This window comes from Diplotaxodon limnothrissa, linkage group LG5 (genome assembly GCF_057381915.1).
Source record: "Diplotaxodon limnothrissa isolate DT_005_m linkage group LG5, D_limnothrissa_male_GT1.1, whole genome shotgun sequence".
In the NCBI taxonomy this organism is placed as follows: domain Eukaryota; kingdom Metazoa; phylum Chordata; class Actinopteri; order Cichliformes; family Cichlidae; genus Diplotaxodon; species Diplotaxodon limnothrissa.
The window spans coordinates 6962230-7033503 of record NC_140600.1 but is presented as its reverse complement, the minus strand read 5'-3'; the positions used below and the strand labels follow the sequence as shown (position 1 = coordinate 7033503).

The following is a 71274-nucleotide window of genomic DNA, read 5'->3' as shown; positions in this document are numbered from 1 at the left end:
TGCGAACCAAGCTCTTGCAATGGTTGTATAGGGATCGAATGGCCCGTAGCAATGGGCCAGACACCCCATACTCCCGCAACACCTCCCACAGGACACCCCGAGGGACACGGTCGAATGCCTTCTCCAAGTCCACAAAACACATGTAGACTGGTTGGGCAAACTCCCATGCACCCTCAAGTATCCTCGAGAGGATAAAGAGCTGATCCAGTGTTGCGCGACCAGGACGAAAACAACATTGTTCCTCCTGTATCCGAGGTTCGACTAGCGGACGAACTCTCCTTTTCAGCACCCTGGCATAGACTTTCCCAGGGAGGCTGAGGAGTGTGATCCCCCTGTAGTTGGAACACACCCTCCGGTCCCCCTTCTTAAAGATGGGGACCACCACCCCGGTCTGCCAGTCCACGGGTACTGCCCCTGATCTCCACGCAACATTGCAGAGGCGTGTCAACCAGGACAGCCCTACAACGTCCAGAGCCTTCAGGAACTCGGGGCGGACCTCATCAACACCAGGGGCTCTGCCACCAAGGAGTTGTTTAACTGCCTCAGTGACCTCGCCCCCGGAAATTGGCGGGTCATTCCCCTCATCCCCAGACTCTGCTTCCTCCTCGGAAGACGTGTCAGTGGGATTAAGGAGGTCCTCGAAGTATTCCTTCCACCGCCTGACAATTTTCTCAGTCGACGTCAGCAGCGCTCCGCCAGCACTATACACAGTGCAGGTAGAGCACCGCTTTCCCCTCCCGAGACACCTGACGGTTTGCCAGAATCTCTTCGAGGCAGTCCGAAAGTCTTTTTCCATGGCCTCTCCGAACTCCTCCCACACCCGAGTTTTTGCTTCAGCCACTGCCCGAGCCGCATTCCGCTTGGCCTGTCGATACCTGTCGGCTGCCTCCGGAGTCCCACGGGCTAACCAAGCCCGATAGGACTCCTTCTTCAGCCTGGTGGCTCCCTTCACCTCTGGTGTCCACCATTTGGTTCGGGGATTACCACCACGGCAGGCACCAACCACCTTGCGGCCGCAGCTCAATGCAGCAGCTTCGGCAATGGAGACGCTGAACATGGTCCATTCGGACTCAATGTCCCCAGTCTCCCTCGGAATGCGTTGAAGATCTCGCGGACTGGGGCCTCTGCTAGACGTTCCCAGCACACCCTCACTACGCGTTTAGGTGCTCCAGGTCTGTCCAGCGTCCTCCCCCGCCACCTGATCCAACTCACCACCAGGTGGTGATCAGTTGACAGCTCAGCCCCTCTCTTTACCCGAGTGTCCAGAACATATGGTCGCAGGTCTGGTGATACGATTACAAAATCGATCATCGACCTACGGCCTAGAGCGTCCTGGTGCCACGTGCACTTATGGACACTTATGTTCGAACAGGGTGTTCGTTATGGCCAAACTGTGATTAGCACAGAAGTCCAATAACAAAGCACCGCTCGGGTTCAGATCAGGGAGGCCGTTTCTCCCAATCATGCCCCTCCAGGTCTCGCTGTCATTACCCACGTGAGCATTGAAGTCTCCCAGCAGGACAACAGAGTCTCCAGGTGGAGCACCTTCCAGCACCCCCCCCCCCCCCCCCCCCCCCAGGGACTCTAAGAAGGCTGGGTACTCCGAACTGCCACTCGGGGCATAAGCGCAGATGACAGTCAGGACCCGTTCCCCAACCCTAAGGCGCAGGGAACAAACCCTCTCATCCACCGGGAAAAACCCCAACGTACCGGCAGCAAGCCGGGGGGATATTAGAATACCCTCCCCAGCCCGCCGCCTCTTAACAGGGGCAACTCCAGACTGAGACAGAGTCCAGCCCCTCTCCAGGAGACTGGTTCCAGAGCCCAAGCTATGTGTAGAGGTGAGCCCGACTATATCTAGCCGGTACCTCTCAACCTCACGCACTAACTCAGGCTCCTTCCCCACCAGAGAGGTGACATTCCATGTCCCTATTGCCAGTCTTGGCAGCCGGGGGGTCAGTCCGGGTTTCCAAATCGATTTCCCTAAATTTGAAGTGTGGTCCGGTGTACACTTCGTGGTCCCATATATCCCACAATTCATAGCGCGGCGGTGGGTGTGGATAATTTTGCCAAAAAATACGGCAAACGGCTGAAGCGGAGCGGCCAAAGAGTAAACTTTTAAAAGTAAGTACTGAATATTATGTCACTTATTTATGTGCAAATGTTTAATAATGAACAACATTAAAACATGACTGTTGGCCACATGTCGGCAAAGTTATGTGACATTAGTGATATTTGAACTAACTTGGTTTTAAAGCCTTCACTTTAAAATATACGCCGTTCGATAGTCGACCTTAATCTTACAGAGAATGTGATGATTCTATGGATAATTAAAGTCAGTCATATATCCACAAACACAACAAGCTGAAAGTCAGTGATGCTGCTCGGTTTGCAGTCCTGAATATCGCGGCACAAGCAGGATTCACTGCACTGTTAATGTTAGCTATGTTACATTGCTGCCTCTGTTCGGTGGTGTCGAGCCAAACGGACTTTAACGTGTGTTTGAACGAGCTGACGGTTCACTCGTTAAGCTGAAAGAAAGATGCTTTAATCACACACGTGTCCACTGCACCATCTGGGAACTCTTCTTGTTTAGCACTCGTAATAACACAAACACTAAATCCTCCTTCTCTTGAGCTGTTTTGTAGAAGTGTCTACACCTGAGACTGTCACCTGTCTGTCTGTCCTGCACTCTCTGTTTCTTTCTCTCTGATTGTGTAATAAAAGTATGAACATGTGTTTATAAGTTACACTTGTGTTTGAATCCTGCAGCTTATTACACATTTGATTTCCATGTGTGACAACTGCAAGTGTCCAGAGTGAGGACAGACTGAGGGACCCACTGCTGCACATCAGCTGAATCAGTCTTATTAGGTAATGTTTAAATAATTTTATCATTCCAGTGTTTTCAGTGTGGGAGAAAGTACTCAGGGCCTTCAAGTTACACACTATGAAAGGCAGAAACAAGTTTAATGTTCAGAAACCTAAAGTATGTATCAGCAGAAGAATGGAGCTAAAAATAAATGTTTGTTCCAGTTCTATGAAGCTTTGAGTATTTTGGATTAGTAGCACTGCTGTGTTTGTTGCATCATATTGCTGTAATTGCTTATATGCTTTATATATTCTGAGGTAAGTTGATCAATAGTGTAACATCATATTCTATAAGGATGTTATGTGTTTGTAGACTTTCTGCCCAGTTTGACCCATTTAGCAGAAGTCAGCCTGTTTAAGGCTCTGATATCTATTCTGTATGACTTAAAGCAGTTATGACATGGTCTGATTTTCTCACCCAATAAAGGAATATTTAATATATCGGTCTACTCTTCATTCTATCAGACACAGTTATCACAGCTCGTACGTTTTCTTTTTACACATATATGTAAGCATTGAGCCAAATTAAATAATGCCAACAAATTAAACAAACAATATTTGTCTCTTATATATGATACATCTATATATACACTGTCATAGATGCTTGTCTTTGAGTGATAATTTAAGGTGATAGGAAATATAAATAACAGCAACTTGAATCTTTGACACAAAGTTCAAGTTCACTGGATTGGGACACATGCAGCTAAAACTTTGTGGGAAATGTGAAATTGACCACGATGAATCCGCAGCTTTATTAAACCCGTACATTTATAAGAGAATTTTTTGGAACAATATATGCAGATGATCGTGGGCTCAGAGGGCCTCACAGCCCTATTTCAAAGGCTTCGAAACAATTCAAAATAAACATTTGGAGAACATGTTCAACGTATCGAGAGGAGGTTGCCAAACAGGTATTACCAGCCCCTTTCGTTGTCATTCAAGCGGATGATACAATACACAATTTGTTCATTGCGATCGGCACTGCTTAAACCTCATGCGGCAGCTTGTATGCTCAGGAAGACTCTGACTTGACTTTCAAATTCGCTCATTACTCAGACATAAAAGGAAGGAGACTGATCCAGGATGGGACAGTGAAGTCTATGACATGTCTTTACATCTGGAGGAGGACGTGTTTCTACAGTTTTTGAAGTTTTTCTACAAGCTGATGCAGACCATCATCTGTGCAGTGCAGTACTACTTCAACAACAGAAGACAACTGAGAGAAAGAAGGGGAAAGAGAAGACACAGTAGCATGGAAGAGGAAGAGCATCGTGTCTAAATGACAAAAACAATGCTGCTGCTTTAATGAAGGAGACAGGTAACACTGTGGTTGTGCAGATACAAGAGAGATTCTGGAAAAATGGTCACCTTATTGCTGCACAACATCTGGACTTTGTCCCATGATTTCCCAGTGCTGCACTTGAATGCCCAATCAAAATATGGCCAACTGCAAATAAAGGGTAGGTAGAAACCGAACTGAAATTAATGTACAGTCACCTCCCGTTAGCCTCGAGTCAGTTTTGATCCACCCTCTGCCTGCCACATTCCTGTTTCCAAACACTAAAGCCCCTTTTCCATTAGTACCTACTCGGATCGATTCGGCACGGGTCGCTACGGTTTTAAGGGTTTTCCGTTAGGTCATAGTACCTGGTACCAGGTACTTTTCTAGTACCTGCTCGGCCAGGGTCCCAAGTGATTCAAGCAGGTACTAAAATGTGACATTGGCAGACTGCATGCCACAGGTTGGCTGGTCAGTAGCATCACTCGATGAGTCACAAGAGCCTCTCATTCACAAAACTCAAACCTGTCACTTTTGAAATCCAGCAATGGCTGCAAAAAACGATATCATGGTCCTAGAGTCTGACGAAAAGCCACAGACCGAGCAGCAGGTACATTTCTGCTTCGACGTCCATCTTTGTTGTAGCGTTGTAGCGTTCGTGTGCCATATTAATTACGTTGCGGGACCCACAGATGGGTTGCTATGACGACAATGACGCACATTAGGTAGTACTGAATTGTAATTGAAAAAAAACCCCAAAATGTGCAGGAGGGGCTTATGATATCTACTAATGCTAGCAAGCTTCAGCCATAAAGCAGCAACACCCCAAACGCAGTGGGGAGGTCAGGTCCAAGTTTAAGGGAATTGACTCACTTTTGTAGTCAGCCTCAAGTGGGCATTAGAGGAACTCTAACTGTTGGTTTTCTGTTTTTGTGTTTTTAATGTCGGCTTCATTCTTCAGATTTCCGCTTGGCTGACAGTTACTAAAAACTCTCCCTATCCCACACATAAACCCTGTAATAAACACAACTGTACACAATTACAAATGTAAAATTCATAAGCTTTTGATTCGCTGGTCAATGCAGCTTTTAAACCTTTTTGATAATTCCCCACGTTTTTAGCATTTAAAGTCAGTGACTGCAGCAGAGGTGTCAGCTTATTACAGCTTAGCAAAAAACTGAAAAACCAGTCGACTACTTATTTTTTTGTTTTTTCCTGACGTTGATAGGCAGAACTTCAGTTTTCAGGAGTGAATAAAATGCTGTTTTCTTTAACTGCCATTTTTAATGATAGCTTTATGACCTTTATATCTGTTTGAACTTTATACCAGTGTAACAGCATGGATATGTGGAAGTAAAAAACTCTATTGTGTACTGTCTGTGTCGGTTCTGTCATCCAGGTCATCTAAGGAGCTTGGAAAGAAAAGCGACTGGACTTCTTTAAGTTTATTGAAGATTTTCACCTCTCATCTGAGAAGCTTCTACAGTTCTGAAGAAGCTTTTCAAGCTCTGTAGTCTATTTACTTTTTATTCTACACATTAGAAAAGAAGTCCTAGAGCCCCAAAGCTACAGAGCATGCTGCTTTCTGAAGTGACAATAGAGGGAAAGAAAGCTGTGTAAGAAACACAGTGTTGGTGCGTTGGAGACAATAAAACAGCAGACAGTAAGAATAAAATCAATATTACTCACTTTGTTATTCCAAGTAAAACGAGCATGTTGCCATCTGGTTAGCAGTCACTGGCTTCTACCGCTGTGACCTTAAATACGACTTGGTTTGTGTGTTTTGTGTGTTCAACTCATAGTGTTAACAATGCAGCAATAAAAAGTGCTGAGGAGCCGAGATGTACACAAGTTGTAAAAAGGGAAGCTGAGAGAGAACATGTGCTTACGCCTTCACACAAAGAAGCACAACCACAGACAGTAGAGAGGGTATTGGTGCCACTGTTGTGTCAGAGCAAACATGGGGAGATTTAGTGTTGCAAGGTTGAGAACTCATAGCTATACATGCATAGATGCTGTCAGAATCATAGATACAGTCAGGCTGCATTGCCAGATGAATTGCTGTTAATAGTAACGGTAAGTTGACCTGCGCAATAGCACAGGTATATAAACATTTTCATCAGGAATCAGCAGAAAGATGACCAAAGAATTTGTCTTTATTGATACATACATGTTTGTTTGCATTGCCACTTAACAGGCCAAGCGAGGCGAGCCACACAGCATAAAAATGAAGCCAGGGCATGGTAAAAACTGCACTCTTACTAATGGGACCTTGAGGCTAGTTCCAAACAGAGTAAATCCCTATTGGCTCCCATGTTGAATTGACCAACTTTACAGCATTAAAAAGCATGTTTACAGCCTGGTAGAGACCATTGTTTTGGTCTCTTTGGACAGTTTCACCCTTTCACCCAACTATGAGGTGGCTGTTAGGAATTAGGACCATGGACAGTATTGCTGATAGCTGTCTGGAAGGCCTTGATAGTTGAACCTCTTCACTGTGTTTATGCAGTTGGTGTCTTTTCTAGCATTTTAATGACATTTTCTCACAAACAATATAGCCTGCCATTCATCCGAATTTGTATTTCAGTTACAGTGAACAGTCAAATTCTGTTACCTCACTATTCTACTAATTGGCTCTAATTGGATGCTACACATGGCTGTGTGTTGGATTTTTGCAGTTTATGGATGCAGCTTGCGAGCCAAGCTTGCAAGCATTAGTTGATACCCTGACACTTCACCATTTCTTCCTTAAAGTTTCATCTTCTTTGTAGATAATGAACAAATTCTACCAGAAACATTTAAAACATGCCAAGCGTGATCAAACAGAAATGAAAATTTAGGATAAGTAATTTTTTATTGATTACTTTAGACTACTACCTTCAAAAAATTACATTAAAATATTTTGTGGTTGTATGGAAGAGATACATTACATTAACCAAATATCTTCTCTAAAGTTGATGGCTAATATGTTACTAATGTAACTAACTATTAAGCATCAAACAGACACCAAGCAGGATAGCCTTCCTCTTTGAGTTGTTTTTGTAGACACGTGACATTTTGGGGTTTTTGATTTCTCTACACTCCTTTAGACATTTCTGGACAAAAACCTGCTTCAACTAAATATGTAAACCAAAACACAACTCTTGAAAAGTTTTAAAAACCTGCCACAAAGGCGAGGTTAGCTCTGCAGTGCAGACAACAATATGGGGCACCGACACTACAGCTGCTTGTTCCACTGTCTGTATTAAAAAATATTGAAGATGAGCTTTAATTTGAGACATGCTGTTATACAATCAACGCAGCTGATTGCTGGTGATTCCATAAATGACATACCAGAGAGTTAAAAGAAAGAACACATAGACAAGACTACATAGACAAGTATTGGGCCATCTACACATTTCAGCTCCAGCAGCTTTTATGACATCTCATTCTACATCCGTTGGATTGCTCCTATTCCTTTGTAGATATTACAGCTTCCACTTTTCTGGGAAGGCTTTCTATGATTTTGGAGAGCAGGACACACTTTTGTCCATACATGAAGAAAGGAAATCGTAAGGTCCCACGCCATGAAGCTCCCAGCACAGTTTTTGTGCTGATGTTAATGCCAGGGGAGCTTTGGAGATGCACTATGGACTTCAACGACCCCTGTTTGTACCTACGTTCTTTACGGTGGTTAGGTTGCTGTGATTCCTCCACTTTCCAATATCACTCACACATGATAGTGGAATATCTAGGAGAAGCTAAATTTCACAAATTGTTCAACAGGGGCATCATTTTGCAGAACTATACCAAAATTCAGTGAGTCTCAGATAAAGTCACTGACAATAACTAAAGAAATGTCATTTATATACTATTTAAAAAATTTAAAGCAACACAAAGAAAACACATTAAGGTCTGGGTAATGTGTTAGGAATGAAACGATGCCACATCATTTTAGAGAAATGAAAACGATTAACCTTAAGACAGCTGAACTCAAAGAGTCCTTCTGTGGATACGCATCACGAGACCATCACTGAGCCAGTACCAAATTGGTCATGCTGAACCATGTTACAGTCAGCATAATGTTCTCCACGGCTTCTCCTGACCCTTTCAAGTCTGTCAGATATGCTAAGAATGAACCTGCTCTCATCTGTGAAAAGAACAGGGGGCCAGCAATGGACCTGTTAATTCTGATATTCTATGGCAAATATCATTTGGGCTCCAGAGTGCCTGACTGTGAGCCCACCCTCATGAAGCTGTTTTCTGACTGTTTGGTCAGAAACATTCCCATCAGTGTCCTCCTCAAGGTAATTTCATAGCTCTGGCAGTGCTCATCCTGTTCCCCCTCGCACTAGGGTGTAGATACTGGTCCGGCTGATGGGTTAAGGACGCTCTCCGGCCCCGTCCAGCTCTTTTAGAATGACTGTCTCCTGGAATCTCCTTGAGAATGCACAGTGAGACACAGCAAACCTTCTGCCAATGGCGTGTATTGATGTGCCATCCTGGAGGAGTTGGACGTACGCGACCTCTGCAGGGTTCAGATACCGCCTCATGCTGCCAGTAGTGACACTGACCCTTGCCGACTGGAAAACTAGACAACAGCCAGAAAAGATGAGAAAAAATGTTTCTTGGCCTCCACCTTTAAACCCATTCCTGTTTTGTGGGTTGTCTCATTGCTGCCTCTCTTGTGCACCATCTGTTAATCTCATTAACACCCCTCAGCTACTTCACTGACCAGATCAATATCACAAAACGTTTAATGACTTTATGCCACACTGATTAAAAAGTGTTCCTTTTTTCCCCATTTTTTGAAGTGTACTCTTGAGTACACAACATTACTTCCATTTTGGTTTGTATTTCAGTTACTAAACATTTTACCACATCTAGATATGGTTCAGTTTTTCTCAACTATAACACTGATTGCAACAAGGTGCAACACTTACACCAGGGGTCCCCAATCCCAGTTCACGAGGGCCGGTGTCCCTGCAGGTTTTAGATGTGTCCTTGATCTATCACAGCTGATTTAAATGGATAAATTACCTTCTCAACATGTCTTGAAGTGCTCCAGAGGCCTGGTAATGAACTAATCATGTGATTCAGGTGTGTTGACCCAGGGTGAGACCTAAAACCTGCAGGGACACCGGCCCTTGTGGACTGGGATTGGGGACCCCTGATTTACACCAAACTACCTCTGCACTTTATTTTAATCCTTATTTCCAATCGCTGTAGTTTTAGTCAGCCTCTGACCTTTCACTTTATATTATCAGTGTTCACTTTTATTATATCCTGTTTTATTGGCTTTCGAGGCCTTACTAAAGTTTTTGTTGTGTAAAGCTCTAAAGAGCTCAGGTGGCATTAGACTGATGGTTTGTGGCTGGGGCAATTATAATTTATTGTGGACCAGCTAAAAAAATAAACTGTACTGTGTTTTGTGTAAAATCTATTTAGATAGAAAGGTCCCACATTTAGTGTAAAATTGAGGGAATATATGCGCACACACACACACACACACACACACACACAGATCAAATGTTCTTCCTACCCCCTCTGGGTTAGGAGTGCCTCAGCAGCACTGTCACTAAACCCATCTAAATATAGCATCTGGTGACCAGACCTGATCAACATCTGAAAACATAGTGGTGCTGTTGAACACGCCGCCCCCGAGTGGTAGTCAGGGAGCACTGCAGTTTATTACCCATCAAACCCTTCTTGCTCATCCCTCCAGTCACCACCCACACAGAGCTCAACGGCACAAAACAAGTAGTTAATCTGTATAAAAAGTAGGTTGCCTTTATTAGAAGCTGGGAAACCAAAAACATTATCAACATCGTTGTTAATACTTTTTTTTTTTGTAAGACCACAATATTGCCATTACCACCATCATCATCATCACCGCTTCGCACTTTTCCACAACATGCAAAAAGATTCAAGAGTTCAGTGTTCCTTTTCCATACTACTGACAAAATCTTCTCCACTTGGTCTCCTGTAGGAATCACAACTTGGCTTACATTTACATTGCCAGTACAACTGAAGGTAGATTGAAAGAAAAACAAACAAAAAAAAAGACATCAGAAAGAGAACAGAAGTTGTAGAATGAATGAGTGAGGAGAAATTCATAGCCTTATGCCATGTGGCTCCTGCGGGAAGATGATAGGAACGTCATTCAAGCCCTCAGTGCTGTGAACTACGAGCCGCTATCTGACCCTACCGCTAACAGCGTTAGGTTGATATAAACAGAGGTTTGTTTTTTTTTAAGTTCCAATCAGAAAATGACAGTAGCTACAGATGGGTGCCAATTCAGGACCTGAACGTAGAAAGAACACTTTAACCTGCGAACGAGGACAGTCGGAAAACAATCGAATGTGCTTCTGAACCAGGGACTAGGTTCGAGTGGGTCCTGTACACATCCAGGACTGACGTTTACTGCAGCCTCAGACTTGATGTGAAAACACACTCCCAAGACCGCAATACACTTGTTTTTTTTTTTGTTTTTTTTTGTTTTGCTTTTTTTCTTTGTTTTTTCGCTTTGACATCAAACACTATTTGTTGCAAAAAAAAAAAAAAAAGAAACAACAAAAAACATTTAATCTCACAAGTGCTGCACCTGATCTCCGAGTCACTAGTTTTGAGATCGTTTTATGGCTTTGGATTGCTGATCGTACAGATTGTTGACTCGTTTTAAGCCTAATTTGCCGTTTGTAGCAAAGACCTAAAACTTGAGGACAGATTACATTCTCGGGCCTCCAGTGATGATATAATCAGAGCCACGACCGAAACTCAATGAAAATTAAGGCATTGACAGAGAAACAAATGCCGGATATATACCGAGCTGCCCGCTTTTAATCTACTCCCGAGTCGCAGGACTGTGGAAATCTGGAGTCAAAAAGGTGTCCACTTGTGGAAACAGTAATGTGGGCAAAAAAAAAAAAAAAAAAAAAAAAAGCCTCCAGGAAACATGGACCTCGCTAAAGCTGATGTGTTTGGGGGTGGGAGGGGGATGAAAAGGACAGAATAAGTCAAAGAAGGGATGGCTGATCAAACCATCAGGCAAGAACAGATTGGATAGGGTCGACATTTTTTTCTTTAAAATCAAGATACATTTTATTTCTTTTTCTTAAAAAACAAACATTACAAAAAAAATCTGAATAGAGAATTAGAACAATAACCAACAGGAGAAAAACATTCATTTTTTAACTCTGAAAAGAAAACATAAAGACAAAAGAAAAGAAAAGAAAAACACCTCTTTCTTAAAATAAAACGGTTTCAGGATGCCTGGCACAAGGGCTTGAGTGTTCAGAAGATGCTGTAGCCATGCAGGGAATAGAAATTGCGTGAGTTTTTTAAAAGGAGGTTATTAGAAAGCCTGATGTACAACAACAGAAACCATTTCACAAAGGCAGCTGATGGGCTTAGAGGAAAAATACAAAAAGTACCCCAATGAAAATTTAAGCGTGTATGCAAAGGCACACACACGCGCGTCTTCTTGAAATGTGCAACGGTGGCAGTCTGACATGTAGCGAACACAGCAGCCGCAAACTATGTAGATCAAAGTGTCTGAAGGAAGCGGAGCTAGCTTTAAAAAGAATTTAAAAGACGCTGCTCAAACTCAAAGAACCGTCTAAAACAACCACCTGGTGCCAAAAAAGCAAACCAGAGAGGGTGAAGGCTTGACCGCTGCCTGCACGTGCTCACTCAACGTCATGTTGCAAATACAGTGCTCAACTTACCGACACATATCAGTAAAAAAAAAAAAAAAAAAAAAAAAAATAGTAAAGAGTGTGGCCAGTCATGCCTGATAACCGCGAGGAGGAAACAAAGATACACAGCAGTGAAGGGGTGTGTTCACACTCGGGACGGATGCCTGCTAGCGCTGACAGTTTTCACACGAAAATCCAGAAAGGATGAAGAGAAAATGCTAAGTCCTTACATATGCTGTACAGCCACAGGAGCACTATGTCCAAGCTGGAGGCAGCGAGAAGGAGGGGGGAGGTTAAAGAAGCACACCAAGTCCAAACCACTGAGCCAGGCCACCGGCACAAACCAAAAGAACCAAAAAAAAACAAACAAAAAGTCTAAACGCAGAGCAAAACAAAAAGAAAAAAAACAAAACAACAAAAAGAAGAACAGAAAAAACCCACTGAGAACAGACAGAGAGAGATGTGGAGGATGGGCTTCAAATGGGTACCATCTTCTAGTCTTCTCCAGAGGGTGCCTCCTCTTCTGAGCCATCCTCCTCCTCCTCGTCCTCCTCTTCCTCTTCTCCTCCTGCGGCCTCCTTTGTCTTCTTGGGAGCTGGGGAACTCTCCTTCTTCTCGGGCTCCTCCTCTTCCTCCTCCAGGGGACTCTCTGGGTCCTCCTCCTCTTCTTCCTCTTTGGGTGAGCTCTTCTCCATCGCCTTGGTGCTGGGGCGCCCCTTCCCCTTTCCTTTCATTGGGCTGGGGGTCACTTCAGAGAGAAGGACACAAATCAGTCAGTGACTAATCGCACAGGTAAATGCACACAGGCGGGCTGCCATGTAACTCTGACTCACAATGAGGAATATATTTAACACTGGTCGGTACCCACTGCTCTGCACTGGCACACACCTGAAGCAAAGGTGCAAAGCAAAGGCAAACCAATTCATATTTTCTGTTTCCATTTCTGATCAGGATCCACTCAGTGACACATTTTTGCACCATCAACCTTAACAAGTACTTGTTAATGTACATTGCATATGTGTAGTCCTGTAATAGCCTGCTGCAGTATTTCTGTCAGCAAGCAGTGACTTACTTTTATTTATGACTTAATGTCATTATCCACATTCATATTTGTACTTTTGGAAGAAATGAGCACTTTTTCCCTTTCACAAGACAAAGATTCAGATAAACACAGAGGGATGTGATGCTCACTGAGTGAGCAGTAAAGTGGTGATGTGCTGTAGTTTCATCAAGGTGGATTATTCTGAATGTGCCGGGTTGCACAAACTTGATCCTGACAGGAAAGTTTTTCTGACAGTATGAGGAACGGAGTGTGCTTTTTTTCTCCTGCATTTGTCAGGAAAATTTTGTTCAGCTCTCGTTTTAGAGCACACAAAACACGATGTGCACGACTATTCAATTCAATTTTATTTATACAGCGCCAAATCACAACAACAGTCGCCTCAAGGCACTTTATATTGTAAACCCTACAATAATACATACAGAGAAAAACTTAGCAATCATATGACTCCCTATGAGCAAGCACTTTGGCGACAGTGGGAAGGAAAAACTCCCTTTTAACAGGAAGAAACCTCCGGCAGAACCAGACTCAGGGAGGGGCGGGGCAATCTGCTGCGACCGGTTGGGGTGAGAGAAGGGAGGGCAGGGTAATGACTAGTCGACTGATCGCCGCTATTGTCACTAGTACTCGACGCACTCATTATTTAATCTATTTGTTAACATTTCCATTGAAAATGCTACAAATCGCCGTGTCCTAAATGTTACGTAGCCATCTGCCACCAGATGGAGCTGCAGCTTATTATCGTTCATTATTTTGAAGGCAAAAAATAAGACACAAACAGTGGAAATTAGGTTTCTTAGAAGGGTGACTGTCCTCTCTCTCACCGATAGGGTTCTGAGTTGAGTCATTCAAGAGGGGTTCAAAATAGCACTGCTACTTGGAGATGGTCACCCCCTGGGTCAAATCCTAATGGGACATGCCTAGAACACCTCACCCAGGACTCAATGAAAGGATTATATTGCTTGGCTGGCCCGGGGATGCCTCCGTGTTTCCCCAGATAAGCTGGACATGACTGAGGGGAAGGCTTGGGCTTCTCTGCCTGCAACCCAGCCTCGTATAAGCATTTAAGATTGTAACTTTTGAACAGGATTCACAGCCAGCATGTCAACTTACTTAACATATTAATTTAATATTCTGACAGTTTCTAAAATAAACAACTTGGGTGTAAAAACTGAAGGTTTTGTGTGCTCAGAGATACACAGATATACAGAGGGAAATGTTGCAGCTGTTTGAAAACTTTGTGGGGGAAAAAAAACACTTGGAAAGTTGTTGTTTCCGGTTTTGACTACTTCTCTTCCTACATCAGCATTTTTGTGGTTGTACTGTCTGAATGGCGGCACCTATCGTTCAGGAGAATACTGCAGTGACCTCCTGTGACTGCACAATGAAGTTACGGTGAGCAAGGAAGCCACGTCACAGGCATACTGGGACCCATCTTCCTGCACCTGTATTCTGATTGGCTGCCTCACCTGTGGCCTTTAGCCGTGGCTTGGGGCTTTTCTTCTCCTTGTCTGTCCGTCGCCGTCGAATCACCTTCTTGCCTCTCTTCTTGGAGTGACCGTAGTCGCTGTCATCGTCATCCTCCACCATGAAGTCCTCATCGCTGCCAGACTCGTCAGCTGCAAACAGGACACAGAAGAATCTCAGAGAGCGAGCACAGAGGGTATCCAACTGAACAAGAGTCACTGTTTACATACATACACAGCATGCCTGGAATATTAAAGCCTCCCCAGCTTCAGTTTAAAACAAAAACCATTTCAAACACTGAGGTACTTTAATGTCTTCATCCATTTCCAGTTCCAGTTAATACCATGATAGCACTGCGGCTTTAGAGGATGATTCCATTTCCAGTTTGACTGTTGTGGCTCTCTGGGTCACATCCAATTTGCAAGACTTGGGAGTCTACTGATATCACAGACAAGTGATACCACAGACTATACATAAAAGATGGGAGTAGTGACCTCAGCGTCACCTATTGATTAGCAGCGTCCCACCAAGAAGCAAACCAGGCATTTTGAAACTGAGGGGTAGGTCTGCATGTTCATGATCTAAAGACTTGTCGATCCCAATGTAGCTCTGCCCCCAAACTCAACCTGCTTTATCGTTCTACTAGAAACATACAGGGAGCAAAAACACAAGACTAAAGACTACTAAAACTAGTAATAGAACCAATTAAGTTATGAGAAAAAAGCTTACTGAGCTTAGCTTAGCTGACAAACTCTGGTGAGTGAAAACAACTTGAAGTTCAGTTTGTAAATTGTGGAGATAAACACGCTGTTGAACATTAACCTCCAGGACACAGGAGTTATAATCAAATGCACTGTTTATGTTAGCAGAAAGGGACCAAATATTGTATCTGGGTGTTTTCTAATGCCTCCATTTTCCCATCATGTGTATATGTTGTGGAGAACACAGTGAATTAAAGTAAACACCCGGCTATTTCCAGTGTGAATACCTGGATAGAGTGAGGTATGTACAGTGGCTTATGTGCTGGATGAACAGCTAGATGAATGGTGTCTTGTTTTTGTCAAGCTTTTGAACTGCATGGCTTCCTGTACAGTTTCAAAAGAACCAAATCGTTCCAGGCTTCAAACAAAAGCATCACTAACACGATGGTTTATCTATGGTTTAAAGAGGCCAGAAAAGGTGCATGCATGCTCACAGTATGAGTACTATTGCCACGAAGAATGGAGGCTATAGATCAAACTAAAAACCAGACCTAAAGTCTGAAAACAATTACTAGTTAAAATACCATTTAAGCTGTGATAAAAATTCATACTACAAAAACAGCTCACTGTTGCCTGTGTCCTAGCAAATGAAGATACAGGTACATTGTTTTTAGTGAAGACATGAGCTGCTGTATCAAAGTGTGCTGTGTTCTACATACGGTCCATGTAGGGCTCCTCTTGATCTTCATGTTCCTCATCCTCGCTGCCTCCATCTCCCAGCAGGATCTCTCTCTGTTTGGACACGGCCTTTGAGGCCGCCTGACGCACTGTACGCTTTCGACTCACTTCCCTGTCGTCATCGCTGTCATCTACACAAGAACACACACAGACAGTTACACAACGACTCAGAGGATGATGGGTAAAACAAACAAGACAAACGGAAACAGTGCCTTAATGCTGCTCTGTATAGTGCTTTTATTTGATCTCCGGTATCATGCAACTTTATTTCTATTCAGACGTAGATCTTTCCACTAATTCCACAACAAATCCTCCACATCAACTGGTCGTAAAAAACAAAAAAAGGACAGTTCTACTGTCCCATCCCATCATTCCTCTGCGAGATCAGCAAAAACCAAAACAGCTGCAGCCATGCCAGTGCAGGCTGGTGGTTAGCATGCACCCATTAACAGTGCCATTGTGCTCGACTTGTCGCGTGCTCAGATTCTTGCAATTGGGCTCATTGCGCTGTGGCCGCCGCCGGCGGGTTGAGGACACGAGTGCATAATCATGCCGGCTATTCCCGCCATTTTAATGATATTCCAGCTCAGGAGCTCAGAGACCGCTTGGAACAGTTTGAAAACTTCAGCGTTTGTGCCCCCTCTCCAAAGTCTTAGCTTTGGTATTGACTGTCTGATTGGCGACACCTATTGTCCAGGTAATTACTGCAGAGGCTTCCTGTGGTTGCTGCGGTGAGTGAAACGACCATTACAGCAGGTATATTGTGGCCTTTAGGCGGTGCCATCCACCCTCCATGATGTATACCGAGTGCCCCAAACACAGAAAACTTATTACTGCTGCTGTTGAGGAGTCACTTCCAGTATGAATACCACAAACGCAGGCTACCAGCATGAGCGCACGGTTCACATCCATACTGTAACTAATGAACATACGTGAGGGGATACTGCCTAAACAGCTTAGCAGCAAAGCAATACAACACAAACACAACATGTACAACCCTGATGTGTAATGAAAAGTCACAGTGGAGCATTGCAGGTAAGCCATTTATGCCATGTAGGACATCTGAAGGCCCACATTGCTGGCTCCACTGCACACGCACACACACAGAGCTCTCTGTGTGTAACTACTCACTTGTTTGTTGATGAGGCAGAAATATAAAGGCTGATTTATTAAATCAGCAGCATAAAGTTGCTCCGCTATAACTAAAAAGTGGGCAGCAGATACGAACAGGATATTGTCCGGACCATCAATTAATTAATTAATATATTAATTACAAATACCGATATGTTGTCAGTATTTATAATCGCAGCTCAGCAGATGACAGTGACTGATCAGCCTCGTCCACCGTAGCTTCCATTCACAGTAATAATAAATCACAGTGTCGGGGACCGTTGTAGGACAGCAAACGCTTCAATCAGTTGAAAGTGTGGGAGGAATAAATGTCCAGGAGAGCACATCCAGTGCTCTCGAGCTGTGGTGGGCTGAGTGAGATATCCTCCAGCTGGATGTGTAATGTCAAGCGATCGATGTCAATGATCTCTTTATCGTTTAAGATAAAACCACGAGGATAACATTGTGGAGTCTCCTGAAGCTATAACACACCGCCATGGCTACACAGAACAAAGCTGATAAACTGACATCCGCCTCGTTTGGTCACATCTAAGAATACAGACAGAGCACAACCGATCAAACTTTAGACAGTTTTGACATTTTAGCTGCCAACTCCTTTGTTTCTTTGATGCGGCTAAAATGTATAGCGCCACATCTGAAGCTCAGACTACAGCCTGTTTCTGAGAGTTTAAAAAACTAAACATAAAGGTAGAGCTGGGCGATAGAACGATAACGATATGTATCGCGATATAACTTTTACTCGATAGAGAAATTAAGCTATCGCGATAGACCTCGCCGCTCTTGTCCTCTTAAAAAAAAAAAAAAAAAAAAGGTCAGCCAATCCAAATTAAGTAGCGCAGAGCCGAACCAATCACAGCCGCAGCGTCACGTCGCGTGACTTGTTACGTACAGCACAAGTGCCAAGCCGCACGTGTGTTTGTTTGGGAAGCAGCCAGCGGGTAATGGAGGAAATGAGTGTGCCGACTAGAAAAATCAACCGAGCGTGACCGAAGAGAAAACAGATGATGGTTCCAACGCCGGAGAGATTGTCGAACGGAAGAGCCATAGAAGTTCCGTAGTGTGAAGGTATTTCGGCTATTTCAAGTCTGACAAAAAACAGAGTAGCATGCACTGTAAATTGTGCCGAAAGCAAGTCTGGAAATACAATGAACTGGTGCATGCGTCACACTGTGCGCCACGTTATTGTTTCGGTGAAATGAATTTCTACAATACTGTTAATTCTACTCTCTGCAGTGTTTAAATGCTTACACACAGTTACTGTCCCTCCACACATAGGACTCTGTTCTGCTTCTATGCCCCAGCTTTGTTTACTTTTTCCCACCGAGGCTTCTAGACTTCTGATTGGCCAACATTTCTGCACGGTTAGGAATCTAGCGCCACCTGCTGCTTTGGCATGTTCATAGCAGCGTTTTCCTTCATTTCTGCCTTTATGTGTGGACGGGATTATTTTTTAAAACGAAAACGGAAAATCTCCGTTTTCAAAAATACCCGTGTACGTGTGGACGTCGCCTCAGTCTCTGACTGGAAGCGCTAATTCGTCATTCGGCTTTTGTCAGACTAAAGTAACTGTTAAAACTGTTTGAAAAGCTCAGCTATACAACAAGGAGAGATTGAGAATTTCCTTTTAGTTCTCAGTTTATTTGATATTGACAAAAGTTAGTCAGTTTTGTCTGTTCTTCTGTAAAACAAACTAAGATTTATTTTTAGAATTAATATTTTGTTTCTAAGTGGAATTGACAATTTAGTCTGTTTCGTTTGTTCTATTTTAAAACTTAAACGCTTTAGCGGCTGCCTTTTGTGTAGTTTGCAATATTTGCCTTTATTTATCTGAAAAAGTCTCATGTTCCTTAAGTACATCTACCCTGTTGAATTTATTATGGGAAATAAATATTTAAATAAAAACAAGCTGCTGATTATTTCACATTTTACTTGTGAGCAACGGCACATTTAAATCTTACAAATATAGTTATTTGGCTTATATCGTGATAGATATCGTTATCGCCTGAAATGAAAAAAACATATCGTGATATGAAAAAATCTCATATCGCCCAGCTCTACATAAAGGTAGAGCTTTTTACCAAGAATGAGGCTCTTGGTTAGTTTTTCCTTTAGACCAGTTACCAGGCGACCAGTAAACAGTCCATGACTAATATCAATCTCAAAACTATGACTTATTCCTTGAGTGGTTTTGTTTTCTCAAGAAAACACTTTGTGGAAATGTTAAACACATGTGCCGCTCTCAGAGGTTGAACCTTTTTTACTCAGAGGGTCGACGAGAGCTGAGCAAATCAAAATCATGTGCTCGATCACTCAAACTTTTTTTTATTAGTCCTTTATTTATCCAGGTAAAAGTCTCATTTCCAAGAGAGACCTGGCATTTAACAGATAAATAACACCTCAATATCTCCACCTAAACTCTGATCCAGACCTACCTCGATGCCACAGTCTGGATCAGAGCTTGTTGGATCAGTTAGACCACAAACACATTCACATCAGAACGTTGTTTCTTCCTCAGCTGTCATTAAGTGATCTGAATTTTATGCAGAAAATGAGGAAAACCTACACATTTACCGTATGATTTTTTGATATGATTGATTGCTTGTTTTCCGACCACTCTTGCAAAGGTTTGCTGGTCATTATTTGATTTGTTGCATTCTTTTGTTTATAAATTAGCATAATGCCAGTTGAAGCCCTGAGAGCATTCCCAGATCTTCCCATTCTCCATCACCGCATTCCTGAGATTGCGAGCGCATCATCATTTGCCCCTCTTAGTCAATCTGACCGTGTGTGTGGATAACACTGTCCAAAGTAAAATTCCATATACAACAAACAAAGCTGATCAACATTAAAAGCTGCATACGTCTTCAGTGTTTCATGCTGCCAGAGTTGTAGCAGAGAATTAGAAGTAGCCTTCAAACAAACTTGCGTTACCTGCAGCCCGTTTTCTCTTCGGCCCCCGCTTGCTGGGCTTCTCCACCTTGGCTTTCTTTCCCTTTTTCCCTCTTTTTTCTTCATAGTCACTTCCTCCATCTTCATCCTCCTCTCCAAAGTCATTGTCTTCATCATCGCTGCCAAAGTCATCTTTAGTATCGACACAGAGGAAGTCAGTGAGCGTTAATCAAACTCCAGCTGTTTTCAGAGAGAGTCAACCTTTTTCATGTAGCTCAGACTGACTTACCTGCTGAATCATTTTTGGGTTTGGAGAGCTTGTCATCAGAGTCCTCACTGGGGAGCAGAACAAGAAATAAACAAAACAGTGTCTTCAGTAAGTCGAGGAAAGGCAGCCAGGAATGGTCAGAGGGCCTGGTGGGGCCAGTGTCCGGCAGCCTCGCCTCTGTCAGTGCGCCCCAGGGTGGCTGTGGCTACAATGTAGCTTACCATCACCAGTGTGTGAATGTGTGCGTGAATGGGTGGATGACTGGATATGTAAAGCGCTTTGGGGTCCTTAGGGACTAGAAAAGCGCTATATAAATACAGGCCATTTACCATTTACCATTTAACTCTTCAACAAGACAGACTGCAATGGACTGGCATGGATGAAATAATATGGACGTAATGTGCTGAGGACTGGTCTGAAAGATGTCCTGATGAGCTCCAGCCAGTGTTACTCTCACTGATTCAACATTATTCATTCAGTGGGAAGCATGTTTCATTTTGCCTACTGTTGCATTACTGAGTAAAAAATGTAAAAATACAAAACAACCATTTTCTCCTCTATTCAGTCTCTCAGACTTGACTAATTTATTCACATAACTGTGATTTTATCTGCCAAATAACACACCAACATGCCGATTAAACAGCGCGATAATCACACATGATAGAGAGAATAAAGGCCACCTGTGGTGGGCTGGGCCACAGGTGGCAGCAGCAGTAAGAGACTGAGCAATCAGCACTATAACTGGCACTTGCTTTGATATCCAAGAACTATTAAACAAATTCATAAACGGTGCCAGTGTTTGTCTCTGGCACAGTTAATATCCTGCCACTGAGATCTTTCACTAACAAAAATATGCATATTCTGATATCCTGATTTTTCCTATGTGTCAACTACATGATACACACAACATGTGATGTACTTTGTCCTCCCTTCTTCCAGCCCTGTATGAAAAACTGATAACTGTCACCTGGATCTCTCCTTTTCAAACATATATTAAATCAACAATTTATTTGAAAACAAAGGAACTGCGCATGCGCGTTTTACTCCCATTCTATCGCGATATTTCATTTTCCTATCGTTGCCTAACATTATACCGGTATTACCGTGAACGGTATAATATGGCCCAGCCCTACATCCAAGTGATAAAGTGTAAAATTGATCACAGTGTCTGACGCTGCATTAGAAACTGTAACCAGACACAACAATCCTACCAAATCTCCACTTAGGGCTCACCTGTCATCTTGCGAGTTCTTTGAGCGCTTGTGCTCACGAGGGGCTGGTCGCACCTTCTTCGGCTTGTCGTCACCATACTCCTCATCTAAGGAGAAAGCGCACTTTTAACCTTTAAGACACACAACTCAATATCATGCTAGCAGCTCTACAAGATACCAGTTAAGACATCACAGTGCTTTGAGTTAAATGCTAAAGTCATCACCCTAAATTACTCTCAATGACTTCATTTTTTTTATTTTATTTAACCAGGAAGATCCCACTGAGATTTTACACAAATTACACAATTAAACAAAGGCAACAACACACACACACAAATAAATGTAAAATATTCTTGGGGGGGGGGGGGGGGGGGGGGGGGGGGGGATGGTTAATAAATAAAATAAAATTCAATTAAAATGACGAGCAATCTAATTGAAACAGTTGCATGTTATGGAACTGGCCTCAAAGATTCTTAGTTCTGATTTAAAATCACTTAATAAATGAATTCTGTTATTTTTTTCGTTGTTCTGCAGCTCGTTCCAAACAGAGAGTTGCTAAATGGACTAAAGCTCTTTTGCCAAGTTCAGTTCAGGCAAATGGAACAAAAGCAACAAGTAACCATGCGGACGAAGAGAATAATGACCAGCATGTTTCACTGCAACCAGGGAACGTATATAGGAAGGCAGCAATCCGAGTATTGCCTAATATATAAAACCGTATAAATGAGACTGACTGGCCAAAGCAGGCCATCATACCAGAGGGTATAACTCACGGTGGTGAGTCTGAAATTTACGGTTCGTGCTGAACCTCAGAGAAGCATGAGACACAGTATCAACCATCCAGAGACACTGAGCAGAAGCATTCATATATAGAATATCTCCATAATCCAGAAGAGGCAAAAATGTTGCAGCAACAAACTGCTTCTTTGTATTAAAAGAAAAACACTACCAGAATAAAACCAGCTGTTAGGCTCAGTTATTGCTAGCTTGCTTATACTTAAAACTAACAGAAGACCATTAGTTTTGTACTTATAGGATGGACAAAAATGGGCAAATGAACTTTGTTCATCCTTGTTGCTTTGGCTGGATATCGCAGTAACGATTGGTCAGGAAGGCAGCCGTACCCAGCCACCTTCTCGCCCCATGAGCCAAACCAGCACCTGAAGTTACACTTTGCCTCAACTTGGAAACTTGGACCATGATTTTCTCAGGAGACTGAATATCTTTTAGATTCCAACTGATGAAGCATTTTAAAAACCAACGTTGATATTTGGGGATTTAAAATCTGATATCTCAGCTAAAATTCTGTTTACTTTCAGACACAAAACTGGAACAGATTTGTCAAACATTTGTTCTGCAGAGGTATTTATTTACTGGTCGACACAAAGTAAAGAGAAACTGTGCGCATATAAATGTACCAAAACACAGTATCGCCTCACAGGACAGGTTTTTTTTTTTTTTACCTCATACTTTTTACCTTAAATTGTGTCATTACTGTGCACTGATGCTAAATATCTATAGCAGAGACTAATCTGTACATTGCCCTTGTGTCACTCCATTTGTAATGAAACACATCTGAAGCCTCACTTACCTGCGTCATCAGACTCGTTGAATTGTGAGTAGTTCACCACCTTCCTGTTCCTGTGAAGAAGAACACACTGCATTAGATTACATTAAGTTACTGCCATTAGGGCTGCCACAAACGATTATTTTGATAGTCGACTAGTCACCGATTATTTTTGCGATTAGTCGACTAATCAGATCATCATCCATTGGATGTACAGCGTACAGCTTATTGCACCAGCAGCATCTGGTCTTATATAACTATCATTAGCTTACAGCTTGAAGTGTTTGTGCTAACTAAAAATAAAGACAAGATGGTAGTTTATTAATTTTTAATGAAATTTGCAGATTGTTTCGGTGAAGTTTAATAAACTCCTTGCTTTCTAAAATATAACAGGACACTGGAGTATATTCTCCAGCGTCTCACACTTCTGATAATCAGCTGTCTGCTTGACAGTTTTAGCTGTGCAAAAACTATAACTTTAATCTCAGCCAAACCGATTTACTCAGGAACAAATAAAATACTAAAGAAAGCCAAACAATAACATTTTTAAGTTATCTAAGTGACTTATATATATGTTTAACCTGACTAGCGAAAGACGGCGGTGGGTTTGAAAACGATTTGCCGGGAGTCCGGTGTTCTCACGGCTCTAGTTAGCCTTGCCCCCGCCTAGCTAACGAGCTAGTGGGTAACAGACGTCTCCGAAAACGTCGGAGCGCTTTTGAAAATATGCGGTGTCTTGATAAACTGAACAGATATTTGAGGTTTACACAGCTACATTCAAGCCTGAAAATATGTTAAACGTTTATTTTGTGACCCAGAAAGAATAATAAGAGTAAAGTTAAAACTAACTAGCTGCCGCCATTGTTGACAGCTGCGCTATGAATTCTGGGACACAGCTTCTTCTTCTTCTTCGGGGTTTAACGGCAGCTGGCATCCTTGTACATGCAGTGCTGCCATCTTCTGTTTCAGTCCGTTATTACACTCTTAAATCCTACTACCGGTACTCATTCCTGCGTCCTTTGTGATCTTACAAAGCTTCAAACGATGCGTCGACTATTAAATTAGTCGTCGACGATTTTAATAGTCGACATAATCGTGACTAGTCGACTAATCGTGGCAGCCCTAACTGCCATAACCCGATATTAGACAGTGTAGACTAGAGTGCAACAAAGCTATCATATGTAATGTCCAGCAGTTCAGGTGGTGCAAGTGGCAACGTGCTGGCTGTGTATGAATGTCTCGATCGTATTATTTGGTACGAGACATAAAACGCCTTCCAGCCAGGGGGCCCTGAACTGGACACTGGTCTACCTTCTACAGTTACAAAGGCTAATTGGGCCAAGTGTATGGGGGAAGTCTCAGTGACAGTATTTGACTGCACTTCAGGTAACACGCCCTTTGGAAAACTGAAGAGCAGCACTGACCAAGACAAACAGACAGTTCAGGTTAAAATCATTGGGAAAAAATTTACCCCTGAATTAGGGGTGGGCAGTAGAGCAGGGCGATATGACCAAAAATATTTATCACGATATACATTTGAAAATTTGCGATAACGATATAACTGACGATATAACTGACACTAGACAAAATACTTTACAACTCCACAACTTTATTAGTGCAAAAAAACCATCAATGTATTTTCACTTAAACAAGCATCTGTTTTTTATGTGCATTAAAGTTATATAAAAACGTAACAGTGCAAATTCCTTGCTGACAGTTTAACCAAAAGGCATTTCCAGTGGAAACTGGCTGACATATCCTCAGCATAAACATGTATAATATCCACAAAACTTAAAAAGAGGTTATACACACACAATACGGTAATATTATGTTGAAGCACAGTACGTATCACTCCGCGAGGCGCCTGCCTACGATAGCCGTAATGCTCCGACAATCCATCAAGCGGTGCGGATTCGTAGCTTAGCAAAGTCGTACTAAAACATTTGACAGATTTTCGAGCGCCGTGTACCACAGAAAATTGTTTCGAGGTCAGTAAACACAACCAGAATTCATACATAAGGCACACGGGATTATAAGGGGCTCTGTCAATTTTCAGAAAAATCAAAGGGTTGATTTTAAGTGTGCCGTATTTTCCAAACAACATGGTAATAACGACGGCCCGCTAGCAAGCTCTACCAAAAACAGTGCTTTGTTGTGTATCTGACGGACGAAAGCTAAACCAGTTCCACACCACTGAAGTTGCAGCATTTTTACAAACCAATTCTGGTTCATCCGTTTCATTTAACAATCCGCTTTCGCTCTTCTCATTCTACGTCGCCGCCATGTGCGTATGTAAACATAGGCACTGCGCATGCGCGTTTTACCCATATTCTATCGCAATATTTTATTTTCCTATTGTTGCCCAAAATTACACCGGTATTACCCTGAACGGTATGATATAGCCCAGCCCTAGGGGGCAGTATAAACGGTATACGGTAGAAACGATATAAATCTGGCCAACGGTAGAGATTTTGACTATACCGCTCTACCGCGATAGCGCATGTTGATGGGGTCATCAAGCTGTGCCTGTTTTGGTCAAAAGCATTGCAGCGGCTGCAAACAACATCATCTGCTAATTATGCCGGGCAACAGTAAAAGCAAAGAGACGAAGCAATTTTGGAATATGAGGAAACCTGCGCTCCCTCCACTTCCCTATCATTGATTCATTAATGTTGAATTCTCTGGCAGCTGCTCTATTCCCATGTTGTTGCAGTATATTAATGACTAACCTCGTATTGTGGATGGATTATTTCAGTTGTTCTCCTGACTGAAGTTTGATCCGTTTATAGCATCCTGCCATGCAATTGCATTTGTCCCTAACCACCAGAAACCCTCACTTAACTTTTATCGAGTGGAAAAAAGTTAGCGTTCATCCTCCAGCTTCACTGTGTTTATATTATGCTAACATTGCTGTGTCGCTAGCAATCACGTAGCACATCATTATATACCAGCTAGCCAGAGGTGTGGACTCGAGTCACATGACTTGGACTCGAGTGAGACTCGAGTCATTAATTTTATGACTTTAGACTTGACTTGAAAAAATGTTCTAAGACTTGTGACTTGACTTGGACTTTTATACCAATGACTTGGGACTTGAATTGGACTTGAACCGGTTTACTTGAAAAGACTTGATATTTTACCCCAAATATAAAATTTAACATGCATATTATATAGAGATTGAAAATGTGACGTCATTCACGGGTAGAACCGCAAAGGGTTCTGGGAACTCGTGGCAAGAGGTACTAGCCCACGCAGGCTTTCAATTGAAATCAGTCACACAGCGATAAAAAGAAACACAAAAATGTCAAGAAGCCGTTGTATTATTAACTGCAATAGCCGGTCGCATGACAGCCACGGGAAGCCGACGGGTAAAGAGATCGGTTGTTATCGGATTACGTCGTTGAAGAGAAATTGTTTGAGCCATGTTTCCGAAGTAACAAAGAGGCGACTGGATTGCAGCCATTCAAAGATCAAATATAACGTCCCAGAACACTCCAGCTCACAGGTTAGTCTGCTCCAAGCATTTACACGAAGGTCAGTGTTGTTTAGTAGTTAATACGTCATTTTCATAACATAATTGGTGATATAGGTTACAAGCAAGTCTGGCGCTGAACAGAAATTGTCGCGCTATGCTCCTTTGTTTATTGTGCATAAATAGTGAATTGTCCTGACACAATATTGCATTTCGCTTCTGTTATTATGGTACATTGACAAAAACATATACTTTTATTCACAGGATAAAACAGGTTTTTTGTATCACTAATTGCCCAGTACGATTACAGCATACAATATTATTGTCACTGCTACATTTCTGTGATGCTACCAGAAATTATTTCCACTGCTAATTAATTACCATTGAGCTCAAAGGTCCTATTAATAAACGGTTAACGAATGTGTATTTATGACGACGATTTGTGAGACTGGTAAACTTATGATATGTACGATGGTCTTTCGTTCTACACGGTGCATTTCAAGGTCCTGCACCCATTCGTCGGTAAACTGTACCTGGACTTGTTGCAGTGACCTGAAGTTACTAAACTTCATGAGTGTGTGCACTCACTCCAAGAACCGTATGATTATAAATATGCATATAAATATGCTACGATGAGATCATGACTTCATCTAACTAGCAAATGTTGTCCAGGCTACGTTGGTGATACAGTTTTTTTTAATGTGTATGATATTTTTGTCATGCGATTTTAAAGCCGGTCCTACAACCGCATCCAAGAATAACATGCAGCTTATCTCAGAACTGTCGGTGAAAATTATTCTTGGAGCTAGGTTTAATTGAGCTGCATTTTAAAGAGGTGCAATTTCACAATTTGTGTATATTTTCTAAGTTCACTATTTTGTCATGTGTTGAGAAAAACACAGATTTAAAAATTACATGGTCTAATATTTACATTTAGCATATAACTGCAACATTCTTTTTTCGTTTTTTTTTTTTTAAAGACTCGAAAGGACTTGAAATTCAAAATTTCAGACTTGTGACTTTACTCGGACTTTTACACCAGTGACTTGAGACTCGACTCTGACTTGCCTGACATTACTTGAAACTTGACTTGTGACTTGAGGATAAAGACTTGAGACTTACTTGAGACTTGCAAAACAATGACTTGGTCCCACCTCTGCAGCTAGCCCAACTTCAGTAACCCTACAAATGTCACTGCTGTTTAGTTTTCTGTCTTCATTTATGTTTGAAGTGACAGCAGAGCTGTACGTTTTAATTTGTTTCAGAAATCACTCAGTCAGAACATGCTATATCATGTTTAGGTGGAAGCTAGCGAGCTAACTTCCCGCTAACTTCTAACTGAATTTAATAAATTCTGTTTTCATGGATGCCTGGATGTTAAACTTAATTGTTACACCTGGTAAAGCAGCAACGCTGATCATTTTATTACAGATGAAAGAAATTAGACAGTTTTTAACTCTCAGTGATACCGTAGTGTTCGTTTGACTTTGGGACCTGAAACGGACGGAGTTGACTACGGCAACTTTCCCAGAGCAAAACAGCAGGTCTGTCCTGAATAAGATCAGCAGTGGGATTTTGCCTTTTATTAAACCGGTAATGTTACTTTGGTGAAACCTAAAACGGTACAAAATATGGATATAGCAAAACAATGTCACCAACTGATATTAGAAATCTTGTTTTGAACTCTCTGAAGATTTTAACAATGCCATCTTGGTGTTTTGAAACCAGATGTGAATGATAATTGGCCAGTGCCTTGTCAATCAGAAGTTTCTAACTAATGAGTATACCGTTGATACACAGTATTACCCTGAAACACGGTATGACTAAGTATTACAAAGCGGGCTTGATATTTTATTCAACACAGCCTGAAAATAGTAACAGACCACAAACTTAACAGGAAACTACTTATAGAAGTCAAATCAGAAAGCCGTTTTCAAACAGACAGGGCGCCAGTATACCCTGTGCATTGGTCACTTAGCTCGCTGCCACGTCATCATCACACAGTCACCTGTATCACTGAGCTTCTGTACTGGACCATCATTAACATGATGAACACTGACACAATCGTACTGTCTTCAATCCAGCTGTGACGGTCGTGGTACAATACGCCAGGTTACAAAAATGAAGCGGGGCACGACTGACTGAAGCACCTCAAATACAGTGGTGCACGCAACGTGATGTAACATCAAAAAGATCAACACATGCTGACTATAAAGGGTTGGCAGTCTTTTTGCAGCAACTGTATCTCCCCCGGTGGCCATTTAAAAGAATGCAGCTTTTATACTGCCTATGAGTAAAACTACCAGCTGCATTAAAAAAAAATAAAAAAATAAAAAAAAGGAGTGCAGCTAGCAGTTCATACAAGAATTAAGGCAAACTGAGCTCCAGTGTAGCATAATGTGGCATAAGTATAATGAATATCAGACTCAATCTCATGTTAGCATACAAGCACAGATGGTAGACAAAGAATAATTGCTACCTCCACTAATCTACAACAGAACCCATTATAATTTCAGTGATAAAATAATGTGCTCATAAACAAGCAGTGTTAAGATATAGATAACCACACAGTTTATTAGGCTAAGTAATTTGACAAAGCTGCTACAGAACTGGTCATTTGATCTGACTGAATTGGCATATTTAATTCAATTCATATAACGCCAAATGACAACAACATTCATCTTGAAGTGTTTTATATCGTAAAGGTAAAGACCCTAAAATAGACTACTCCTGTAAGCAAGCACTTGGTGATAGTAAGAAAGAAAAACTCCCTTGTAACAGGAAGAAACCTCCAGTAGAATCAGGCTCGGGGGGGACAAATCACGATAATAATAACAGTCAAACACCCTGTACACAGGCTGACAACCCTGGCTGCTGGTGCTAGCAATGCTGACATTAGCAATATTTCCAAATTAATCTGACACTGTGTGCGCAATGTTATGCACAACGTTAGATTTTGTTTATTAAACAACCAAATTAACAGTTGTAAACAGCTCTTAATTACACAGAATAGCTCTCCTGACTTTACTGACAGCTTTCGTTTTCTTATGGTGTTTTTATTCTCGCCACGTGACCCACCGTGGGTGGCCCGGGACGACTTCTGACGTCACATCATGTAGCATGCACCACTGCTTTTGTGGCCATCTGACTTGCTGTGCGCCTCTTAATTTTTAGAATCTGGCACATTGTGCCATTGTCGTCACAGCTGGGTTGAACACACAAGTGTACAATTGCATCTTTTTTTTTTCTTGTAAAAACACCATTTTAATGATATTCCAGTTCAGGTTACGGCGTAGGTCAAAGTGTAGTGTATTTCCAATCGAACCATTTTCTATGGTTAAATTCTGTAGCCCAGTAGGTCGTGAAAATGTAAAGCTATGCTGCCGAGGTCTAGGTGGAGCTCTTGCCTCCCCTCCAAAAAAAAGATACATGAAGTTGGCTATATTAGAGTTAACTGATAAAGCCTCGCTACCAAAGCAATGCATCACCATATACTGCAGTTGTAGACACAGCGCAAGGTACCACGCTTCTCACTAATATTTAAAACATTTGATTATCAAGGAATGTTATAGTCTCATGCAATTATTCCTTGTTACTACTAGTTTAAACTACTAGTAAATTATTGATCAGGAGATTTGAGCATTAAAAACAATAGCATGAGTAACACAAGCAACATACCTGTAAAGAATGTGTTCAAGATTTTTTTTGGGTGGTGCTACGCAACAAAAAGAATATTTTTAAGGTGTCTGAGGTATAGCTGTGCTTCTGCTGACATGGCTTCTAATTTCATTTCTATTCAAACAGAGTTGGTAAAGTAGGCTGCTATCATTTCTGGCAGACTGTAATGTAATGTAATGTAACACACTATAGGCACAAATAATTGCATTATGTTAAAGTAACACTGTCTATGAATGTTACAGATGGGCAGAACTGACAGCGCCTGCAGCATAGCTCCCATATTAATGTATTATTTTACTATTAGCCACTAGGGCTGCCACAAACGATTATTTTGATAGTCGACTAGTCACCGATTATTTTTGCGATTAGTCGACTAATCAGATCATCATCCATTGGACGTAAAACGTACAGCTTATTGCACCAGCAGCATCTGCTCTTATATGACTATCATTAGCTTACAGCTTTAAGTGTTTAAGGTGCTAACTAAAAATAAAGAGAAGATGATAGTTTGTTAAATTTTAATGAAATTTGCAGATTGTTTCGGTGAAGTTTAATAAACTCCTTGCTATCTAAAATATAACAGGACACTGGAGTATATTCTCGAGCATCTCACACTTCTGATAATCAGCTGTCTGCTTGACGTTTATTCAGCTGTGTAAAAACTATAACTTTAATCTCAGCCAAACCGATTTACTCAGGAACAAATAAAACACTGAAAAAAGCCAAACAATAACATTTTTAAGTTATCTAAGTGACTTATATATCATGTTTAACCTGAGTAGTGAAAGACGGCGGTGGGTTTGAAAACGATTTGCCGGGAGTCCGGTGTTCTCACAGCTCTAGTGAGCCTAGCCCCCAGCTAGCTATCGAGCTAGTGGGTAACAGACGTCTCCGAAAACGTCGGAGCGCTTTTGAAAATATGTGGTGTCTTGATAAACTGAGCAGATATTTGAGGTTTACACAGCTACATTCTCGCCTGAACATATGTTAAACGTTTTTTTTTGTGACCCAGAAAGAATAATAAGAGTAACATTAAAACTAACTAGCTGCCGCCATCGTTGGAAACTGAGCTGGGCCGCGCTATGAATTCTGGGACACAGCTGCTTCTTCTTCGGGGTTTAACGGCAGCTGGCATCCTTGTACATGCAGTGCTGCCATCTTCTGTTTCAGTCCGTTATTACACTCTTAAATCCTACTACTTATTCCTGCATCTTTTGGGATCTTACAAAGCTTCAAACGATGCGTCGACTATTAAATCAGTTGTCGACGATTTTGATAGTCGACGTAATCGTGACTAGTCGACTAATCGTGGCAGCCCTATTAGCCACTGTCGCTAGCCACCACGTTAATGAGGATTTAACAGGCAGCTAATGTAGCTATTGGATGGCGGCTAATAGCTAACATTAAAATGTACAGTGGCAGGTTAGCATTTATTATAACTCTGTAATGCGTCAATGTTGGTGAAAATGGAGCTTTACAAAATTCCTCAAAGTTTTTTTAAATGTCAACTATTGTTCATGTGTTTAGCTGCTAGTGAGGGGAGGGGCTGTGTGCCTGAGTATCTGCAACAGTGCTGTGTGAAGCTGTCTCGGTTGAGGGACAACACTTTTGTAAATGAGTATCTAGTCCAACAGTCATTTTTAGTATTGACTTTCTGGCAACCTCAATAAAGAACAAAATGCAAAAATCTTAACTGCAATGACTTCATCAATGGATCTGTGGAAGTGTCTAATAGAGTTGATTTTATTTATTTATTTTATTTTATGTGTAGAAAAAAAACAAACAAACAGAAAAAATATGCTATTCCCAGCAGAGCTTGCCCAAGGTATCAAATGCCCTTTCTATGTAACGCATGCTAATTATTTGTTTTGCTTTTTTTCAGCATGAAAGTATTTATGTTCCTAAAGACATTTTGTCCTGTTCTACTGGTCGTCCTCGTGACTTTAAAATTATAACTCAATGCTTAAACATTTTTGAGTTTTGCTTTTTTTAATCGTTTTGAGAGCACTAGTCTTTCATCCTTTTCAGGTTTTATGTTGGCGCACATTGTCCCAAATCTTTCACAGTGCAGCACTCTTAATTCTTATCTCATGTATATATCTCATGTATATCTCATGCACATATCTTTCTACGTAGCACTTTTTAATTCTTATTCCTACTTTTATTTTTTCATGTCTATTTAATCGCAATTTATGACAGTATGTTTGCACTGAAGCACCGCAGCAATTTCCTAATGTTGTAAACCTGCTCAACATTTGGCAATAAACCCCTTTCTGATTCTGATTCAGTTATATGAGGCAGCCCTGCAATCCATCACTTACTGCCAGACAATGACTATATGGCATGCAACATTTGGATGGCGCACATGTTCAAGCTTTGTTAAGTAACAATTCCAATAAAGTTTATTCAAATGTGATTGCTGTGCTCTGAGTGTTGACAAAAAGAGTAAGGCAGTGTTATTTTGTCCAAAGTTCATTGACTTCACCTGTCTTAATCGACATGTTTAGTTTTGTTTTATACCTGTTGAGGGCTCACGTACAGACTTTGTGTTTGGCATGTAAAAAAAGAAAAAGTAAATATTAAAATCCTACAAAGCATATTTTAACATTGTTACGTTCTTAGTCTAGGCGTGTCTTGAACGCAACAAAAAAAATACCTCAAGACATTTTAAATCCAACTAAGCCCTTATTTTTACAATTTATTTTAATGCAATGCCTTTAAAAGCTTATAAACTCTGAAAGGCAGAAACCCTGTTTTCTCAACCCGAATATAAGATTAAGAAGAACATTAGTTAATGTCGGATTTCTTTTAACTTCACAGCTTTTTTTTTTTAAATAAGGAGTAATTTTCATACAGTCCCTAAATATTCACCCAATTGTCTCTGCGAGAATGACCCAGTAAAAGATTCCATGTTGTCGCCACAAAATTTCGAGAACTGAATTTACATTAGATTAGCATTAATGTGATTTACAGTAAAAAGGCATTTTAATCTGAATAAAAGGTCTGAATGCACCTCGTGCGTTATAATCACAGCGGGGATCTTGCAATGGGGATGGGGGTTGGAGGGGGTGTGGTGACTTCTTGTAGTTCTCCGCCTTCCTCTGACATCAGCCAGCAGTGTTAATTTACTGCCAGCTCTGTAAATGTAGACCCGCTCTCAGTGCTCTTTTTTCCTCCTCCCCCAACAACAACGACATTTTCGTTGGCTGACACCATTTTTAAAAATGTTCTCAAAGTACGAACCCCCCCCCCGAAATGCGATGTAATGGCGACTACAACACGACACGCACAGTCTGCGCGGTAACAAGATCAAATCCCGAGGCCGACCACCACCTCCTCCGGAGATTTTTTTTTTTTTCGTGTGGGGGTGTATTGGCGTTTCTGGAGCCTACCCTGGATGAATGGGTAGCCATATTCTCATTCTCAAACAAAATGGGGAAAACGTTATCTGGCCTGGCTTAAGTAAGCCGTAAAACGTAGCTGGTTAAATCACACCGACTAATTTTCCGCTTGGCCTACATAGCAGCCAACAATGCACATCATGGATCCGTTTAAAAGCATGATAGACACGACACGGCGGCGGGCTGCGCGTATCTCCACACAAGACATGGCGAACAGTCCACAGCGCTGGGATCCATATTAGAAAAAATGAGGGTGCACACGCGAGAAGAGAAGCGCACATACACACACGCATGCACACATTCCCATTATTTTTTCATGAAATAAACAAATTCCCAGTTCATAAAACACAACATGGTGGAGACGTGCACGTTATCGGCTACGCCAGGCGCCAGCACGGGGTCGTTATTAACTCGGAGAGAGCAGAAGACATATTTAGCACACCTACCTCACTGGTCTTGACATTTTGCAGGAATACTGTGGAGGTTAAGGATGTGAGAAAGGGGGAGAAGAAAAAGCACAGGGGGGGGAAGGAATATAGATTCCCGCTCTGCAAAACACCGAGGGGAGTGAGGTTGACGCACAACTCCACCGTCCGAGCTAGCGCGTGAAAATAAAAGTACGGCAGCCAGTAGTCCTCCTAACGCAAAAATTCTTATTTATTTTTTTTTTTTACCTCCAGCTACCTTCAAAATGGTGAATAAAACAAACTGAAACTGCAGCCTGTGCTCAACCAAACTACGCGGCCTTGAGGGGTGGGGCCTCCCCGGCAAGGCCCGCCCCCCAATGAACCATGAGAGGCGCAGCGCGGTGCTCCGCTGCTGCCATTGGCTGATTTAAACGACGACTTTTCTTCTTCTTGGACATTTTAGCTGCTCATCAGAGCATTTTTAGCATATAGTTCCCCGCCTCCGTTAACAGGCTCGGTTGAAATGACACTGTTAAGAAAACAAAAAGAGGCCCTCAGGTTGGATACATACATTCAATTCAGTGTGGGTCCCACAAGACCATAAAGCAACGTTGCATCAATAGGTTATAATGTGCATGTATGTTCATATGAACATATATCGTATTTCACTAATCTCTTTGATGTGGCTGTTACTAAGACAAGCCTTTCTCTCCTCTGTTTCACCTGGCAGACCGCTGCAGCATGAAGCGCAGGTAGCGGTTGCATTTATACATTTTTAGCCCACATGTCAGTTAACATGTTATCCCTGTCTCAGTAAAAGAATTTATACTGCTGTGCATATGTTTCATTCTCAGACTGCTGTGAGAATCTAGTAGCCTCCTGGATGTGAAAACAGATTTCTTCTCCAAACTACTAAATAAAATCCACTTTTATAATGCAGACTGAGCCCTGATAAGCCTTTCTTTTAGGTTCTTGTGACTGGACTGGGCTGTTCAGGCTACGTTTAATAGCCGTGTTTCTGACCTGGGTTTATACTTGTTGCTGACTGCTCCATTTTGGTTAAAATTATGATTAGAAATATTTTTTTTTCCTGCTATTCAAAAACCAAAAGTAATGTTATTCTATTCTTGCTTAGCCTCACCAGTTAACACCCCCCCCCCCCCCAAAACAACAACAACAAACAAACAAACAAAATTGAAATTACCTCAAACTATTAGAATATTTCATTTGATTTGACTAAATTACTGTTCAAAAAGTTAAAATAGTGTGTATCTCTCGGTCTAGTTATGTACATACAACCACAGTCATGGGGAAGACTGATGCCTTGACCAAGTTGTCCAGAATACAATCGGTTATTTTACGGATCTTTGCTGAAAAGCATTGCTGTTCACAATGTGCTGTATCCAAGTACATTAATGGAAAGTTGTCTGGAAGGGAAACGTGTGATACAAAAACAAGACAGATGACCGGAGCCTTGAGAGCTCTGACAAGAAAAATATATTCAAAAAGTTGGGGGAACATCACAAGGAGTGGACTGAGATCCACCGTACACAGACATCTTCAGGAAGCATTCGTAACATCAAGCTGCTCCTGAACCAGAGACTTTAAAGGTATCTTGCCTGTTGCTTAGTGGTCCAAAGTCCTTTTTTTCAGATGAAAGTAAATGCTGCATTTCATTTGGAAATCAACATCCTAGAGCAGGGGTTTCTAACTCCAGGCCTCGAGGGCCGGTGTCCTGCAGGTTTTAGATATCACCCTGGGTCAACACACCTGAATCACATGATTAGTTCATTACCAGGCCTCTGGAAAACTTCAGGACATGTAGAGGAGGTAATTTAGCCATTTAAATCAGCTGTCTTGGTTCAAGGACACATCTAAAACCTGCAGGACACCGGCCCTCGAGGCCTGGAGTTGGACACCCCTGTCCTAGAGTCTGGGGGACAGTGGAGGGGCACATAATTCAGAATGTCCCTTCTAGTTCTCATTGATATTCTTCACTGGTATCAAATCTACAAAACAACAAAACAGAACCAAAAAAGGCTTTTAACAACCTGAAATACCCACCATGTATATGATTTGAAATAAAATCAGAAGCCAACTAGTGTTATCTAATTAGGGATTGTCCTCTTCATTAACACACATTTGAATGAAGGGCACACATGCAATACAGTGACAGCCCATGTACATACAAAAGCTATGATGAATTTCTGTTTCTGTTTTCTTGTCTGTATTGTAATGTTTTTTTTTTTCAGATATTTGCTGATCTTTACATTCTCTTATTCATGGGTCAAATTACCAGAATTAGTCAGTTGTTGATGTAAAAAGTCTATAAAATATAGATATCAAATTCAATGTAGTTCCTTAAGTGATGGTGGATCTGCTTATTGCTATTAAACACACATTTTGGTCAGGCAGAGTAAGCAAACCTCTAATGACCAACTCTATTGACAGAATATGTAATTGAATGATTACAACAATGTAATATTGCCAAATGAACCACACTTTCTCTTTTTCATTGATCTGAGTGATCTAAAAATTCAGGTACTTTCTCTGAATATACCCAATGTACTTGAGCCATATAGGTACGTGAAGACACTGAAACTTAACAAAGTCACATTTTAGGTTGCATCAACATACTGGTCGTAGTCATGATTTTTAAAAGCTCTGCTAACTGTGCTAAACTGGCAAATGCAATCATCCAGAAACAGCTGAGACACTATATTGCAAAAAGTATTTGCTTGTCTGCATATTAACTTGAGTGACATCCCATTCTTCATCAATACCGTTTAATATGATGTCTCCCCACCCTTTACAGCTATAATGTCTTCAGCTCTTCTGGTAAGGCTTTCCACAAGGTTTAGGAGCGTGTTAGTAGGAATAGGAAGGCCTGTCTTGCGCTCTAACTGTAATTCATTCCAAAGGTGTTCCCTTTAGTTGTCAAGTTCTTCCAGACTAAAGACATGATACATGGACCTTACTTTGTGCACTGGTGGGCAGGGATGTTGGACAGGAAGGGGCCATCCCCAAGCTGCTACAAAGTTTGGAGCATGAAATTGTCTATAGTGAAAGAGTTCCTTTCACTGAAACTAAGGGGCTGAGCCCAACTCCTGAAGAACAACCCTACATCATTATCCTCCCTTCACCAAACCTTATACTTGCCATAATGGAGTCAGATAAGTACTGTTCTCCTGGCAGCTGCCAAACCCAGACTTGTCCGTTGGCTTGCCAGATGGAGAAGCACCTGCATTCAGTGATTTGGATATGTGAGTGAATACTTCAGGCAATATAGTTTATCTACCTTCTTTCTCTCCATCATATCAGCTAGCTCTCTCCCTTTGCCAGTCATAGTACCAACATTTAGAGTCGCTACTCTCATCTCCATACTCCAGCTTTTGTTTCTCTCTCACTACCTCTCAACATGCCTTCCCTCATTCATCTTCATTTGTCTCTGTTGTCTAACAAACAGCCGAGACAGTTGTTGTTAACCCAGGCCCTGACCAATCCAATATAGAAATCTCATTCTTTATGATCTGCATGTTTGATTTGGCCAGGATTACTGTACAGTAATGCCACTGTTTTGCACATGTCTCACTCTGTATATTTTATTTTATTTGTTTTATATATTCTATTCATTGTTTACTCTATTTAATTTGTAAAATATGCATATACTATTATATATTGTACATATATTTATTAGTTTCAGGTTGGCCATTCTTGTATTTTGCTTGTTTGTGTTGTTGTGTTTGCACATCTCTGTTGCTTGTGGGGCTCGCCCACAAGAATTTCACTCACATGTGCTGTACCAATGTACCTGCACATGTGATGTGACAATAAAAGTGATTTGATTTGATTTGATTTGGATTATACGTTGGACACTATTCATGAAGCAGTTCTCCCCATTCACCCGGGCTTGGGACTGGCACTAGGAATACACTGGCCTGTGGCTGGGTTTTTACTTAACGTTTTAGTGTATGATTGTGGCTCACCTGACATCTGCAGATAACAGTCTTGACTGAGATGATCTATAACAAATATCTTTGCTACAGGGTTCACTTGGAAACAGTTTCATCTGTCTACAGTCCATTTTAAATAGAAATTCATAACTCATAATTGACTTTTGTCACTACTACTGTAGGACTAAATGCACTTTTACACATTGTGCCTCATTCAGACAAACACCTAAATGCTTTCTGTGTAACACTGACACATCAGAGAACAACTTGCGGTTTAGTATTTTGCCCAAGGATACTTTGCTTGCAGACTCTTACAGCCAGAGATTGAACCACCAACCTTCCAATTAATAGATGACCCAATACCTCCTGAGCTGCAGTCAGTCAGTCCAGCAAGACTCTGAAAAATGTCTCTTTGAAACAAAATACATTCATCAGCTTGTGAAGCTAGCTTTAAAGGATGCTTTCTGTTGAAAATTACAGAACAAATGTAATGCAGAAAGTCTGCACTCACAGGACAGTGACACATACACATCTGTGGCAACGTCTCAAGGTGTATTTACGAAAGCATCTCTCTTAACTTAACTTTTCTACCTGAAAAATGTATTTTATGCAATTTTGTAATTGTGGCTATATTTATCTATGAGCAATTATGTAATTATATAAACCAGTTTATGATGTGGTTTAAGCCCCCAGAGGTCTATGTTGTATTTTTTCAAACCAGGAGTGGGCAATTATTTTTTATGAGAAATTGACACTGTTGTGGTGGGCTGCACCAATAAGCCGAACTCAATTTTGTGCAATATTAAATTTGTCTATTTATAAACTGCTATTAGTAAGACTAGATATTACCATTAGAAAAATGTGAGAGGCATAATAAAATTTTAATTATTCACCATTTTTTTCAACATTCCCAAAAAGCAGTCACAAACAAAATGTACATGTTTTTGTGAACTTTCAGTCTCTTAATTATACAAAGTTTGATTGCTCTTTTGCAAATTTTTTTAGCTGTTTAATCTTGTTCAGTGAGTTTAATTTTTCTGCTGAACAAGTGAATTAAACTCACATTCAGTTTCTAAATTAGAAATGCGAAGGGCAGTGGATCTACAAGCCGATTGTAACTGAAATAATTTAGAGTTGTTAAATATCATCACTAAGAATGTTTGTTTGCGTATGAAGGCAGATGAGAACCAACATCTTCTCCATTGGTATGCCAGTAAGAATGATGCTTTCAACCTGGCTTAAAAGAAATGGTAACTTTCTCATGAAAACCAGACTGTAGATTTTGCATGCAAATAGGCCTTGCAGTTTGGTATTTAGTTAATTATTTAGTTAAGTAATTCGTGAAATCACATAATTCAGTAAAAGCAAGAAATGCCTCTGCATCTGAGAGCTCTGAAATATCCTTACCTCTCTTCTCATTCTTGAATTTCTGCTCTCAGATCCCACATCCTTGCATCCACTGTCCTTATTTGAACAGTCATTGGTTGTAACACCTGCCAGTTTGTCCTGTTTCTGCCCAAGCCTATCAGTTACCTCCATGAACAATTCACTCCCTGTAAGTCCTTTTCATTGAGTGCATTGCTCCTAGCTCTACTGTCATTTAAAACTCTTTCATCATTCCAGGTACAAAGATGAGTAGCTGGGCCTTGTCCCAGATATCACAGCTCCTGTCCAGTCTTCTGTGCTTTTTCAGCTGAACACAACAATACACATGGCGTTACCTCTGGTTTTAGTAAACAAATACGTAGGAAACCAAAAAAGCCTCTACAGTTTATGTGAGCTAACATCTTTAGGAGAAGCAAACTCAGTAGCAAAGTCTGTTCCAGCATATTTGAAATAAAGCTGTATTTGCTTCCAAACCTGCAGATACATAACGAAACCAAAAAATAGATAAAATAGCAGTTACCTTCAAATTAAAAGCAATGTGATTTCCCACAAAATCACAAAAACAGTAGGGAAGTGGTGGGTGAAATGGGGCAAAAGTAAATGGATGCATGGTTGATACATCATGAACGCTCAATCTTCCAGGTAAGGAACTCCCAGAAAGCTAATTCTATTCATGTGGACACAGCATTTTCAGCAGGAGAAACGTATTGTCACTCATCCAAGGGACTTCTTCAGTCTCAGGTGGTTGCAGGTATCCACAACCTTATAAATAGCAAAGATGCATAATGACTGAAAACTAGAAGCACTGACCAATCATGGGCCATGACCTCATTGTTAGTATGCAGACTGTCACTGCCATTGATCAGTGTCATTTCTGTTCTTTGAAATGAGTATTATTCACAGAGTCAAGGAAAGGTTGCAATCCTAGCATGGTAAGATGCTGAAAGATGTACTCTAAGGCTCCATTTCCTCAGTTCAGAGATGGTCTTTTTCCATTTAAACCAGAGTTTTAATGGTGAGTTTTTTGTGGTCTTTTATGAAACAGTCTGAACTTGAGCCCTTATGCTTTGGTGTCCAAAGGATAAGGGCTGGACCTGATCGGGCCATGTGAGAGGTAAACTGTCAGGTACAGCAGTTTAATTGTTCGGTATTTACACACTAACTAATCAGTTACTGAGAGTATATAAAATTAAGACTGTCACAGAAATATACAGTCTTTTGTTAAGAATTGCAGTTGAGTTTTCTGACACTGAATGGAAGTAACATTTGTTTTCTAGGCTCATTGAATTTCAGGTCCACCCACGCGTGCAGTGAGTTTGAGTAGGTTCTGTCAAATTGTAGGCTGTGTTGAGGGTTTGTTTGGAATGTGAGTTATTCCCATTATACTGTGTGTGCGTGTGTGTCGGTGATGATGCTACCCTGGATTTTAGGAGACAGGCTGTTGAATTCTGATCAGTTTTAGGAGTTTTGTGTATCGTGATGAAACACTGTTAGAATGCATGCCTTGTGTCTTCTGTTTCTTGCACATCAGACAGACTTCTGTCTCTGTGTTCAGGGATGATGCTGTGAGTGAGGAGCAGGTATGTTTCCATAGCAACCAGGGAAGAAACTCCAGCCCCCCTCTCGCTCTCTCTATACCTCCATCTCCCTCTCTTTTGGTGGCTTCACATTGGCCAGTGGCTCATGCTCAAGTCTGAGCGCTGTAACCATCACTATGGAACTACAGCAGAAGCCTTTGAACCTTTCAGCCTTGGTAATAAACCTCTTCAAAGTTTGATGATGAACGTCATTTGTGCATCATAACAGCACTGACCTCCAGCTAAAAATTCCAAACAGTGTTTGTGGATTAAACCATCTAGTGCTCTATGTTTAAGCGCCAATCACACTAAAATGTTAAGTGCAAGTCAGAAACAAGGAGTTGGGAGCTTGTTATTCTGTGTCCTCATCTGTGTAACACTGACACCAGGTGGCCCGTTTAGCCAACTGCAATGCAGCAAAAACACAACCTGTAAATACAACCAGATTCCCCCTGGTCATCAAGGACCCTGTCAGAGGTTCAAATACCTCAAATACTACCACCCAGTTTTTGAGAGGTAATGTTTAAAGATAGGAAACCTTTCAGGGGTTCTTACTGTGTTTGAAACAGTCAGGTTGATGAAACATATCATGTGGTGTTTTGATGATAGTGAGGGAGAATGGATGAATGAATGTCAGAGAAATTTTGAGATTTTAATGATTTCTTTGAACTATTCTTTGGATGGAGTGATTGTACAGCAGACATCTTAATGACTTAACAAGAAAAAGGATTAGGCGCACAAGTTTGAATTTATTTTAATTTTCTCTAATCCACAAAACTGCAAAACAGCTTGAGTTCTCTTAGGCAAGCTAGAGGCTTCACCTCTCTTGTGCTCTGTCTGTTGCTTTGGATAGTTGACCTCAGGTATTTAGACTCACTCATTTTCACTAACTCTCCACCTTGTGTCTTCAATCTCTTACATCTGTCTCCCTCTCATTTACACAGAATTAGCACCAAGTAAACACACCAGCAAAGCACACCAGACTGACTGGTGTTTTGGATTATTGTCCTGTTGCAGAACCCAAGTGCACATCAGCTTCAGGTCAAGAACATACGGCCTGACATTCTCCTTCAGGATGTTTTGGTAGACAGCAGAATTTGGTTCCATTTACTACAGCAAGTCTTCCAGGATAGGCAGCAAAACAGCCCCAGACCATCATACAGTCCCGATAAAAAGTTTAAGACCACTTGGCAAAAAAAATAATAATCGTATTTTGCATCTTAACAAGGTTCCAAGTAGAGCTTCAACATGCAACAAGAAGAAATAGGAGTGAGACAAAACATTTTTTGAGCATGCAATTTATTGAAAACAGTGCTTAAAATGAAACAGGCTGTTTTGCAGCTGATGAAAAGCTCAGCTCACCTCCAAAAACCCCCGTAAGCCCCTCAAATGGTAAATGTCCTGTATTTGTATAACACTTTACTCAGTCCCTAAGGACCCCAAAGCGCTTTACACTACATTCAGTCATCCACCCATTCACACACACATTCACACACTGGTGATGGCAAGCTACATTGTAGCCACAGTTGCCCTGGGGCGCACTGACAGAGGCAAGGCTGCCGGACACTGGCGCCACCGGGCCCTCTGACCACCACCAGTAGGCAACAGGTGAAGTGTCAAAGTGTCAAAACAGAAGTCAAAGTTCCAAAAAATTTGTTGCGGCATGCTTGATGCAAGTGTTTCCATGAGGTGAGTGGGAACATTTCTCCAAGTGGTGAAGACGGCCGCACGAAGGGCATCTACTGTCTGGAACTGTTTGTCCATTTTTGTAAACTTCCCTTGCCATCCATCCCCAAAGGTTCTCAATTGGATTTAGACGAGGGGAACATGCAGGATGGTCCAAAAGAGTGATGTTATTCTCCTGGAAGGAGTCCTTTGTCCTGCGGGGATTGTGTACTGTAGCGTTGTCCTGTTGAAAAACCCAGTCGTTACCACACAGACAAGATATCCAAGATGGCGCGGCCACGTCCAGACGCCTTCCTGACCGCTCCGCTCCGACTATCCACTTTTCTTGTTTTTTACTTATTTTTTGCTGTGGTTTACATCCCAAAATCCTCTAGTCTTATAGTATACGACAGCGGATCACTTGTAAACATCGGTGCCAAGGTTGCACATCTAATCTTGGACACTTTTAAACCTGACCCTTCCTGGCCGCCAGAGATTCTACGCGGCGCGGAGAACAACAAAGGACGGGCCGCTCATCCGAGGCGCAGAACAAAGAAGCGCCGGGGAAAACGCGCTGGTATTAGGAACAGACTGAGACAGCAGGCGCATCGCGCACCACTGCCCAGTATCCTACTGGCCAATGTACAATCCATGGAGAACAAGCTCGATGACCTAAGAGCAAGGGTCACCTTCCAACGTGACATGAGGGACTGCAACATTCTGTGCTTCACGGAGACATGGCTGACCCCCACCGTGCCGGACCAGGCCATAACTCCGTCGGATTCATTCTTTGTGCTCTGCGCGGACAGAACGGCAGAGTCAAACAAAACCAAAGGTGGAGGAGTGTGTTTCATGGTAAACAGAAAGTGGTGTGATGCCAGGAGCATTTCTACTCTCTCCAGCGGCTGCTCGCCACATCTGGAGTTCCTGAGCATTAAGTGCCGCCCTTTCTATCTGCCCCGTGAGTTCACCTCAGTCATTGCCACGGTTGTCTACATCCCACCCCAAGCGGACACAGGTATGGCTTTGTCCGAATTACATGATGTGCTGAGCTCGCTTCAAAACAAGGACCCGGGCGCAGCCCTCATTGTAGCAGGAGACTTTAACAAAGCGAACCTCAGACAAGTCATGCCAAACTTTTACCAGCATGTCTCGTGTCCAACGAGAGGGGATCGGATTTTGGATCACTGCTACACGCCATACAAGCAGGGCTACAAAGCTGTCTCACACCCGGCTTTTGGGAAGTCTGACCACAACGCCATCTTCCTCATTCCCCAGTATAAACAAAGCATACGGAGGGAAGACGTGACCACGAAGGAAGTAAAACGGTGGACTGCCCAATCAGAAGCTACGCTACAGGACGCACTCAACGACGTAGACTGGGACATGTTCAGAGCATGCGCAGTCGACATCAACGAGTTTACGGAAGTAGCAGTATGCTTCGTCAATATGCTAGCGGAGGAGATTATCCCCACTGCGAGAGTCACCACATTCCGAAACCAGAAACCGTGGATGGACAGATCGATCTGCACTGCAGTAAACGCCAGGACCGCCTCCTACAACGCGGGTCTCGCCACTGGCGATATGAGCGCCTACAAAGCGGCCTCATATGGCGTGCGGCGCGCGGTGAGAGATGCCAAACGCAGGTACCGGGAATGTGTGGAGTGCCGCTTCCACCAGGGCGACACACGGAGTATGTGGCACGGACTACGCACCATTACGGACTACAAAGCCAGGGACACTGCGCCGATCAACGCCGACTCTGCATTCACCAACGAGCTGAATCGGTTCTACGCCCGTTTCGAGGTTAGCCAGGCGGCTAATGCTATCTACCGCCTGACTACCGAGGACAGTGACGTCATCAGCGAGAGACCGGTGACCAGCATCGCGGAGCATGACGTCCGAGCGGCACTGAGGAGAGTGAACACAAGGAAAGCGGCGGGGCCAGACGGCATCACCGGCCGTCTGCTGCGCTGCTGTGCTGACCAGCTAGCAGGTGTGTTCACTTACATCTTCAACGAGTCCCTGGCGAAGTCTGTGGTCCCCACATGCTTCAAAAGATCCACCATCATCCCTGTGCCCAAGAACAGCAAACCCTCATCCCTGAACGATTACCGGCCAGTTGCACTGACCTCGGTAGTAATGAAGGTGTTTGAGAGGCTGCTGAAGAACATCATCTCCTCCGCCATCCCAGACACCACAGATCCGCTGCAGTTCGCCTACAGATCCACAGAGGATGCCATCGCCCACGTCCTACACACCACTCTCAGCCATGTGGACAAGAAACAGGGTAACTATGTGCGAATGCTGTTTGTTGATTACAGTTCAGCGTTTAACACAATAGTGCCCTGCAGACTGTTCACAAAGCTGAGGGATCTGGGACTTAACAGCCGTCTGTGTGCATGGGTGTTGGACTTCCTCACTGGCAGAACTCAGGTGGTGAGGGTGGGCAGGTGCTTCTCCAACAGCATCACCATCAACACAGGAGCACCTCAGGGATGTGTCCTCTCGCCACTGCTCTACTCCCTCTACACTTCAGACTGTGTGGCCACCCATGGCTCCAACACCATTGTGAAGTTTGCTGACGACACAGTGGTGTTGGGTGCCATCTCCAACAACGATGAGGCGGCCTACATGGATGAAGTGAAGAATCTGGCATCGTGGTGCCAGGACAACCACCTCCAGCTGAACGTCAGCAAGACCAAGGAGCTGGTGGTGGACTTCAGAAGGGGTCAGCACAGAGACTACAAGCCCATCATCATCAATGGAGCTCCAGTGGAGAGGGTGCAGTCCTTCAAGTATCTTGGTGTCCACATCTCCTCAGACCGGACATGGGCTGCCCACATTCAGATCCAGACCAAAAAGGCTAGGCAGCGCCTGTATCACCTACGACAACTGAGGAAGTTCAGGGTCTCTCCAAAGATCCTCAGGATTTTCTATACAGGCGCTGTGGAGAGCATCCTCACACAGAACATGACATCGTGGTTCGGGAACAGCTGTGTGAAGGACCAAAAAGCTCTCCAGAGAGTGATCCGTACAGCAGAACGCTGCTGCAGGATTGCTCTCCCCTCGCTTCAGGACACCTACACCAGGAGATGCCGGACTAGAGCAGCGCAGATACTGAAGGACCCGTCCCATCCTGGCAACAAACTGTTCCAACTTCTGCAATCTGGTAGAAGGTTCCGCATCTTCCGGGCAAGGACAGAGAGACTCAAGAGGAGCTTCTATCCCCAAGCCATCCGTGCCCTAAACACACACACCCGCCCTCTCACATCATCTATAATTGACTGAGACAGGACTCTTCCAGACACTAAACCAAGGCACAATGTACATTTCAATTCCTTTAATTTTAAATATGTTTATATTGTCTATCCTGTAAAATAGTCAGATGTCTATTCATATTAATGTACAGAATTCACCTGCTTGCTGCTACTACTGCACATTCACCCAGTGTACATACTATATGTGTGTGTATATATATATATATATATATATATATATATATATATATATATATATATATATATATATATATAATGTTCTTCCTCTACACCCCCCCCTACATTTCGGCTACATTTCACTGTGTGTTATACTTGTATAACTATGCATGTGACAAATAATAAAGAACCTTGAGAACAAGGGCCCTCATGAGGGATGCTCTCTGCAACATCTGGACATAGCCAGCGGCTGTTTGACACCCTGATGCACCTCCTGAAGCTCCATTGTTCCACTGAAGGAAAAAGCACCCCAGACCATTTCGGCGCCCCTCCTGTGTGGCATGTAGAAAACACAGTTGTCCTGAACTATCGATCAGCTGTAAAACAGCCTGTTTCAGTTTAATCGTTGTTTTCAATAAATTGGATGCTCAAAAAATGTTTTGTCTCACTCCAATTTCTTCTTGTTGCACGTTGAAGCTCTACTTGGAACCTGCAAAACATGACTTTTTTGCATGGTTGTATTCAACAGTCTTAAACTTTTGATTGGAACTGTACTAGCACCACCATATTTTACTGTTGGTATGTTGTTCCTTTTCTGAAATTCTGTGTTACTTTTACGCAGATGTTATGAGACACACACCTTCCAAAAATTTAAACTTTAGTCTTGTCAGTCCAGAAAGTGTTTTCCCAAAGGTCATGGGGATTATCAAGATGTTTTCTAGCATAACTGAGACGAGCCTTTATGTTCCATTTGCTGAGCAGTGGTTTTGTCTTTGGAACTCATTTCTGTCCAATCTCTTTCTTATGGTGGAGTCATGAACTCGGACATTAACTCAGGCAAGTGAGGCCTACAGTTCTTTGGATCTTACTGATTTTTTGGGGATCAGGGCATGATATTTGGCTTTTGAGGATCAGTTGGTCTACTCCACTTTGTCAGGCAGGTCTTATAATAATAATCAGGCTGAGAAACTGAACTCAACTTTCCAAAGATGTGATACACCACAGCTAATTTATGTTAAAACAAAGGGGGGCCATCACTCGTTCACACAGGGTCACATAGGTTTGGATTTTTTCCGCTAAATAATAAACACCTTCATTTGAAAACTGCATTTTGTGTTTGCTTGTGTTATCTTTGTCAAATATGTAATTTTGTTTGATGATCTGAAAGATTTAAGTGTGGCAAACAGGATGGCAAACACTTTTTCATACCACTGTGTTTATATTTGTGTGTGTGCCCCGAGGATTCGTTCGTTTTAAAAATGAACCAGGTTGTTGATTTGACCACTCCTAAAGGTTGGATGTTGCTGATGCTGAGAGGATGGATTTTTAGGTAAAGACGGGTAGAGGTTAACCAATATGCAAAAATCTGCATCAACAAGTTGGGGAACAATTTCAGAATGATCTCCTTCAACATAAAATTGTGAAGACTGTAAATATTTCATCTTCTACTGTCACGGTCCTGGGTCGGTGACCCAGTGTTTTGAGTTTCTTGTGTCTCTGAGTTTTTGTATTATGATCTTAGTTCTCTTTGTTGCCCCAGTTTATTCTTTAGTCTAGTGTCTTAGTTTGGCTTTCTTGTATTCTCTTTAGTTTTCTGAGTATTTAGCTGCCCTCTGTCTCCTTGTTATTGTTCTCTGTGTTTCTTAGTTGTTCTGTCTCCCCTAGTCAAGTCTGCGTCTATGTTACATTTCCTGTTTTACTTTGAAGGTCTGTGTCCTACGTGAATGTATTGAGTTTCGCTTCCCTTGGGTGTCGTTATGTCCGATTTCTCCCAGCTGTGCTCTCCTTCTGTGTCTCATTCCCCTCGTTATTTCCCAGTGTATTTAAGCCCTGTGTTTCTGTGTCAGTGTTGTGATTGCCCTCATGCTATGTGTTTCTCCTTGTGTGTGTGTGTGTGTGTGTGTGTGTGTGTGTGTGTGTGTGTGTGTGTGTGTGTGTGTGTGTGTGTGTGTGTGTGTGTGTGTGTGTGTGTGTGTGTGTGTGTGTGTGTGTGTGGTATGGATTGACATTTGACCTGCGCTGTACCTGGGCTCCGGGGACATTTCGACTTTTTGCTGTGTATTCATGTGTCCCCCTAAAACATGACTTGTAAATGCATTTTTAAGTGTCTAAATAATAATTTTTTCTACTTCTTATGAGGTCATTATTTATCTTTTGACCTGTATTTGCTTAAACTGTAGTGTAAATTCATTTATTAAACTATAATTAAAAGATTTTCTGATTTTCTTAAAAGTCCACCTATACCCCTCACCTGATTTTTGTGTATTCCAGTGTATTGCACAGCGACGTTTCGAGTTAGAGTGGATGTGTGTAGGTACTGCAATTTAATACACATTTTCAATACACACGGCCGGAAGTCATTGTGATTGGTAGGCTATATATATAGGCGGTACCTACAGGAAACGGCGCCACAACTTTCGCGCGCGTGCCCTTTAACAAGTGTATGTCGACGGCAATACGAAGACGGATTAAAAACACAAAGGTAAGCCTTTTTTAATGTAAAATGCACCATGACTTTAATACTATATGAAATTATAGGTGCACAGGCCTATATTAAACTGGTTTAATTTATGCTTTATGGACTGTTAGTGAGTCTTTGAAGAAGTAAAACGGCCCCAGCGTTTGTCATTGAGTAAATAAAATAGGGCTGACGACTAACCGCGTCAACGCGATAAAGCGGGCTAACCCGTGTTAGGATTTACTCGGTGTTAAAGCATTATTGTGGCTTAAACGTGTTAATGCCGACATCGCGACTAACGCGATTAACAATTAAACCAGCGCAGTCTGAGTCAAAATCCCTGATGTCGCTGTTAGCTAATTTCGGGCAGTTTGTCCAATGTCTGTCCATTCTGCTGACAGCCCTAAAATAAAAGCAAGGGTATAAGTGTATTTAGTCGTGTATTTATTTATATGCCTGAAGAAAAAACTTCTTACAGTTTTGATGCCTAAGCTTTCTCAGTACTTGTATCACTCTCTGCAGTCGCCATTACAGAAATGTCACATGTCGCCATTTTGAGTACTAGGCCTTTAACATTTTAAAAGAAGGCATAAATTAGCACTATGAATAAGTCAGCTGTGTTTATGCTGTAAACTACACTACTGCTAGTTCTGCTACTACTGATGATGATGACAATGATGACGATAATCGTAATACTTTATATGCTTTGGTAATACAGCCAATCGTACAGGAGAACATGCGAAGGAGACGCATTCCTCCACGGGAGGATGCAGTCTGTCATGTTTCTGCTGGAAGGGACAAACTGGGACTTGATATCCACTACATAAATGCCTTCAAAGGTAAGTTGGTCTTTAGTTTGGATTAGATTTGGAGTTTTTCACTTTGTCTTTTGTCACTCACTTGGTATGCCTCTGCAATTCAGGTCGGGGCATTTTCACGACTGTTCCATTCCAAAAAGGAGACTTTCTTTTGGAATACAGAGGTAAACTCATAACAAAAGAAGAATGTGAGCGGAGACACAGAGTTTATCATGACAGCCTGAAGGTGTTCATGTTTGAATTCAAGTTTGATGGAAAACTCTGGTGGTGCGTATTATATCAGTGTAGTTTGATTAAGATTAAATGACACATTGCTTTTGATTTATGAAAAAAAAAGCTTCCTAACTAACTAGTTAAGCTAATACTTTTTTGCCTAACCCCACAGTGTGGATGCATCTCAAGAAGATGGGTCATTAGGCAGACTTGTCAACGACAACCACATCAGTCCAAGTGCTAAGATGAAAATATTAAATATCAATGGAAAGCCCCATCTATGCTTATTTGCAAGCAGAGACATAAGTCCAGGCGAAGAAATAGACTATAATTATGGTGACTCGGATTGGCTCTGGAGATGCAAGGTATTTCTACAATTGTACTTTTTGGAACTGATAAATTGCATACCCTAAGCCATTTTTACATTTGTACCTACTCAAATTGGCTTAACGTGACTTAGGGCATCTAGTTTTTCACTGAAATTGAGTATCACCTACTGTGCCTGGGGTAACTATAGCAATGCAGCCGAGCATCCAGTGATATAAATGCCACAGCAAGCATGGACGTCAAGGTGACAAAATGCCTGCTGCTCAGTCTATACTTTAGTGTTCAATTCAGGGATCACGCTGTTAATTTTGGTCGCTATTTCAAACATTTCAGAGTTTCAAAAATGATGGCTTGGATTTTCACGAAGGAGGCGCACTCATAACTTATCGAGTGACACCATTGACCAGCCACCTGGTGGCATTCAGTCTATGTCAAATTTTCTGATCACTTTGGATCACTTGGAACCTTGGTGCAGTAGTTACTGAAAAACTACATGGTACTATAACCTACTGGAAAAACAGGGGTAGGTACTAATGGAAAACAGGCAATTGTGATGGCTGCCACATCAAAGCCCTCTAAAAGCACTAAAAAAATATCAGCAGGTATGCAGAAATAAAAAATGGCTTTCGGTTTCTAAATTTTAACAGTGATTGATGTTTAATGTGATTCTACACAGCAAAATCTCCAGTGTTAAATTAACACTGGAGAGTGTCTATAAGGGTCCACACCTCTGAGTGTTAAATACAACACTGTTGAGTGTTAAATTAACACTTTTGACAGTGTTATATGTTTAAAAGTAACCTAGTCAGTTTTGAAGATTAACAATGGCTAACACTGAGCAGTGCTGATTTTCTAACACTGGAAAATAACTCAAAATGTTAGAAATATTCCAGTGTTAGAAAATCAGCACTGCTCAGTGTTAGTCTTTGTTAATCTTCAAAACTGACTAGGTTACTTTTAAACATATAACACTGTCAAAAGTGTTAATTCAACACTCAACAGTGTTGTGTGGACCCATATAGACACTCTCTAGTGTTAATTTAACACTGGAGATTTTGCTGTGTAGCCTCTTTAGTTAGATTCATTTTAAATTTTGTCCCTTGAAGATAAATGGGCCCTAGTGACAGTTCGTTGCTGCTACAGGTGATTGTTTTACTCCTTTAGCAATGGCTTAAAAAATAAAGAAATCACACTGACTATTTGTCTCTTAATCATAGGGCCTTAAATTCTCTATACATGACAGTGAATATTTTAAAGACAATAGCTTGAAACTTATCTTTCTCATACAGTTTATTTAATGTTTCAAAAGCCTCTTCAAAAATGCACTGTATATTCATTTTCTATCTGTTACACACGAAGACGGAGACCAGCCAGATTCAGAAGACTGTGAGCTGCCTAAAGCCGCAACCAAACAGCTTTCCAAACAATGATCTGGACCTGAAACATCCAGAGCCTGAAAGGGTAAATATAATCCAGTGTACCACTTAATGAACTAATAATTTAATCTATCATCATTCTTTATGGATGCTGTGTGTGTGTGTGTTTGGCAGTCACCTGGGTGTGATGTGATTTACATGGACCGTGGCTTGTAGGTCCTTTTCATTGTTTCAAAGTGCAAGTCTGGATAACATCTGAGTGTGTGTGTGTGTGTGTGTGTGTTAACCACCCAAATGTGACTTAGGAGGACCACACTGTTATTGGGAGACTCCGTCAAAGTTTGCTTCATGGTGACATCACTCTGGTTTTAGGAGGGGTCTTCTCGTATTTCTTGACAGTTTGACCTACAGCATGCAGAGCTGACTGCATGTGCTTTGTTTCTATGTTGAAATTTTTTGAAACTCAGGCTTGAACATTAAGATAGATAGTACTATACAACTTCTTAACTTGTTTTAGGCACTTTTTACTGCTTTAGTGCATGGGCTCTCTCTGGCTGTGTACTCTGGCTTCTTCCCACAGTCCAAAGATGTAGCTTATGGGGTTAGGTTAACTGGTGATTCAAAACTGCCCTTTGGTGTGAATGCAAATGCTTGTCCTTCCATGTTAGACTGGTGATCTGTCCAGGTTGTACTGCCCTATGGTAGCTGGTATAGGCCCCAAAACTGCTACCCCACAATCCTGATAAGGATAAGTGGAAGAGGATGGATGATTGCAAAGGAATCAGTTGTTAACTATTGTAGCCAGTATTTTTTTCAGAAGAAAACATTTCTTGAGTGGAAAGGCCCCCCCCCCACACACACATGCAAATTAAAAACAGAAGCACAGGCCTGCCCAGTACAGTTGCAAGAAGAGCACTTGGTCTAATCTTTGTGCCATCTTTTCTTTGTTGCAGGATCTTGATGAAGAAATGCCTCAGCAAGGCTCAGAAGCCATGCATTCTTCTTCAGTGCAAGATTTTGAAGAGGTAACATTGACCTAGGACAGATTTTAATGAATGTTTCTCATGCACGATGTGTACCTTACGCTATTTGCCGATAGTGAAATGGTCTATTCATCCTCTTGAGTGATGCATTTTTAGTAACTGTCAGATTACTGTTCTTTTGTCTTCATTCTCTATCTGTTACACACGAAGACTGAGACCAGCCAGATTCAGAAGACTGTGAGCTGCCTAAAGCCGCAACCAAACAGCTTTCCAAACAATGATCTGGACCTGAAACATCCAGAGCCTGAAAGGGTAAATATAATCCAGTGTACCACTTAATGAACTAATAATTTAATCTATCATCATTCTTTATGGATGCTGTGTGTGTGTTTGTGTTTGGCAGTCACCTGGGTGTGATGTGATTTACATGGACTGTGGCTTGTAGGTCCTTTTCATTGTTTCAAAGTGCAAGTCTGGATAACATCTGAGTGTGTGTGTGTGTGTTAACCACCCAAATGTGACTTAGGAGGACCACACTGTTATTGGGAGACTCCGTCAAAGTTTGCTTCATGGTGACATCACTCTGGTTTTAGGAGGGGTCTTCTCGTATTTCTTGACAGTTTGACCTACAGCATGCAGAACTGACTACATGTGCTTTGTTTCTATGTGGTTTGAAACTCAGGCTTGAACATTAAGATAGATAGTACTATACAACTTAACTTGTTTTAGGCACTTTTTACTGCTGGTAGTGCATGGGCTCTCTCGCTGTGTACTCTGGCTTCTTCCCACAGTCCAAAGATGTAGCTTATGGGGTTAGGTTAACTGGTGATTCAAAACTGCCCTTTGGTGTGAATGCAAATGCTTGTCCTTCCATGTTAGACTGGTGATCTGTCCAGGTTGTACTGCCCTATGGTAGCTGGTATAGGCCCCAAAACTGCTACCCCACAATCCTGATAAGGATAAGTGGAAGAGGATGGATGATTGCAAAGGAATCAGTTGTTAACTATTGTAGCCAGTATTTTTTTCAGAAGAAAACATTTCTTGAGTGGAAAGCCCCCCCCCCACACACACACACACACACATGCAAATTAAAAACAGAAGCACAGGCCTGCCCAGTACAGTTGCAAGAAGAGCACTTGGTCTAATCTTTGTGCCATCTTTTCTTTGTTGCAGGATCTTGATGAAGAAATGCCTCAGCAAGGCTCAGAAGCCATGCATTCTTCTTCAGTGCAAGATTTTGAAAAGGTAACATTGACCTAGGACAGATTTTAATGAATGTTTCTCATGCACGATGTGTACCTTACGCTATTTGCCGATAGTGAAATGGTCTATTCATCCTCTTGAGTGATGCATTTTTAGTAACTGTCAGATTACTGTTCTTTTGTCTTCATTCTCTATCTGTTACACACGAAGACTGAGACCAGCCAGATTCAGAAGACTGTGAGCTGCCTAAAGCCGCAACCAAACAGCTTTCCAAACAATGATCTGGACCTGAAACATCCAGAGCCTGAAAGGGTAAATATAATCCAGTGTACCACTTAATGAACTAATAATTTAATCTATCATCATTCTTTATGGATGCTGTGTGTGTGTGTGTTTGGCAGTCACCTGGGTGTGATGTGATTTACATGGACCGTGGCTTGTAGGTCCTTTTCATTGTTTCAAAGTGCAAGTCTGGATAACATCTGAGTGTGTGTGTGTGTGTTAACCACCCAAATGTGACTTAGGAGGACCACACTGTTATTGGGAGACTCCGTCAAAGTTTGCTTCATGGTGACATCACTCTGGTTTTAGGAGGGGTCTTCTCGTATGTCTTGACAGTTTGACCTACAGCATGCAGAGCTGACTGCATGTGCTTTGTTTCTATGTTGAAATTTTTTGAAACTCAGGCTTGAACATTAAGATAGATAGTACTATACAACTTCTTAACTTGTTTTAGGCACTTTTTACTGCTTTAGTGCATGGGCTCTCTCTGGCTGTGTACTCTGGCTTCTTCCCACAGTCCAAAGATGTAGCTTATGGGGTTAGGTTAACTGGTGATTCAAAACTGCCCTTTGGTGTGAATGCAAATGCTTGTCCTTCCATGTTAGACTGGTGATCTGTCCAGGTTGTACTGCCCTATGGTAGCTGGTATAGGCCCCAAAACTGCTACCCCACAATCCTGATAAGGATAAGTGGAAGAGGATGGATGATTGCAAAGGAATCAGTTGTTAACTATTGTAGCCAGTATTTTTTTCAGAAGAAAACATTTCTTGAGTGGAAAGCCCCCCCCCCCCCCCCCCACACACACACACATGCAAATTAAAGACAGAAGCACAGGCCTGCCCAGTACAGTTGCAAGAAGAGCACTTGGTCTAATCTTTGTGCCATCTTTTCTTTGTTGCAGGATCTTGATGAAGAAATGCCTCAGCAAGGCTCAGAAGCCATGCATTCTTCTTCAGTGCAAGATTTTGAAGAGGTAACATTGACCTAGGACAGATTTTAATGAATGTTTCTCATGCACGATGTGTACCTTACGCTATTTGCCGATAGTGAAATGCATTTTTAGTAACTGTCAGATTACTGTTCTTTTGTCTTCATTCTCTATCTGTTACACACGAAGACTGAGACCAGCCAGATTCAGAAGACTGTGAGCTGCCTAAAGCCGCAACCAAACAGCTTTCCAAACAATGATCTGGACCTGAAACATCCAGAGCCTGAAAGGGTAAATATAATCCAGTGTACCACTTAATGAACTAATAATTTAATCTATCATCATTCTTTATGGATGCTGTGTGTGTGTGTGTTTGGCAGTCACCTGGGTGTGATGTGATTTACATGGACCGTGGCTTGTAGGTCCTTTTCATTGTTTCAAAGTGCAAGTCTGGATAACATCTGAGTGTGTGTGTGTGTGTGTGTGTTAACCACCCAAATGTGACTTAGGAGGACCACACTGTTATTGGGGGACTCCGTCAAAGTTTGCTTCATGGTGACATCACTCTGGTTTTAGGAGGGGTCTTCTCGTATGTCTTGACAGTTTGACCTACAGCATGCAGAGCTGACTGCATGTGCTTTGTTTCTATGTTGAAATTTTTTGAAACTCAGGCTTGAACATTAAGATAGATAGTACTATACAACTTCTTAACTTGTTTTAGGCACTTTTTACTGCTTTAGTGCATGGGCTCTCTCTGGCTGTGTACTCTGGCTTCTTCCCACAGTCCAAAGATGTAGCTTATGGGGTTAGGTTAACTGGTGATTCAAAACTGCCCTTTGGTGTGAATGCAAATGCTTGTCCTTCCATGTTAGACTGGTGATCTGTCCAGGTTGTACTGCCCTATGGTAGCTGGTATAGGCCCCAAAACTGCTACCCCACAATCCTGATAAGGATAAGTGGAAGAGGATGGATGATTGCAAAGGAATCAGTTGTTAACTATTGTAGCCAGTATTTTTTTCAGAAGAAAACATTTCTTGAGTGGAAAGCCCCCCCCCCCCCCCCCCCCACACACACACACACACACACATGCAAATTAAAGACAGAAGCACAGGCCTGCCCAGTACAGTTGCAAGAAGAGCACTTGGTCTAATCTTTGTGCCATCTTTTCTTTGTTGCAGGATCTTGATGAAGAAATGCCTCAGCAAGGCTCAGAAGCCATGCATTCTTCTTCAGTGCAAGATTTTGAAGAGGTAACATTGACCTAGGACAGATTTTAATGAATGTTTCTCATGCACGATGTGTACCTTACGCTATTTGCCGATAGTGAAATGGTCTATTCATCCTCTTGAGTGATGCATTTTTAGTAACTGTCAGATTACTGTTCTTTTGTCTTCATTCTCTATCTGTTACACACGAAGACTGAGACCAGCCAGATTCAGAAGACTGTGAGCTGCCTAAAGCCGCAACCAAACAGCTTTCCAAACAATGATCTGGACCTGAAACATCCAGAGCCTGAAAGGGTAAATATAATCCAGTGTACCACTTAATGAACTAATAATTTAATCTATCATCATTCTTTATGGATGCTGTGTGTGTGTGTGTTTGGCAGTCACCTGGGTGTGATGTGATTTACATGGACCGTGGCTTGTAGGTCCTTTTCATTGTTTCAAAGTGCAAGTCTGGATAACATCTGAGTGTGTGTGTGTGTGTGTGTGTGTGTTAACCACCCAAATGTGACTTAGGAGGACCACACTGTTATTGGGGGACTCCGTCAAAGTTTGCTTCATGGTGACATCACTCTGGTTTTAGGAGGGGTCTTCTCGTATTTCTTGACAGTTTGACCTACAGCATGCAGAGCTGACTGCATGTGCTTTGTTTCTATGTTGAAATTTTTTGAAACTCAGGCTTGAACATTAAGATAGTACTATACAACTTCTTAACTTGTTTTAGGCACTTTTTACTGCTTTAGTGCATGGGCTCTCTCTGGCTGTGTACTCTGGCTTCTTCCCACAGTCCAAAGATGTAGCTTATGGGGTTAGGTTAACTGGTGATTCAAAACTGCCCTTTGGTGTGAATGCAAATGCTTGTCCTTCCATGTTAGACTGGTGATCTGTCCAGGTTGTACTGCCCTATGGTAGCTGGTATAGGCCCCAAAACTGCTACCCCACAATCCTGATAAGGATAAGTGGAAGAGGATGGATGATTGCAAAGGAATCAGTTGTTAACTATTGTAGCCAGTATTTTTTTCAGAAGAAAACATTTCTTGAGTGGAAAGCCCCCCCCCACACACACACACACACATGCAAATTAAAAACAGAAGCACAGGCCTGCCCAGTACAGTTGCAAGAAGAGCACTTGGTCTAATCTTTGTGCCATCTTTTCTTTGTTGCAGGATCTTGATGAAGAAATGCCTCAGCAAGGCTCAGAAGCCATGCATTCTTCTTCAGTGCAAGATTTTGAAAAGGTAACATTGACCTAGGACAGATTTTAATGAATGTTTCTCATGCACGATGTGTACCTTACGCTATTTGCCGATAGTGAAATGGTCTATTCATCCTCTTGAGTGATGCATTTTTAGTAACTGTCAGATTACTGTTCTTTTGTCTTCATTCTCTATCTGTTACACACGAAGACTGAGACCAGCCAGATTCAGAAGACTGTGAGCTGCCTAAAGCTGCAACCAAACAGCTTTCCAAACAATGATCTGGACCTGAAACATCCAGAGCCTGAAAGGGTAAATATAATCCAGTGTACCACTTAATGAACTAATAATTTAATCTATCATCATTCTTTATGGATGCTGTGTGTGTGTGTTTGGCAGTCACCTGGGTGTGATGTGATTTACATGGACTGTGGCTTGTAGGTCCTTTTCATTGTTTCAAAGTGCAAGTCTGGATAACATCTGAGTGTGTGTGTGTGTTAACCACCCAAATGTGACTTAGGAGGACCACACTGTTATTGGGGGACTCCGTCAAAGTTTGCTTCATGGTGACATCACTCTGGTTTTAGGAGGGGTCTTCTCGTATGTCTTGACAGTTTGACCTACAGCATGCAGAACTGACTGCATGTGCTTTGTTTCTATGTTGAAATTTTTTGAAACTCAGGCTTGAACATTAAGATAGATAGTACTATACAACTTCTTAACTTGTTTTAGGCACTTTTTACTGCTTTAGTGCATGGGCTCTCTCTGGCTGTGTACTCTGGCTTCTTCCCACAGTCCAAAGATGTAGCTTATGGGGTTAGGTTAACTGGTGATTCAAAACTGCCCTTTGGTGTGAATGCAAATGCTTGTCCTTCCATGTTAGACTGGTGATCTGTCCAGGTTGTACTGCCCTATGGTAGCTGGTATAGGCCCCAAAACTGCTACCCCACAATCCTGATAAGGATAAGTGGAAGAGGATGGATGATTGCAAAGGAATCAGTTGTTAACTATTGTAGCCAGTATTTTTTTCAGAAGAAAACATTTCTTGAGTGGAAAGGCCCCCCCCCCCCACACACACATGCAAATTAAAAACAGAAGCACAGGCCTGCCCAGTACAGTTGCAAGAAGAGCACTTGGTCTAATCTTTGTGCCATCTTTTCTTTGTTGCAGGATCTTGATGAAGAAATGCCTCAGCAAGGCTCAGAAGCCATGCATTCTTCTTCAGTGCAAGATTTTGAAGAGGTAACATTGACCTAGGACAGATTTTAATGAATGTTTCTCATGCACGATGTGTACCTTACGCTATTTGCCGATAGTGAAATGGTCTATTCATCCTCTTGAGTGATGCATTTTTAGTAACTGTCAGATTACTGTTCTTTTGTCTTCATTCTCTATCTGTTACACACGAAGACTGAGACCAGCCAGATTCAGAAGACTGTGAGCTGCCTAAAGCCGCAACCAAACAGCTTTCCAAACAATGATCTGGACCTGAAACATCCAGAGCCTGAAAGGGTAAATATAATCCAGTGTACCACTTAATGAACTAATAATTTAATCTATCATCATTCCTTATGGATGCTGTGTGTGTGTGTGTGTGTGTTTGGCAGTCACCTGGGTGTGATGTGATTTACATGGACGAAGTTTATTAGTTGATATCTGCAACTGAATTGAAAACACCTCACCTTTCCAACTGTCCAAAACAAATAAATGTTGCAATATTTTGCTAACAGTGTCACAATCATCGTCTGGTGTGCACAACAATATCATCTTTGGACAAGTGCATTCAGTGTGTGGGACTGGTTTCCTCCCTCAAGTGGCTTGGCTATAAGTGCAAAGGTGAGACATTTAGTGAATAGGTACATTATATAGTAAAAAGCATTAATGGAGTTCAACAAGTTAAGACTAGCTGAAATGAACACTGCTCCCTTTTTAATTAATGGGTGGTCACGTCTAATTAAAGAAATGTAGTATTACCTCATTGGTGCAGGACCTTGTAAAAATGGTATACTTGGGATTGTCCTCAATTCCCCATTCCATAACATAAACTGCTCAAAATAATAAAGGGAACACTTAAACGATGCGATGTTACTCCAAGTCAGTCACACTTCTGTTATATCAAACTGTTCACTTAGGAAGTAACACTGACAACCAGTTTCACATGCTGTTTTGCAAATAGAGTAGACAACAAGTGGAAATTATAGTCAATTCACCATAATAAAGGACTGGTTCTGCAGGTGGTGACCACAGACCACTTCTCAGCACTTATTCTTTCTGGCTGATGTTATGGTCACTTTTGAATGCTGGCGGTGATTTCATTTTAGTGGTAGCATGAGACAGTCTACAACCCACACAAGTGGCTCAGGTAGTGCAGCTCATCTAGCGTAGCACATCAATGTGAGCTGTGGCAAGAAGGTTTGCTGTGTCTGTTAGTGTAGTGTCCAGAGCATGGAGGTGCTACCTGGATGTGGAGTAGGCCATAGGAGGGCAACAACCCAGCAGCAGGCCTTAAATAGTAAAACTATGTACTATAATTTCCAGTATTTGCTCTGTTTTTTGTCATATCTCGTTGTTAATGTGAGGTTTTTGGGGGGGTTGTATGTGTTTGGTTTTTTTGGGTTTTTTTCCCCCACAATTTCTCAGATGAAATTGCATTAAGTGATGCTGAAACAAAGGACAGTGAGAGTGAATCAGATGATGATGACACATCACTCACAATGTCGGCGTGTGGCACCAGTGAGCCTGTACATGCAGTAGCTGATTCCACAAACACAGCGCAGCCCCAAGACACTGTAGATTGTGGTAAGTTACCACTAGCTTGGTTTCTGTGGATAAAATGTTTGTTACAAATATTAAAACTTAATCAAATTGTGTAATCAGCAGATGAAGGACTACTCACAATGCCTGCAGCAAGTGAGACTGCTGCTCCCTCTGAAGGTAAGGGGTGCAGTTGGTTCTCGAAGCTTATTATTGTTTCATCACTTTGCAACATATGGCAAACTGCAGAGTGGTGGCAAAAAGTCACTTGGATGAGTGACAAAATGTTTCTCCCACTGAAAACGCTACATCCAGATTAACAGAATCAACGTTTTGGGATTTACTTACCTGGATGATTGAGCATGCATCAAGAGACTTTTATTCAACTTTTTATTCAGTCTTTTATTCACAGCGGAACACTAAATGTTGTCTCATTTTAGAAATTTGATAAATTTTCAAACAGAATTTTAGCTCGTTTTGATATTGATGGTAGCAACACATTTCAGAAGTTAGTACAGGGTAGCATCCATTCTTTTAACAAGCAAATGTTTTTTGTTTTTTTTGTTTGGTTTTTTGTTTGTTTTAACTACTACTACTTTATATATCTTCCAGAGAAAAATGCTGCTCAATCCCACAATTCCCGAAGAGCTCCCAAAAACATGTGGCCCAAGGCTGAGGTTGCTGCAGTGATGAGGCATTTGAAAGACCACATAAACGAAGGGAAACTAGCCACCAAAAATGAATGCAGTCATTGCAAATTGGTAGAAGATCCGGTGTTGGCAGGAAGAACAGTTCAAAACATAAGAGATTTTGTAAGAAACAGAGGATTAACTGCAAAAAGGCAGAAAAAAATGAACTAAAATAACTGTTTAGAGAGCTGTGGTTTTACATCTTGGTCAGATTGCCAATTGTTGTTAACACTGATGTTCTGTTTAAAGAAAAAAAAGTTCTTGTTAAATACAGAAGTAGTTTGTATTTCATAATTTTTACATTTAATTTATTTAGGGTTTTTTTTGACGGGTTATATTTAAAATAAAAAATTATAAATGCATATTTTCTCCCCTTAATATTTACCTTTAAACTATTAAAATTCATTTTAAATGTTTTTAATTTTTCTGTTCTATATTTTTATATTTCTGTGGGAAGCGTGGGCATTTTTGTCCATAGATTTCTTTTTTTATTTATGGTTAAAATTAATGTTCAGATCCAAGAACACTAATAAAATGATGTTCCAGTAATCCTGTGTCCTGTCAGATGTGTATTCATGGTAATGATGAGCTATTTACATATTACATCATTGTCCCTTTAAAGACCCAATATTGTTTTTTTTGGACCTCATAAAACACATTGTTGTCAAGTGGACAATGTCTCCAGAAAACACAATAGAGTCTGGTTGGTGTGTATCAGTGTATCTAGACTTCTATAGGGAGTGTATGAGGTCTGAAGTGACCCAAATTTTTTTCAGATTTTTTCGAACACTTTAACCTCGCTCCCTTGGCTCTAAGTCCTTTCAAAAGGGTAGTCCACTTAAACCACCACCGGGCGGATTGACGTAGTATAGTCCCGCCATACCACATAGACCCGTATGTGTGTGTGTGTGTGTGTGTGTGTGTGTGTGTGTGTGTGTGTGTGTGTGTGTGTGTGTTTTGTTAGATTCTTAGATTCTTTTCAGTTTAGGATTTGTAGAGTTCTTTGTTCAGCAATAAAAGCTGCCATTTTGAGTTCAATCCCGTTTCTAGTGAGTTTGTGTTTGGGTCCAATTCCTGCCTGCACACAGCCGAAACATGACATCTACAATACATAATATCAAAAAAATTGTGAAATTTCTGTGTACAAGCGACAAGGACAAAAAACCCCAAAACGCTGCATTCCTTTGATCTTCGTGCCCTCTGGTGGCAATATATTTAAAAAAGGCACGATTTTGTCATGGAAATCACTGTGTGGGCTCGTGAAAGCTTCCAGAAATCATTGCCTCTGAACACAGTTCACAGTGTCATCAACAAATGCAGGTTAAAGCTCTATCATGCAAAAAACCCCATAAATGAACATGATCCAGACCACCACCTTGTTCTGGGGGCTAAAGCTAATTTCTAATGGTCTGAGGCAAAGTAGAAAATGTTCTGTGGCCGGACTAATTAAAATGTGAAATGCAAGTGTTTGCAGTCAAAAACAGAACTCCTGACTTGTCCATGGCCCCAGATATTCTGATACCATTTTAAAATAAAAAATAATCAGGGCTATCACGGCATAGTAGCACAACATCCATGTGGTGTCTGAAATGTATTAGTACCTGTCTGCACTTGTTCCCTATTACTGTACCTTCTAGCAAATATTATACAGTGAATGAGTGAGTGAACAACTGGACAATTCAAAGTGGCAGAGCATGACACGATTTCACATGCACCTATAGCTATGTATTTTACCAATTGTTCCCTGTTTATAGTGAATAAATCTTTAGAAAATAGGCAAATGATTTAGAAAATGTCCGCTACTGTCACATGAAACACCAGAAAGCATGGTTTAGAACCTGTACACCTCATCTGTCCATAGAGACATCATGCATGGCTGCCTGTCTGTTATCAGAAGAAAAAAAATCTCCAGATATGATTTTCTTTCCCGGTAATCTGGTGTCTGGTGAGCACAGCACAGTGGTTTGTCACCTACTCTGCATCAACAGCAAGATTTGCTTCTTATAAAAAAAATGCATTTAAGACTTTAGTTGTCCAACTCAAACTATAAATATGTTAGCAGCTCATTGTTAAATAGCCCATCTATAAAGTCATCATCATATAAGCTTCAAAAACGTGGAGCTACTGCATAACACAGAGTTATTCAGTGTTTCTGACTGCTTTTCATGGGGCATATTCACAATTGATATTAAAAATGAGTATGTAATATAATTCAGTGTAATGAACAGCTGCAGCACACTTGCACAGGAGGATTGAGTTCAGCGAGAGTGTGGTGTAAAAATGTTTGAGGTACAGGCAGAAGATTAATCTTCAATTGAAATGATTTAAGAAGACTTCAATCATTTTTAAAGCAATAAATGAAATTAAATACGTACAGTAAAATTGACAAAAAGTTCAACTGAATTCAAGTTTTGCTAGTTTAGTTTAAGTCGTTCAGTTACTTTCCACCATTACAGCTTTGGTGTCAATATTCAACATAACATAACTCATCTAGACTTTACAATAACAGCTCTCACTGCACTTTAAATTTCAGAGGTTATATGTAAATAAGGTTAGCGCTAAATTCATGCTTGAACTAAATAGTCTTACTCCTGACAATTTGGACATTTATTGAATACGGGACCAAAATGACCTTTTTACATTTTTGCCTCTGTCCTCGTCACTTCCCATGTTGACCTAAAGAGGGCAGTGCAGGACTGTAGTTGGGCTGGATTACAGCCCGTCGGCACAGGGAACATACAAATTCAAGTCAGCCACTACTGGTGGATGCCTGCTGGCCAAATGTTTGACTTAATACCTCTGCCTGTGTGTGTGTGAACGTCTGATTAAAATGTCTCTTGACCTGACTGTGACACCCTCAGTTGATGAACTCATTGTCTGACAGTCTGCAAACAACCCACTGATGCTCTGAGAGGGAAACAGAAAAAGCAACAGGGTAAAGAACTTCCATAAATGAGCCTCCTTTTCAAAGGCTTATCGTGCCTCCTGGCACAATGATTGTTCTTACATATCATCCTGCACCACTATGGAGTTGATTCCCTCATTTTCTCTGCTCTGTTCTCAGATGAGTAGCTGCAGGCAAAGCTGTGGATAAGTGGAAAAAGAAATACAGAGAGCGTGAGAGAGATAGATGGAAAGGAGCCTGTGCTGCTTAACTTAATTCTTAACTGGCTGATTTATGTAAAGCACAGGCATGAGCGGGAAATGATCTTAGATGCCCACTTCTGCACAGTAAAACATCAAGCTGGAATTCAGTGGAAACAACTAATCCTTTTCTCACTTTCATCTTAAAATAATGCAAATATATATATATATATATATGTATATAAAAACACCCAGCACGCCCCTGCGGGCGGTTTTATCCTTCAAGCTCGGGTCCTCTACCAGAGGCCTGGGAGCTTGAGGGTCCTGCGCAGTATCTTAGCTGTTCCCAGGACTGCGTTCTTCTGGACAGAGATCTCCGATGTTATTCCCGGGATCTGCTGGAGCCACTCGCCTAGCTTGGGAGTCACCGCACCTAGTGCTCCGATTACCACGGGGACCACCGTTACCTTCACCCTCCACATCCTCTCGAGCTCTTCTCTGAGCCCTTGGTATTTCTCCAGCTTCTCGTGTTCCTTCTTCCTGATATTGCTGTCATTCGGAACCGCTACATCGATCACTACGGCCGTCTTCTTCTGTTTGTCTACCACCACTATGTCCGGTTGGTTAGCCACCACCATTTTGTCCGTCTGTATCTGGAAGTCCCACAGGATCTTAGCTCGGTCATTCTCCACCACCCTTGGGGGCATCTCCCATTTTGACCTCGGGACTTCCAGGTTATACTCGGCACAGATGTTCCTGTACACTATGCCGGCCACTTGATTATGGCGTTCCATGTATGCCTTGCCTGCTAGCATCTTGCACCCTGCTGTTATGTGCTGGATTGTCTCTGGGGCATCTTTACACAGCCTGCACCTGGGGTCTTGCCTGGTGGAGAATGCGGGCAATATATATATATATATAAAAAAAACCAAAAAAAAAAAACCACCCAGCACGCCCCTGCGGGCGGTTTATCCTTCAAGCTCGGGTCCTCTACCAGAGGCCTGGGAGCTTGAGGGTCCTGCGCAGTATCTTAGCTGTTCCCAGGACTGCGCTCTTCTGGACAGAGATCTCCGATGTTGTTCCTGGGATCTGCTGGAGCCACTCGCCTAGCTTGGGAGTCACCGCACCTAGTGCTCCGATTACCACGGGGACCACCGTTACCTTCACCCTCCACATCCTCTCGAGCTCTTCTCTGAGCCCTTGGTATTTCTCCAGCTTCTCGTGTTCCTTCTTCCTGATATTGCTGTCATTCGGAACCGCTACATCGATCACTACGGCCATCTTCTTCTGTTTGTCTACCACCACTATGTCCGGTTGGTTAGCCACCACCATTTTGTCCGTCTGTATCTGGAAGTCCCACAGGATCTTAGCTCGGTCATTCTCCACCACCCTTGGGGGCATCTCCCATTTTGACCTCGGGACTTCCAGGTTATACTCGGCACAGATGTTCCTGTACACTATGCCGGCCACTTGGTTATGGCGTTCCATGTATGCCTTGCCTGCTAGCATCTTGCACCCTGCTGTTATGTGCTGGATTGTCTCTGGGGCATCTTTACACAGCCTGCACCTGGGGTCTTGCCTGGTGTGATAGACCCCAGCCTCTATGGATCTTGTGCTCAGAGCTTGTTCTTGTGCTGCCATGATTAGTGCCTCTGTGCTGTCTTTCAGTCCAGCTTTGTCCAGCCACTGGTAGGATTTCTGGATATCAGCCACCTCCTCTATCTGCCGGTGGTACATACCGTGCAGGGGCCTGTCCTTCCATGATGGTTCCTCGTCTCCCTCCTCTTTCTTGGGTTTCTGCTGCCTGAGGTATTCACTGAGCACTCGGTCAGTTGGGGCCATCTTCCCAATGTATTCTTGGATGTTCGTTGTCTCATCCTGGACTGTGGTGCTGACACTCACCAGTCCCCGGCCCCCTTCCTTCCGCTTAGCGTACAGCCTCAGGGTGCTGGATTTGGGGTGAAACCCTCCATGCATGGTAAGGAGCTTTCTTGTCTTTATGTCAGTGGCTTCTATCTCCTCCTTTGGCCAGCCTATTACCCCAGCAGGGTACCTGATCACGGGCAGGGCGTACGTGTTGATGGCCCGGATCTTGTTCTTACCATTCAGCTGACTCCTCAGGACTTGCCTGACCCTCTGCAGGTACTTGGTGGTTGCAGCTTTTCTAGCGGCCTCTTCATGGTTCCCATTCGCCTGTGGGATCCCCAAGTACTTGTAACTGTCCTCTATGTCTGCAATGTTGCCTTCTGGTAGTTCAATCCCCTCAGTTCTGACCAGAGATGGGCAGTAACGCGTTACTTGTAACGCGTTACTGTAATCTGATTACTTTTTTCAAGTAACGAGTAAAGTAAGGGATTACTATTGCAAAATCGGTAATTAGATTACCGTTACTTTCCCGTAGGAACGCTGCGTTACTGCGTTACTAAAACCGTGATTTTTTTTGCGAGAATGTCTCATGACAGTGACGTAAGCAAGTGCGACGTTGGTGACAGCAGCTGTGTGCAGATCAACAATGGATAATATATCGAGTGCGGGAGAGAGTATGAGCGTGCAGCGTTTAAAGTGTGGAAGTACTGACCTTACTTTGAGTTTGATTCCATAAAAAGTGACAAAAACATTAGCGTCCATCGTGCGTGGGAAGAAAACTTCTTTTTACAGCGAAAAAAACCCCTAAACTTCCGAGCAAGCACCGAGTAGCTACGACGTGATGGGAAACTCACAGAGACACTCGCGCGGATTCTTCAACTGACCGCAGCACACCTGCACCAGGGTAACCCTCCGCCTACCCTGCTCCTGCTTTACAGGTGAAAATAGAGCAAAAGGACCGCTGAGTCTTTGACTTTATTTATTTTCTGCTGTGTTTTACTTGCATCTGTTTGAAAGACTGAGTGCAAACACAAAAAATATTTTATTTTATGTGCTGGAATGTGCAGAAAATAGGTTTAAATGTTAAACTAATTTATTCAAGTCAGAGAATGTTGCATATAATTAAATGTTTTGCTTGATGCATAAAGTTAAAAGATTAAAACTGATAAAACAAGTTAAAAAAAGAGACTTTTCCATTTGATTACATTTTGTATGATGGATTATGTAGAAAAAGTAGAATTGGGCTGAAAGATCTATCACTTTATCACCTCTTCAGGTTGTAAATCGTGTTTTTAAAAAGTAACTAAGTAACTAAGTAATTAATAACTTTTGAAAATAAGTAATCAGTAAAGTAACGGGATTACTTTTTTGGGGGAGTAATCAGTAATTAGTTACTGATTACTTTTTTCAAGTAACTTGACCAACACTGGTTCTGACTACCTTCCCTCTCTTTGTTACCATCCGACTACACTTCTCCAGTCCGAACGACATTCCAATGTCATTGCTGTATAGCCTGGTAGTGTGGATCAGTGAATCGATGTCTCGTTCACTCTTGGCATACAGCTTGATGTCATCCATGTACAGGAGGTGGCTGACAACTGCTCCGTTCTGTAGTCGGTATCCGTAGCCAGTCTTGTTAATGATCTCACTGAGGGGGTTCAGGGGGTTCAGGGGGTATATATATATATATATATATATATATATATATATATATATATATATATATATATATATATATATATATATATATATTTATTTATTTATACACACCGTATTCATTTCAAGAACGTTTTTTTTCAGACCACTTTAAGACCCGTCCAACATGATGCGCTAACTTAGCTGGAGAAGATAAGGTGAATGTGAGTGTTGCTGAGAACTCAGTCACCTAATTACACTGTAAGAAAAAAAGAACACACACACCAGCAGCGACTGCTATTTAAAAAGCAAAGTCTTGGAAACACAAACCATCTATGCTTGCTGTGTGTCACAGATGAGTCATGGCTGGGCTTTTTTTTGGCTGTTTTTTCTTATAAATAAGGTTATTCATAACCTTATTTAAAAAGTTCACATGACAGAAAGAAGTGACTTTTCAGACTGAGAAAATAAACTAATACCAGCCGACAGCACAATATTTGTGTCTGATAAGATGCTCACTGTGTCAGTTTTGACGACATGCCAGTCAGGCCTGGATGTCTGTGTTAAAGCCAGTGACTGATGTAGCGGGTGGTGCAAATGAGTGACCAGCAGTTAGACACTGAAACAGAGGTTAGATCAGGTTAGGTGTGTGTCTATCAAAACATTAAACATTTTTAGCCCCCCCCCCCCCAAAAAAAAAAAAATAAAAAAAATGAGGGAATAACAGCACTCAAAATGTTGCTAAACTTTAAAAGTCAAGTAGCTAACTGTCCTCTACGTAGTAGTTTAAATACAAATGCTAAGATAAAAATAAATGGTGTTGATATTGAAAGAGGCAGTGAAAATAAATTTCTGGGGGTAATAACAGATGAAAAACTTAACTGGAGAGCTCACGTAAGATATGTTCATTCCAAAGTATCACGTAGCATTGCAAACTAAACAAGGCAAAACAGGTATTCGACAGAACATCACTTCATATTCTCTACTGTTCACTGGTTTCACCATACTTAAGCTATTGTGCAGAGGTCTGGGGCAACAACTATAAAACGACACTACATTCACTTTTTACTCTTCAAAAAAAAAAAAAAAAGCAGTTCGAATCATCCACAATGCAGGTTACAGGAACATACAAACTCACTATTTTTGCAGTCTGAAATATTGAAAAGTGACGAACTAGTGAAATTCCAAACAGCACAAATTCTATTCAAAGCAAAACTGCCAGGTAATATTCAGAGTATGTTTTTCTTGCAAGAAGGAAGTTATAAGGTACGAACTACAAGAAAAAGCTTTTGTGTTTCTGTGCATGGAGTGAAACTGTGGAACAGTTTGAATACGGAATTAAAGCAACTTCCAAACATAAAACAGTTCAAAAAGAGTTAAAAAATATGATCTTCTCGAACTATAAAGAAAGGGAAAATATTGAAGTTAAGTGAATGTCTCTATTTAAAAGATTTCATGATGTGATTTCATAGTATATAGTATATATTATATCAGAAATCTGTTCACTATTTTTATTACAGATTATATCAGTAATGAAGCTGACTAAACATTAACTGATAACTTCTGGCAAAGGGGTGGGATTAAATAAGTGTGTAATTCTTCCCACTTCCTTTCAACATGTAAATGAATCAGGACGGTAGCTATATTGAAATGTATTGACTTTTGTATAGTATTTTTTTCTCTCTCTCTTATTTTCTTTACTAAATGTACCTGTATATTGTTTACATGTTTGAAATAAATTAACAACAACAACAACAACTACATCAGCAGTCCCCAACCCCTGGGCCATAGACCGGTATCGGTCCGTGAGTCGTTTGGTACTGGGCCGCAAGAGTTGAGGCTCAGGTGTGAAATTTATGGTTTTCAGGGTTTTTATCATTAACTTGGTTTCCCTGGGTCTTTTCCCGTGTTGTAGTTGTGTGTCTTATTTCAAAAGAAATATTTACGCTGGTCACTCATATAGTGACCAGAGAGCATTAAAGGGCAGAGAGGATGATTTTACTCTTAATGTTGTTGGTGCATTTTCAGGAGGACGCTGCTAATAAAGTTACACAATTACACAGTTCGCGTTTATTTTCATTATATTTACAAAATACCACAGTTTTTGTTTTGATCGTATCATTTTATTTGGTTGTATTTATCCCCGACACCTTAAAGGCTGATCCATGAAAATATTGTCTGACATTAAAGCGGTCCGTGACGCAAAAAAGGTTGGGGACCGCTGCTCTACATCTTCACATTCTCTGTTTAACAAGAACATATAATAAGGAAGATCCCTCCACTACACAACTGTGAGGGCTCAGACTGCAAAATGTCCAGCTGTTCATGAAAAATTACATGTCAGTTGTAAAAAAAGAAAAGAAAAGCCAGAAACCATAATTGATGTTATGAAATGTGTTAAAAGGTTCCTGGCATGACAGCAGTTGAATGAGTGTTTGTCTGTTAAGTGGTGGTGCTGTACAGGAGCAATGCCAAAGTCAACCGAACAAGAAACATAGTGCTGGGTGGGTTGGATGTCTGGTAAGAGAGGGAGACGGAGATAGAAAGAAAGAGAAAGCTGAGATAGACAGCTCTTAAATGCTGCAGGCATGGACCACCATCAGCAGCACTGATTAACTCCACCTACTACTAACCTGCAACGTAACACAGGGAGACCAAACGGGGGGAAAACACAGCAGGCCTACACAAGGAAGGAGGGCCATCATGTGTATAACCTGGTGTATCTAGTATCTTTTTGGTGGTTTTTTGGGGTGGTTATTTTTATTCATCCCATCCATCCATACATTTTCTTCTACTTACCTACGGCTGGCTTGAGGGTGCAGCAGCATAAGCAAAGATGCCCCAACCCCCCTTGCCCCAGCCACCTCCTCTGGCTTATCTAGGGGGAACACAGAGGCGTTCTCAGGCCAGCTGAGAGATGTAATCTCTCCAGGGGTATGTCTGCCTCAGGGCCCCCTTCTGGTGGGACATGTTTGAAACACCTCCTTGGGAGGCAAACCACCTCAACTGACTTCTTTTCATGTTGGGGAGTAGCAGCTCTACTCTGAGCCACTCTCAGATCACTGAACTCCTTACCCTATCTCTAAGGGAGAAGTCAGTCAACTTTTGGAGAAAGCTCATTTCTGCTGTTGGTTTCTGCAATCTTATTCTTTTAGTCACTACACAGAACTTGTGACCATAGGTGAGGTTAGGGATGTAGTTAGGGACGTCCTTAAAACTCTAAACAGAATTGGTAACAAATGGAAACCCTACCAGAATCCAACTCGCACTAGGAACGAGTCTGACCTATTACTGGGAATGTGGCCCAAGCTCCTGCAACAGTTATACAGTGACCGGATGAACAGTAGCAACGTGTCAGACGCCCCTGATTCACCTCCCATAGTATACTCCCAGGGACGCGATCAAATGCCTTGTCCCAGCCCAGAAAACACATGTAGATTGGTTGGGAAAATGCCCACGCACCGTCAAATATCCTCAAGAGGATAAGCAGCTGGTCCAGCGTTCCACAACCAGGATGACAACCGCATTGTTTCTCCTGTATCCAAGTTTTAAGTAAGAACAAACTCTCCTCTTAAGTACCCTTAGGCATAGACCTTCCCAGGGAGGCTGAGGAGCGTGAACCCTCTGTAGCTGGAGCACACTCTCCAGTCTTCATTTTTAAACATGGGGACCATCACCCCAGTCTACCAGTCCAGAGGCGGCACCTCAGATCGCCAACCAATGTTGTAGAGGCGTGTCAACTAGGTCAGCCCTATACATGCAGGGCATTTAGGAACTTAGGGCAAACCTCATCCACACCAGAGACCCTGCCACCAAGAAGTTATTTACCTGCCTCAGTGACCTCACCCCTAGTAATTGGCATCTTGTCTTCCTCATCAGCAGATTCTCCTTCCTCTATAAAAGACATGTCAGTGGGATTAAGTAGGTCCTCGAAGTATTTCTTTTGTCACTAGACTATGTCCTCAATTGAAGTCAGCTGCACCTCACCCTCAGTGTACACCATATGAGTTACCTTCTTAGTCACCTGACAGTTTGCCAAAATTGCTTCAAGGCAGATCAAAGGTCCTTTTCAATGGCATCACTGACCTCCTCCCACACCTGAGTTTTCCCTTTTGCACAAAAATGCAATAACAAAACATCACATTAGTTTCAGATCTGGAAGGCTGTTCATCCCAATTACAGGCCTACCGGTCTTGCTGTAAATGACCATGTGATAACTGAAATCTCCCAGTAGGACAACAGTGTCACCAGATGGAGCACCCGACATATACATATTACCACATTTGGGAAAACACATCAGCACACACACTGATTCAATTCAATTCAATTCAATTTTATTTTATATAGCACCAAATCACAACAACAGTCGCTTCAAAGCGCTTTTTTAAGGAAGACCCTACAA

At 41.8% G+C, this 71274-nt stretch overlaps 2 protein-coding genes across 2 annotated transcripts; one reads left to right on the top strand and one right to left on the bottom strand.

Moving 5' to 3' along the window:
* Positions 1-11077: 11077 nt before the first annotated feature.
* Positions 11078-34149, bottom strand: nucks1a (nuclear casein kinase and cyclin-dependent kinase substrate 1a). The gene is made up of 8 exons (XM_085352989.1): positions 33856-34149; positions 22883-22932; positions 21314-21398; positions 20102-20148; positions 19855-20004; positions 15774-15923; positions 14356-14505; positions 11078-12574 (listed from the first exon to the last, which is right to left on the bottom strand). Exons 1-8 carry the CDS (start codon positions 33870-33872, stop codon positions 12321-12323), a joined length of 903 nt encoding a protein of 300 aa, XP_085209115.1. The 5' UTR covers positions 33873-34149; the 3' UTR covers positions 11078-12320.
* A 13851-nt stretch (positions 34150-48000) lies between these two features.
* On the top strand, positions 48001-51138 carry LOC146631507 (histone-lysine N-methyltransferase set-1-like). Its single transcript, XM_085353719.1, has 4 exons — positions 48001-49131; positions 49215-49377; positions 49496-49688; positions 51010-51138. Exons 1-4 carry the CDS (start codon positions 49029-49031, stop codon positions 51136-51138), a joined length of 588 nt encoding a protein of 195 aa, XP_085209845.1. The 5' UTR covers positions 48001-49028.
* The last annotated feature ends 20136 nt before the right edge of the window (positions 51139-71274 follow it).

Excerpts from the sequence above, each read along its gene's own strand:
- nucks1a (XM_085352989.1), bottom strand. Across the intron at positions 14,506-15,773 it reads AGAGGAGCCCTACATGGACC|CTGACGAGTCTGGCAGCGAT; the intron begins GTATGTAGAACA and ends TCCTGTTTGCAG. Across the intron at positions 12,575-14,355 it reads GCCACGGCTAAAGGCCACAG|TGACCCCCAGCCCAATGAAA; the intron begins GTGAGGCAGCCA and ends TTCTCTCTGAAG.
- LOC146631507 (XM_085353719.1), top strand. The coding sequence starts at position 49,029 with ATGCGAAGGAGACGCATTCCTCCACGGGAGGATGCAGTCTGTCATGTT. Across the intron at positions 49,378-49,495 it reads TTTGATGGAAAACTCTGGTG|TGTGGATGCATCTCAAGAAG; the intron begins GTGCGTATTATA and ends CTAACCCCACAG. Across the intron at positions 49,689-51,009 it reads ATTGGCTCTGGAGATGCAAG|ACGGAGACCAGCCAGATTCA; the intron begins GTATTTCTACAA and ends TTACACACGAAG.